This window comes from Camellia sinensis, chromosome 12 (genome assembly GCF_055761805.1).
Source record: "Camellia sinensis isolate YWXY chromosome 12, ASM5576180v1, whole genome shotgun sequence".
In the NCBI taxonomy this organism is placed as follows: Eukaryota; Viridiplantae; Streptophyta; class Magnoliopsida; order Ericales; family Theaceae; genus Camellia; species Camellia sinensis.
The window spans coordinates 77,672,441-77,744,529 of NC_138972.1; the positions used below are offsets into that span (position 1 = coordinate 77,672,441).

At 31.9% G+C, this 72,089-nt stretch overlaps 3 protein-coding genes and 1 long non-coding RNA gene across 6 annotated transcripts in view; 2 read left to right on the top strand and 2 right to left on the bottom strand.

Annotated features, from left to right (window-relative positions):
* Positions 1–22,499: 22,499 nt before the first annotated feature.
* Positions 22,500–26,201, bottom strand: LOC145804190 (uncharacterized). The gene is made up of 3 exons (XR_014345812.1): positions 24,477–26,201; positions 24,246–24,343; positions 22,500–22,785 (listed from the first exon to the last, which is right to left on the bottom strand). It is a non-coding gene; the product is annotated as an uncharacterized LOC145804190 (long non-coding RNA).
* A 442-nt stretch (positions 26,202–26,643) lies between these two features.
* Positions 26,644–30,318, bottom strand: LOC145804191 (chaperone protein dnaJ 8, chloroplastic-like). 2 transcript variants are annotated; one of them, XM_082897931.1, is made up of 6 exons: positions 30,016–30,318; positions 29,503–29,571; positions 27,780–27,906; positions 27,580–27,677; positions 27,108–27,142; positions 26,644–26,729 (listed from the first exon to the last, which is right to left on the bottom strand). In XM_082897931.1, exons 1-3 carry the CDS (start codon positions 30,241–30,243, stop codon positions 27,877–27,879), a joined length of 327 nt encoding a protein of 108 aa, XP_082754057.1. In that variant the 5' UTR covers positions 30,244–30,318; the 3' UTR covers positions 26,644–26,729; positions 27,108–27,142; positions 27,580–27,677; positions 27,780–27,876. The 2 variants fall into 2 exon arrangements, with proteins under 2 accessions (XP_082754057.1, XP_082754058.1); XM_082897932.1 differs by lacking the exons at positions 26,644–26,729; positions 27,108–27,142; positions 27,580–27,677 and having other exon boundaries at positions 27,845–27,906; positions 29,503–29,551.
* A 30,657-nt stretch (positions 30,319–60,975) lies between these two features.
* Positions 60,976–61,939, top strand: LOC145803679 (uncharacterized). Its single transcript, XM_082896994.1, has 3 exons — positions 60,976–61,063; positions 61,347–61,562; positions 61,659–61,939. The coding sequence occupies exons 1-3, from the start codon at positions 60,976–60,978 to the stop codon at positions 61,937–61,939; spliced, it is 585 nt and encodes a 194-aa protein (XP_082753120.1).
* Positions 61,940–71,822: 9,883 nt separating this feature from the next.
* Positions 71,823–72,089, top strand: part of LOC114302309 (uncharacterized) — a 5,077-nt gene continuing 4,810 nt past the window's right edge. Inside the window, exon 1 of one of the 2 annotated variants that reach the window (XM_028247311.2) lies at positions 71,823–72,088. The gene's annotated coding sequence lies outside the window, so the exon portion shown is untranslated. The remainder of the gene's footprint in view (position 72,089) is intronic. The other variant, XM_028247312.2, reaches the window with a different exon arrangement.

Here is a 72,089-nt window from a genome sequence, read left to right on the forward strand (position 1 = left end):
CCCACTGCTGGGATTGATTTATCAGACTCTGGAAGCACGTGATTTATCCACGAGGTTCTATCATCGAAAGGTATGATATGATTATTTTATCCGCTGCATAATTGTTTGTTTTTATTTACATAAAGCATTGTTTTTCTTCTTTTTTTTTTTTCATTTTTCCAAATCTAAACTTCACTTTAACACCTCTATTTTGTTTTGTATATGACTACACTTAATTTCTTTTCACTTTCACTTGATCCTTTTTTTTTTTTTTTTTTTTGTTAGCACTAAAAATATAGCTTTACTATGCCCTCGTTTGGGAAGTGGCTATTTTAGAGACTTTTTGACTTTTTTAGTAGGCTATTTTAGTTTTTGTATTTGGGAAGATGAGATGAATTTTTAGTTGAGTTGTTGTATTGAAAAGTGTGTTGAAATGATATTTGAATTTAAAATGACAAATTTGTCCCTAAATTATAATTTTTTAAATTGATGTAAAAGAGTAAAATGGTAATTTAGCCGTTGATGATGACTTTTGAGGCTGTGACAATGTAGGCACAGCCTACACTGTCCAGCGCTGAGCCTGTTTTTTTTTATGAAAAACTTTGAACAGTTTTGCTTTTTAGCTTATTTCTCATTTTAGGCTATAATAGCCTCAACCCACCATTCCCAAACAGCGCCTATGTATTGGTCATTTAAATTTACTTACTAAGTTGATACTTCATTACTTTGTCTAAGTAATGAATTTTGATGATGCGGTCCGTCCCAGGTGGATGGATCGGGCTGGTCCCAGCTCTTCAAGTTCCGGTTCAGGGTGATGATTCCGCCAAGTGACCTGCAAGCAAGTCCAAAGGGGAACGGGGCAGTCCCCCAGTGAACCCTCCGGCGAGATAATCAGTAGTCGAAGAAAATAATGTAGAGAGAGAGAGAGAGATAAAAGCCTAACCTTCCTCTTGTCCTGTATTCTTGCTTATATCCTTTGGCAATCATTTCACTGCCCCTTGTGACGTGCTCCCTTCCGCCGAAAGCCTGTGCCGTAACTTACCTTGTTCAGGGTGAGGGGGCTCTGTTCCGACGGGGAGGTGTTGTCGTAATAAATGGTGTGACAGGCTGCATTAATGGTGATGTGTTGTGGTAATAACTCTGCAGATCTTTGTCTGCTGATGTGGCCTGTGTTCTACCTGCCATGTGCCCGAATGCCATTGGCCCTCCATGTCTAGATAGCCTTCAGCTGTCCTGGACTTTGTCAACCGGGTTATGCTATTGGTCCCAAGCGATGGGTTTGGGGTGGTTTGTTGTGGGCCGTATGCCTTGTGGGCCCATCCATGTCAAATTTCACTTTCATAATAATTCAAAGAAAACAAAAAAACAAAAAACACATTAGTTGTGCTAAGTTTTGTCTAGGTTGATTATTTTAATTAATATAAGGATGTGATCAATTTATTGTAGTGAAGTTGTGTTCATGTTATTTATTTTAGTAAAATTTATGCTTTTTAGTTTGGTGTATATGACTCAAATAGCTTATAAATGGGATTTTGATACCCATTATTGGTCTGCCATTGTTGAAAACATGTGTGTTTAGTTTAATACATGATAAGCTTTTGATACCATTTGGCTGTCCGCTAATGTATACCAAGTTAAATTTGATCACAACTAGAACTTGAATTGTCACACTTAGATCCCATGCTTTATCATTTCTAATGAAAATGGGCCATCACTATATACAAAACGTCGGTGAGTTATAAAATATTAGTTATTCAAATGATCAAGAACGAAAACAAATCGGTGTGCTTTTTCTAAATTTTTTCCCCTTGTTTATGCCTTTTCTTGTTTTGCTGTTGTGTTTTTGTTCCCTTTTTCTGTCTTAATGGATGGCCAACAAGAAGAAAAGTTCAATACGACGTGCTTTCTTTTATTTCTAAATATATTCAATGGAATTTAATATGTTCTTTTTTTCTTTCTTTTTTTTAAATCATGCCGCCCAATCTGCAGAATCTTTTTTTAATAAACAATTTTATTAACGTATTGATCTTTTAAATAAATAAATCTGATACTAACAATGTTATTAATGTATTTGATATCATAATCGAGGAAAAATCTTTAATTAAATCCCAATTAATTTTAATATTCAAAACCATGCTATAAAAGAAAAGGATTAGCTAATTGGTCCATTGACCAAGACTGATACCTCTTGTTTTTTAGTCTTTGTTGAATTTGTCTAGCTGGCCAGTTTGAAACTGATGTTAGATTCATGATATTTGTAAATTGTAATTTATTTATCATCGATTGACAAAAAAAAAAAAAAAAATCATTTGGTTCGATAAAATTTACAATTTGTTATTTTTTGTTCACATAAAATATTAAAATGTTTATGCATATTTTTTTATTAAAATAGAAAACAAAAAATATGTTTAGTATAGTATTTTAAAAAGAAGTAAGAAAAGGTAGCTAAAGGTAATTAATGGCGACAGATGGTAGCTAGAAATAATTATCGATGAGATCACCATTGATGGTCGCTTAAGTTAGTTGCCAACCGCCGAAAGTGACGGCCAAAACTAATTTTTAGCGAGAGGTGATTGTTAGTGGATTACTAGCTATGGGTGTTGGCCAAAAGGTATAGTAGAACGATGATGGAATAAAAATAAGTGACTATTTTTTCTCTAGTCTCAAATCGGACTTGAGAGGTGTTATTTGATTTATTGAGCTAATTTTTCGGTTCTAAATTGTTTATATTTTAGTATTCGTTGAGTATATCACCCTTATAAAAATTCAAATTGATTGGATAAAAACCACATGTTCGAATCAGTTTGTATGAAAAAAAATAGACAATGAGAAAATAAATGGTTCATATAAAATTAATTCGAACATATGGTTTTCGTTATCCAATCAATTTGATTTTTTGCAGCGATGAAACAACAAATTCTAAAATGTAAAAAGTTCGAATAATCGAAACGAGACTCAAAAGTAAGCTTAATGAGCCAAATTGGAATGTCCAGTCCGATTTGGGACCGGAGATAGACCAGATCCTAAAAACAAATATTATGAAAAACTAAACTAACTTTTTTAGAAAAATTACAACAAAAAAAAAAAATCACAATTTGACCATTATAACGAAATAAATCTTGATTTTTTAATTTTATCAATTTAAATCATAATAATTTGATTTGTTTTTAATCTAATGCCGTTATCTTATTTCCGTTAAGTAAAACTGATAGGTATTTTAGTCATTAAACTCAACGAAAAATGATAGTTTAAATATTTTATGTACACCACCCTTCCTATTGAGTTTAATGATTAAAATTTTTGGCCAATTTTATTTAACAAAAATAGAAAAATGGTTTAGATTATAAACAAATCAAAAATTTAGGATTCAAATTGACAAAATTTAAATTTTATTTTGGAGGAATTACACATCACTGGGGAGCACAAAAAATATTTACAAAAAACTGACATGTAGTTAAAAAAAAAAAAAAAAACACTTAAGTTGAACACAAATTCACAAACTCACGCAAATTTGCATTTAATTTATCCATTTTTGTATAATCACTTATATAAATTTGTAAAAACTTATATAATTTTGTAATAAAATTATATATAATGTGCATTGCACGCCGCAATATTTTTCAAAATTTAAACTAAGAAGTAGACACTGTAGAAACAAAAACATGCAACAAGTGTGTTTTGTTTTGTATATTATATTTTTCAAAATTTTAAAAAACAAGATTAAAAACACAGGAAACAAATCTCGAACTTGCCATAAGTCAACCACTGGGTGTAGAGGTGTAATTTTGGCCCGTGACCAGCCCGAAGCCCCCCGCAGTCAGAGGTGGGCTCGGCCCGTTAAGGCCCAAGCCCAAGCCCAACCTGAGGTCTTGAGCCAGGGCTTGGGCCATCGTTTTGAAGCCTGGCCCGGCCCATGAGGCCATCCTGCTTGGCCCGACCCATAGGCCCGCTCAACGCCCACCCAAAAGCCCGACTCGAGGCCCGGTTTGCTCGGCCTACCCGAGGTCCAGTGTTATTTTTAATGAAAAATAATAAAATTTTAGTGAAAATTTTAAAAAATTGTTTAGGCCCGTGCAAGCCCGAGCCTAAGCCCAAGCCCACTAGCTCGGCCCGAGGCCCGGCCCACTAGTCCGCCCAAAGCACGAATACTCTTGGGTCTGGGCCTAATTTTTTAACTTGTGACTCAGCCCGGCCCGGCCCATTTTTTGACGAAAGCCTGCAAAACCTGACATGGACCGGGCCGGGCCCGTCCGAGCCACAATTACACTCCTAACTAGGTGTTGGGATAGCAGGCCTAACTGTCATCAATTGTAAGTCCACTGTCTATTTTTATGATTTGCATTATTTTTTTTTTATAAATTAACTGAATAGATATACAAAAAATTAAATTGATTAAATATCAAAATCAAATCATCAAATAATCAAATCATATTTATATTATAAAAATATATGTCTAATCTAATTTTAACAATAAATTATTTATATTTTAAAAATAAATATAATCGGATCATGTAATGACTAATACATAATTAATCTAATTTTTCACATTCATGAATTAATCGACAACTTTTATAAAATGAATTATTAGCATCACAAAAATAGACATCTTGTTGGCCAAATGACACAACAATAGTACCCCATTCCCAGCTAAATGTTTCCTGAATTCATTGAGAGTAACACTATCCCAAAAATAATTCCTTTATGAGAAAAAGATAATTTAAAAAAACCCACTTCCCATATTATATTTTATTAAATAGACATGGAGTTATTAAGGTACACACTCCTAAGAAAAAGGGTGTATACTCTATGGATCCTATTACAACGTACATAATAATTTAACTATAATATATTATAATTTTTTTCACTACAACGTTCACAATTATAATGGTTCATAATTTTTACTTCAAGTGTGTACTATACATTCGCTCATTCATAATCTTTATTATAAAGCGATGAAATGAACAAAATGTATATCATAGACTCACTTATTGCTGACTTTTACCATTAACAAAAAGGTCATGCTCCGGAGCTCTAATTAGAGCTGCAAAAGGACAGCTCTAATGAGTTGTCAACCAATAAAAATAAAAATAAAAAAAAAACAGTGAAGTGAAAGACAAAAAAGAGGGAAGAAAAAGACAAATTAGTGCTCTATTAGAGCTCTTCTTTTAGAGGTCTAAATCATTTTTGTTAACAAAATTAACACTATAAAGTAATGTAATATTTCCTTTTAAAACTGTGTATTATATATTTTTATAAGAAAAATGTTAAAATCAGTCTTAAAAATTGTTATTAGCCTTGATATATGTATATAAAGTGTATAGACATATGTAAAAAATATAATGAAATTTATGAAAATAATTGAGAATATGTAAAATGTTTGTTGAAATTGTAACTATTTTAAATTTATGGGTAAATTAAACTGACATTCTCTGAGATTTATGTTAATTATAGTTCTTCCCTCACCTTTTGAAAATTATATCCCCCTCCTTGAAATTTAAAGTTTTATTACGGATTGCTCCCTCAGTTAGTTAACTGTTAAGTCAACTAACAGATTTTGCTGATATCAGCAATTTAATTTTTTAAATACCAATTTTGCCTTTACTAGTAAATTTCATTGACACCCCTCATATTTTAGAAATTATAATCCCCTCCCCAATGTTTAAAGTAGCATTACCAATTGCCCCCTCGGTTAGTATTAGTTGAAAAAAAATTAATTGAAAAAAAAATATTTGAAAAAAAATAATTGAAAACAAATTATTTGACAAAAAAATAATTGGAAAAAAAATTTTGATGGTCAAATTTTTTAATTTCTGTTTAAAAACCAACATAAACTCGTTTTTTGAATTTACATTTTTACCTCAAATTTACAAACTGAGACAACTATTTATAAACTAAAAAAATTATCAAACAAGTTTTTATGACAATTTTTTAAATTTTTATAAATATAAGCTGAAAAATGAAAATGAAATGGTTATCAAACACCCCCAGATAGTAAAAATGTCATAAAATTAATAAATAATTAAATAAGTTATCAACGTAAAAAATGACTTATCAAAATATTCTTAGGTTATGTATAGTTTGATTTTTAGAAATTTTTTTAAAAAATTAAAAATTAATTTGGTTAAGAAATAAAAAAATAAAAAATAATTATCATTTTTATATAATTTTTATCTTTCGAGTGGTTGGAAATAATTATTTACAAATTAAATATATTTGTTCATATTTATTTTTATTAAATTAAATTTTTTTTTAAATGTCAGGGGGATCCATATTAAATTGAAATCTCAGGGGATGTCAACGTAATTTACCTTTTAAAGTATATGTAAATCTCAGGGGATGTCAATGTAATTTGGTTAAGAAATAAAAAAATAAAAAATAATTATCATTTTTATATAATTTTTATCTTTCGAGTGGTTAGAAATAATTTTTTACAAATTAAATATATTTGTTCATATTTATTTTTATTAAATTAAATTATTATTTTTTCAATGTCAGGGAGATCTGTATTAAGTTGAAATCTCAGGGGATTTCAATGTAATTTACCCTTTAAAGTATATGCAAAGGTTAAGGATAAATATGTCATTTTAACTTAAAATTTAACACCGTCAAATAATTACATTGATAAGGGGGGTCCGTGTAATTTTCCAAATATAAAGAGAAATTATAATAAATATAAACATCAGGAGTGTCAATGTAATTTATCCTAAATTTATTTACTTATTAATGACAGTCCTTAACGTTAACCTTTATTTATTTATTTATTTATTTTCTTATAATAGGTCCGTAGTTGACTTTAGGGATGGCAATTTGAAACCGGCCCGACGGGGATCCCCGATCCCGACCCCGATTTAAGCGGTTTTTTCCCGAAAAATACCCCCGACGGGGAGGGGACGGTATTTGAAAATTAATCCCCGATCTGTTTCGGGCCGGGGACGGTGATCAGTGTTCAAGCCCCGGCCCGGCCCCGTCCCCGTCCCCGAATTATCCCCGAAATGAAAATACTCTTTTACCCCTCCTATATATATATAAACCAAACCTATTTTCCATTCCCATTTCACTTCCTCCGCGTGTCTCTCTCTCTCACCGTGGCCCTCATCTCTCTCTCCCTCACTCAATGTCCCAAATCTCAGTTTCATCTCTCTCATTCCATTTCCTCTCCTTTTCCCTCTCCTCATGATGATATAGATCAGATCGAAACAGATCTGAACAGATCCGCCGCCGATCCTCCACCACCACCGCCTCCGTCGCCATGGCTTCTTCTTCGCAACACCGCCTCTTCGCTTCCTCTTCGCAACACCGCCGATCCTCCGCTGCAGCTTGACGAACAGATCTGCAGATTTTTTTTTATTTTTTTATGTGAATGATGATAGATGATGATGGATTTTTGTTTAAGTGGATGATGATAGATGATGATGATAGATCCTCCACCACCACCGCCTCCGTCGCCATTTCAGATTTTGTTTTAATTTTTTTACAGTTGCTGTTGATGATGATGATAGATTCATATATATATAAAGATTCATATATATATATGTATATATATATATACAATACAACAGATTCATATATAAAGATTCATATATATATATATATGAATCTATTCAATACAACATATTTTTTAATTTTTGAGTATATATATTCATATACAACAGATTTAAGAATATATATATATATAGATATGTTTAAGAATATATATATAGATATATAGATTTAAGAATATATATTCATGTACAACAGTTTTTTTAGTATATATATTCATATTTATATATATATATATATAGATTTTTGAGTATATATATGTTTATGTATACAACAGATTCATTGAATATTTTTTGAACAGGTCGGGGATTTTCGGGGTCGGGGAAACCCGAACCCCGATCGGGGGCGGGGGTGGGGGGGCCGATAGGGTCCCCGTCGGGGATCGGGGCCGGGGCCGGGGAATTTCTCACTATCGGGGATCGGGGACGGGGAGGGTGGTCCCCGGCCCCGCCCCGCCCCGCCCCGTTGCCATTCCTAGTTGACTTCTCGTGATAATGATTTTTTAATGTAATTTATCCTAAATTTATTTACTTATTAATGACAGTCCTTAACGTTAACCTTTATATATTTATTTTTTTTTTTTTATAATAGGTCCGTAGTTGACTTCTTGTGATAATAATTTTTTTAATATAAATTTTATAATAAATAAATGTTCTACTCCATATTCTATAAATTTTGAATAAATTTTTTAATAGCTCAATTTAATTTTTTACAGATATATTTTACTCGATATTTTCTAAACAATAAACGGTTCGGATTATCCAAACATAACTCAAAATGAGCCATACAAGGTGCACAACAGTCACTGTTGAAAAATTTTAAAATCCCAAGATATTTATTTGTGATTATATATTAATTTTAACCAGTAAATAACAATCACAGTCAAACAATCAAAGACGCATCGGCACAATGATTTAACGTGGAAAAATCACAATTGGAACACCTCCAATTGTGATAAAAAAAATCATGGGCCAAACCATAAAACAATCCACTAAGAAGATAAAAAAGAATTACACAAGTGTACTATCAATTACCTAGTGAATCCACGCCCAAATTGAACCGACCCCAATGTGCGTCTTCCACCACCATCTTCATCTTGGAATTGTCTTATCCAACATTAAATACATAATGTCGATGTCGAATCCATAATGTCTCATCCAACATTACTCCTGGGCCTGGGCCTAATTTTTTAGCTTGTGACCCGGCCCGATTTTTGACGAAAGCCCGCAAAACTCGACATGGATCAGACCGGGCCGGGCCCGTCCGAGCCACAATTACACCCCTAACTAGGTGTTGGGATAGCAGTCCTAACTGTCATCAATGGTAAGTCCACTGTCAATTTTTATGATTTGCATTATTTTTTTTTTATAAATTAATTGAATAGATATACAAAAAATTAAATTGATTAAATATCAAAATCAAATAATCAAATAATCAAATAATCAAATCATATTTATATTATAAAAATATATGTCTAATCTAATTTTAACAATAAATTATTTGTATTTTAAAAATAAATATAATCGGATCATGTAATGACTAATACATAATTAATCTAATTTTTCACATTCATGAATTAATCGATAACTTTTATAAAATGAATTATTAGCATCACAAAAATAGACTTCTTGTTGGCCAAATGACACAACAATAGTGACCCCATTCCCAGCTAAATGTTTCCTGAATTCATTGAGAGTAACACTATCCCAAAAATAATTCCTTTATGAGAAAAAGATAATTTAAAAAAAACTCACCTCCCATATTATATTTTATTAAATAGACATGGAGTTATTAAGGTACACACCCCTAAGAAAAAGGGTATATACTCTATGGATCCTATTACGACGTACATAATAATTTAACTATAGTATATTATAATTTTTTTCACTACAACGTTCACAATTATAATGGTTCATAATTTTTACTTTTAAGTGTGTACTACTCATTCATAATCTTTATTATAAAGTGATGAAATGAACAAAATGTATATCATAGATTCACTTATGGCTAACTTTTACCATTAACAAAATTAACACTATAAAGTAATGTAATATTTCCTTTTAAAACTGTGTATTATATATTTTTATAAGAAAAATGTTAAAATCAGTCTTAAAAATTGTCATTGGCCTTGATATATGTATATAAGGTGTATAGACATATGTAAAAAATATAATAAAATTTATGAAAATAATTGAGAATATGTGAAATGTTTGTTGAAATTGTAACTATTTTAAATTTATGGGTAAATTACACTGACACTCTCTGAGATTTATGTTTATTATAGTTCTTCCCTCACCTTTTGAAAATTACATCCTCCTCCCTGAGATTTAAAGTTTCATTACGGATTGCTCCCTCAGTTAGTTGACTTAACAGTCAACTAGCAGATTTTGCTGATGTCAGTAATTTAATTTTTTAAATACCAATTTTGCCTTCACTGGATAAATTACATTGACACCCCTCATATTTTAAAAATTACAATCACCTCCCTAATGTTTAAAGTAGCATTACCAATTGCCCCCTCGGTTAGTATTAGTTGAAAAAAAAAATTCATTGAAAAAAAAATTAATTGGAAAAAAAATATATGAAAAAAAATTAATTGAAAACAAATTATTTGAAAAAAAAATTAATTGAAAAAAAAATTTTGTTAGTCAAATTTTTAATTTCTATTTAAAAACCAACATAAACTCATTTTTTGAATTTACATTTTTTCTTCAAATTTACAAACTGAGACAACCATTTATAAACTAAAAAAATTATCAAACAAGTTTTATGACAGTTTTTAAAATTTTTATAAATATAAACTGAAAATGAAATGGTTATCAAACACGCCTCAGATAGTAAAAATGTCGTAAAATTAAAAAATAATTAAATAAGTTATCAACGTAAGAAATGGCTTATCAAAATATTCTTAGGTTATGTATAGTTTGATTTTTAGAAATTTTTTTTTAAATTAAAAATTAATTTGGTTAAAAAATAAAAAAAAAATTATCATTTTTATATAATTTTTATCTTTTGAATGGTTAGAAATAATTTTTTACAAATTAAATATATTTGTTCATATTTATTTTTATTAAATTAAATTTTTTTTTTTAAATGTCAGGGGATCCGTATTAAATTGAAATATTAGGGGATGTCAATGTAATTTACCCTTTAAAGTATATGTAAAGGTTAAGGGTAAATATGTCATTTTAACTTAAAAGTTAATATCATCAAATAATTACACTGACAAGGGGAGTCCATGTAATTTTCCAAATATAAAGAGAAATTATAATAAACATAAACATCAGAAGGTGCCAATGTAATTTATTCTAAATTTATTTACTTATTAATGACAGCCCTTAACGTTAACCTTTTTTAATTTATTTTTTATTTTTTTATAATAGGTCCGTAGTTGACTTCTGGTGATAAATAATTTTTTTAATATAAATTTTATAATAAATAAATGTTCTACTCGATATTCTATAAATTTTGAATAAATTTTTTAATAGCTCAATTTAATTTTTTACAGGTATGTTTTACTCGATATTTTCTAAACAATAAACGGTTCGGATTATTAAAACATAACTCAAAATGAGCCATACAAGGTGCACAACAGTCACTGTTGAAAAATTTAAAAATCCCGAAATATTTATTTGTGATTATGTATCAATTTTGACCAGTAAATAACAATCACAGTCAAACAATCAAAGACGCATCGGCACAATGATTTAACGTGAAAAAACTACAATTGGAGCACCTCCAATTGTGATAAAAAAAAATCATGGGCCAAAGTCATAAAACAATCCACTAAGAAGATAAAAAAAATTGCACAAGTATACTATCAATTACCTAGTGAATCCACGCCCAAATTGAACTGACCCCATTGTGCGTCTTCCATCACCATCTTCACCTTGGAATTGTCTTATCTAACATTAAATCCATAATGTCGATGTCGAATCCATGATGACAAGCCACTCTAGAATCCATCAAAGTTTCAAACCCAAATTCCACAAAATCCACTGAAGAACAACTCTATCTTTTTTTAATAAAACAAAATAAACAAACCGTTTGATATAATCCACTAAATTCATGATATAAACTCTCACAGATATCAAAGGAAACAAGTAAAGAAATTTCAGATGAAAACACTAATTCCCAAGAAGAAAATCTGAAAGCTATACCTTAGAAACTGAATTAATTCCAGATTTATAGAAAACAAAATCGCAATCTCCACCCGAGCATAAGAATGGACGCTCGAGCAGTCTGACTAAAACGCGTGTTTCAGAACAAGGATCTACGCTCAAGCGCAGGAAAGGCAGCTCGAGCGTAAAAATACAACTCCCAATACTTTTGCAAGCGAGTGAAACTTCTGAAAAGATTGAATCTTCGCTTGAACGCACAATCGACCATTCAAGCTGTCAAACAATTTCGATTGCAATTTTGCTTTAGCTAGATCCCCGACATAATCAGCAAAGTGGCAAACATGATAGGATTAACTCTTCTGTATAGGCACAATTTGAGTTGGATTCGCTTCTAAATACTCATAACCTCACTTAAATAAAAGATCGAATAAAATTACAACTGAAAATAGTTTTGTCAAACGAAATTACCAATTACAAAAACTTAATAACTGATGTGCCACTACACAGCAATGACTTCATATCCACATTATTATCTAACTACAACCCCGTACTAACCGATATCTTATACAAAAAAAATAAATAAATAAAAGGATCAATTGCAGAAAAATAATAGAAACTCAAAATAATTGTAAAGGGGGTGAAAGTACAAGACTTAATTGTACAATCTAATACATGAATTACTAGCGGTAACCCGTGCAATGCACGGAAAAATAGACTATATATATTTTGTGTGATAAATAAATCATCTTAATAGCGACAAGCCATAATACTAAGCCATCTAGGTAGATGTTAACAATAATTAACCCACAAAATTTTACAATAAAATTTGATATGCATAAAAAATTATTAATTATAAAAATTGTTGAGAATAATAGTATCACAATCACTTGATAACATAAATAACTTGTATCAAATTAAACTAAACAAAACATTAAAAGAGAGAAATTCTATAAGCTCAGAAAAATTATCATAAATTTACTTGGACTTTTAAATCAGTGGTGTATATTATTATTGTGGGATCAAATTATGAATAATTATCAACTTTTAATTATAATTTATAAGTAGTTTTTAAAAAAATTTAATCTAAGTTTGTTGCTTTGCTTATAAAAAGAACTTCTCAAACAAATTATTAATTAATTATATTAGCAACTCTCTACCTTTGATTTCATATATCAATGACACACTCATATCATATCAAAGTATAAATCATTCTCCATAATTTGAATAATACTTGCATAGTTCCTACGTCATTTTAAAAAAATTAATCAAGATAAGAATGTCATAGTATTATAAAAATTATATAAGAGAATAGTTTTATCCATTTTATTTATAAAAAATGACAAAAAATTATTTGAATTGAACTTGAAAAAATATAACAAATGATAGCTTTAATCATTGTATGCTAAAAAAAAAAAATTATATCGGTTACTCAACGAAAAAATGGTCGAATACAAATAGAGTCATGAATATTGAATTAAATCATATGGCCTCTAAATTGATAGTATAATCTAGCAAAGCAACTAATAATAGCATAGAGATATTGACAAATATGTAGTACTTCCCTATCATCTTTGTATTATATTCATTAATTTCATATATTAGATGAAGGTTTTATTCGTCTCGATCCTTCAGTAAAATAAGGATCAAGAAAACAAATTTGATAAGAAATTGATTCTAAACTTAATTATTGAAAAAACAAAATTTTCAAAGAGAGAATTTAGAGATGGGATTGAAGAAATACTATAACGAATGACAGTCTCATAAAAAAATTAAAAAAAAAACATAACAATGATCTAATGCAAATTATTTTTAATAACTAATAGAAAAAATCTCAAATTATTACGTTTTATAAATATAGTGAAGAAAATTAATTTTGTGAGATTTTTGTGCTACCTTCTCCCATGTAGCCTTTATTATTTCATTATTAATACTATTCTCATTCAGAGCTTATTATTTTTTTTTTAAATTATAATCTTTATCATTTGGTAGATAATAACGAATAATAAAAATTATCAAGAGAATGTTAAGAATTTAATAGGAGATAAGAAGTTACAGATAAGGGCATTTCATAAGATAAAAAATTTAAAATAAAAAAAATAATATGTGATAGGAGAAAAAAAAAAGAGTAAATCAAAATAAATATTTAGATATATATGATTTTGATAGATATATAGATTAACAAATCATATTTTTAATTTTTAATTTTTGACAGATATATATGTTTTTAATTTTTTGAAAATCAATTATTTAATCTTTATCTTTATCTATAGGCCACGAAATTAATCTTTATAAATTATTTATCAGTTTTTATATGTTTATTTATCTATAAGTCATGAAATTATTTTTTTTAAATAATTTTTAAAATTTTTATCTTTATCTATAAGTCATGAAATAAATTTTCATAAATTATTTATGAATTTTTATATGTTTATCTATAATGAAATTAATTAAAGTTCGAAATGAAGGGGGAACAAAAGAGAGACTAATTTTTTTTTTTTAAAAAAAGAAATCAATTATTTAATCTTTATCTTTATTTGTAGGCCATGAAATTAATTTTTATAAGTTATTTATCAACTTTTAGTTGTTTATTTATGGGAAGAAATTTTAAATTATCTATAAGTTATGAAAATAATTTTTTTAAAATTAATTGTTTATTTTTTATCTTTATCTGTAGATTATAAAATTAATTTTTAGTTTTTATATGTTTATCTATATGGAGGAATTTTGAATTTCAAATCTTTATCCATAAGTAATGAAATTAATTTTAATTTTAATTAATCAAACAAATAAAAAATGAAGAAAAATAGAAAACATGAAAGGCAATCCAAGAAGGTTGCCACGTAGGAAAGAGAGTGTTTTAAAATTATGAGAATTTAAGAATAAATATTTGGAGATTTTTGACAAAACAACTACATTTGGTTATATATATAGTATAGATTTGTACTTTTTTGACATTACAATTGTTTTGTATGGACACTATTTCTCTACAATTTTTCCAAAATAAAATTAAAAAATAAATAAATAAAAGTCCTCTTTGACAGCTATTTGTGCCTTCCATGCCAATCTATCTATTTTATTATTATCTTCTTTTTTTCAGTAGATAAGAGTGGCTTATCTGTCTCTGAATTTTTTTCAACATTTGACGTTTTTCTTTTCTCTTTTTTTTTTTTTTTTTGGGCCGACAAAGAGATAAAATTGAAAATGATAACATACACTCAACTTCATTCATACTTCTTTTTCTTTCTTTTTTTTTTTTTAAATAAAAATTTATTAGCAAAAGAAGATTATATTGATGAAAAGGCTTGGAGTACAATAAAAGCATCAATACAATAAAATTATATCTGTTTGGGTGGACATGAGTTTGGGATTAGATTAATTGTCTAATAAAATTATTAATTTTATATTTGGTTAAACAATTAAAGTATGAACTAACAATTCATCCGGATTCAATCTCATAAAAGGGGATGAGATATAAATTAGAAGACTAAACCAAAGTCTGAACTATTATTTTTTTTTCTAATCCTAACTCAATCTAAACATAGGATAGTACACACAATTCAAAGAGATTCGTAATCCTAAGACTATTAGTTATGAAAATATTAATCTAACCTAATTCAGTCTGCCTAAACAAACATGGCCTAAGAATAATCTAACCTAATTCAGTCTGCCTACACAAACATAGCCTAAAAGTAATGAAAGAGCAGCCAAGGTAGATTGCATCATTGCTTGAATGACACATCCCAGATATGTTGCTACTTACCCACAAGTCAATCATAGCGGAAGAGGTTCCATATTAATTTGGCGGAAGTGCTTAAATTCCACCCGTAAAATTAAGAGGGTGGACAGTACAATTTGAACAGTTTGAGAATAAAGTTATAATTAACAGATTGGTAGATCGACAAATTATGATTTAAGTGATTTTGAACAAATTAACAGATTAAAAAATATTTTAATCAATAATCAAATCCTTATATAATGTATAGTATTAATTTATATAATATTTTTGACAATAGGTCTGGGGTTGATTTCGGTGCAACCCATTTCAAACCCCACCATTTAATACATTGGGACCAAACCCTCCAAGGGCGATGGCATTGAACGAACAAATGGTTGGCTGATTCAGATTCTGATTCACAGAACGCGCAATGAGATGGCCCGGGGATAATGGGCGTGTTTGTTTCAGTTTTTTAGAGTCAATTTATGATTTTAGCTTTGAAAAAGTTATTTTGGGCTGTTTAGTTAAACTTATTTCAAACAGCTTCTCATTCTAACAGTTTATTTTAACTCAAAAAAGCTGATTCTAAGAAGTTGCTCACCCCTTGATTCTGATTATCAGCTTCTGAATATGTTAATTTATGGTTATACTCTTAAACTTTTTTATTTTTTATTTTTTTAAAAATAGAAAAAGACTCAAATGAACTATAGATTATTATTATTATTTTTTATGAGAAATATAGACAAACAAAAAATAAAAATTAATTGAAAAAACTATTTTACAGTTTATTTAACAAACACTACTCAACAACTTAAATTTATAATCCAACAGCTACACCAAACAGATTAACAATTTCTGATTAAAGTCATAATCTATAATCTGTTAAGTTATAATCTATAAACTGTTTTAACAGTTACGCCAAACGGGCCCAATATTTTGATGGGTAAGCAGGTCCTAGTGGCTATTGATGGAGCAACACAATACCAGAGTTTCATAATTGGGTAGGCTTGGAGATCAGGGGAAGCTTCAAAATAAGAGTGACCGAACCGAGGAATATGATGTGCGAATTTTCTTTAGGGGGGAGAATTGTTTGGGGGTGTTATTTTGTTTTTTTAAACTAAAAAGTTGAGGAAAAAAATATGAATGTTTGGGTTAATTTTTTATTTTTTTTAAAAAATATATATATATTAAAAAATTGTATAAATTAATGTGTAAGGAAAAATTAAAATTAGGAGTTGTGCAGTCATAATTTTTAATTTTTAATGAATAATAATAATTTTTTAACTTTTTAAATAATTTTTTAACTTTTTATTTTTTTTTTCGCTTCCCAAACTTGGCACTTACATGGGGAGAATTTCACTGACATGAAAAAAATAAAAAATATTATAAACATCAATGATTTCAATGATAAAAAATTTCACTTTTTTTAAATAATTTTTTTTTTTTGTTGTTCCACTTATATGTTATTGCCTTTTTCTTAATTTTATTATATATTATTACTATGATACTTTTACGTGTGGGTCCGGTTGAAAAATTGGAGAATTTTTATTGTAACGGGGGAGAGGTTTTTGTTGTAACTTTCCTATCTAATAGTTTTTAGGGAGAATTTTTATTGTCATTGGGGGAGAGGTTTTTGTTATAACTTTTCTATGTGATAGTTTTTGTCATACGATAGGACATTAGTAGATTAATAAATTAAATTATAATAAAAATATCACAATCACTCTATTAATTCGAATTTTGAATATTTGACTTTATCACTATATATACCAGAGGATAGTTATATAGATCTGAGCCAACTACCTTGTTTATACAATTTTATTTATTCTAACATTGCAGTTACAAGTGAATCTATGCATACTATTATACGAGCAAAATGGTTAAATTTTACAATACTCAAGATACATATGTCATTTTGTGAATAGTCCAAAATATAATTTATACATAATAAATTCATTTTCTCTCTCTAAAAAACTTTAGCTGCTCTCTCTTTCTTTGCTCTTTAAAGGAGAGAGAGTTGTGTTTTTAACCTTCCTCTCCCTTCCGTTTCTTCTCCTATGGTGTCTGTCATGATGATAGCCACTACCACTCCTCTTGTCTCTATCATCGATTTGCTATCAAGGAAGCTTTCATATCTAAGCTCAGATCTGATTTATGATCGAGATCTAGTATTGTTAAATGAGTTGTTATACACTATACGATCACCTCAAATCCAGAATGTTTTATTTTGTAATGTAGAAGCAAGGACTAAGGTACCAAAACTACCGATTGCAACAATTTATGGATCGTGAAGGTAATTGGTATTGTTTGTTTGGTGGTGATCATTTTGTTTTGTTTTGTTTTGTTTTGTTTTGTTTTTTTTTTTTTTTTGTTTTTTTTTTGGCAATAATCTCTCTATGTAGAGGTTTCCTTCTTTTATGGAGGTTTTCTCCTCCTTGCGTAGAGAATTTTCTTTTTTTCCTCCCTATATGTCTCCCTGCATAGAAGTTCTCTTTATCCATTTTGGAATCTATGTTGTACTCTGATGTATTTTATTGGACAACTTATTATTAAATGTGCAATATATTAAGTCTTGTGCTTTTTTATCAACAAAAGAAGTTCATTTTTAAATTCTCAAGATTATCCACAAATATTATTGGTATTGTTTCTTAAATCATGCTATCATAAGGATTTTTCCTTAATATTGTGTATGGATCATGTATTTGGGTACAGATTTTAAAATAAAAAGGAAATAGGAAGGTAAAATATAAATGAAATATAATTACATTTCACTCACATTTTTCATTTCTCTTTCTAAATTTCTTCCCAAATTCTTGATCTAAAACATAACTTAAAAAATTAAGAAAATTATAGTATTATTTTAAAGAGAACACATTTTATATGAGCTCATTACTTTAAAAAGATCCTTTCATTGTGAACCTTCAATTGAATTTGAAATTTATGATCAAATTTTTAAGAGTATAATTCAAATTGTAAATTTCTTTTTAAAATAATTGAATTTTATTTTTTATTTTTTTTATTTTTTAATGATTGGGTATTCGAGTCAACTTATATGTACCACAACTAATCCCGAAACCTATGCAAAGGGTCCCCCACGTGGATCGAATAAATCTTGGGCAGAGCTCGCAAGCATAGTCCCAAAAAATTGATAACACCTAATGAGAGTTGAATCTGATACCTAGAGAGAGCACACCTTCAAATCCTAACATGCATCCACTAGGTCAATCCTTGAGGTTGTAATAATTGAAAGTCTAGCATAGGGATAAGCTCTCCTCTATACTATCATCTCTCCATACTCATCTACACTTTTCTTGTGGGTTTAAATTCAGATTCACATCACTGATTTGAGCCATCTACTTTGTAGGTTGTATAATAAAGGTCATCCATGTAAAAAATCAATTTTATCGGACATTTATAAATATAAGAACAAATAAAATGGATAACAAATGGAATTGTAAACTTAAATTATTCATTTTATAAAATAAAACGTGATTCATTTCTGTATTTGTAGTCGTTCAATAAATTTAATTTTTTTGTATGAATAACTTTTACTATAAAATTTATAAAACTGATGATTTAAATTATCAAAATAAGTTTGAATTGACAACCACGAGAAGAATATAAATGGATATAGAAAGATGAAATATGGAAGGAACTTATCCCTATAGCGTATGTTATTGTATTGCCTTTTCATGATAACAAAATCTCATTGAAGAGGTGAGATATCATTGTCTACGTATTGCCTTTTCATGATAACAAGATCTTATTGAATAGGTGAGATATCATTGTCTACGAAAGATTTCTATATATGGTTTAGGATTTAGTATTTAAATATTTTATTTTTTGTATATCTATTCTAGACACAAACAAAAGGAATATTTTTTTATAAACCTCTTTTCATCTACTTATATTTCATTTAGTTCACATTATTTTTTTGTATTCTAATAAGTCTTATAAGTGACATAGTTACCAAAATACTCTTAATAATATTCACATTTACAATATGAATGCTTCGTGGTGTGAATATTCACATTGTAAAATATAAATATTTACATAACTAAATTGCTAACCGTTCAAAAAATATTTGTAAGGATAAAATATCTATAAAATACTTTAAATATGAGAATTAGGATTTAATAAATTAAATGTTCAAATAATAGGACTTATTAGAATACAAAAAAATCTTATGGACTAATTAGGATACAAATACTTAAAAAAAGATTTTCTAATAAATCTGCGTAAACAAAATGTTTTTTATAATTGGATTAATTTTTTACAATAATGTTTCCTCCCTCTAATTTTTCTATCCACATTCCACCCAATGATGTGGCAAACAAAACCAAGCAATCAATACTTTTCAAACGCTTTTATCTTCTTTCAAAAATTTTTGTCGCATGATTGGAGGAATTTAGAGAAGAAAATTAAGGAAATATAAAGTTGTTCAACTTTTTAATAGATAACTTACTTTTATTGGAGTTTTCAAACATATCTCATCTATTCAATAGGATTTTGTTCGAAATTGTCTTTCATTAAAAATATTTTTATATATGTTTTATTTTTTTAGGATTTAAAAATTGATATCAATATTTTGCATGACCCTAAAAAATCATTATTTAAGCGTTTAATGCACGGGTTAGTTGCAATCAAACCAAGAAAAAAATTTATAAACATTTTATTATTTAAACGATTATAAATTGTATAATGTTAGAAAGTCTCTAACGTTAAAGTTTACAACCCAATTTTATCAAATTTTATTTTTTTAATAACTATTAATAAATTTACTGTCATTAGTGTACCCTTAACGTGAGACCTTTAAACATTAGAAAATCTAACATGGTTGACTCTTTGGTTTTCAAGCTAAGAATTGCAAAAATGAAAGGCTTCTTAACAAATTATACCATAATGAAATTCGACCCGTAAAAATAGTTTTACTAAAATTTTCTTTATGTTTTCAATTTTGTCGGATTGTGTTGTTGTTGAATCATATATTGCATTGAATTTTATTTTTCAAAATTTTAACACTACATATTTTTTTAACTATTATAAAGTATGTATCTATCTATATAATAAAATAAAATAAAATTTCAAAAATGTCTTAGAGATACAATTGGTTAGAATGGCTAGTATCTTCCTCCCATTATTCACTCCACATATCACTTCTTCTCAAAGCATGGCTTATTGAGCTCATTCCGAGGCCCATTTTAATGATCTAAAACATTCATTTTTTTAGCATATATCGAATAAAATATACTTGGCAAAAATTAAATTGATCAGATATTAGTAACTCTTTCATCAAAACACATTTATATTTAGTTTTATATTTCAAATTACATTTATCATTCACTTTTTTAGATACAAATATCATTTGATGAGAGGACTACCGATATTCGATTAACTTATTTTTTGCAATTGTGATCTACTTAATACATTCTAAAAAATTCACGGTTTGAATTATTAAAATGAGCCTAGAATGTGCCCAATAAACCGTGCAATAATAGTTGTTGCACACTACATGCAGTAGGAATCCAAGTCCATCTTTCTTTTATTTTGTATTTATTGGATTCATTAATTATTTTTCATAACAAGATGAAATATATTAATTTATTGGATTAATTAATTATTGAATTGTTGAACTTGATTTATAAATAAATATCTCTTGATTTATGTTTATTTTCTTAAATTTCTTGAATGTTAAAATTATTCTTTTGATACTTTAGTGTTGGTCTATTTTAATATCTTTTATTTATTTATTGATATATCTTGTTCATGAATGGAGTTTCATTATTTTGGTAACCTCTTATCTTGTTCATGAATGGAGTTTCATTATTTTAGTAACCTCTTATCTTGTTCATGAATGAAGTTTCATTACTTTGGTAACCTTTCATCTTGTTCATGAATGGAGAGTAATGAGAATTCATGAACTTGGTGGCGAGTTAGTTTTTGGAGTTACTCAATTTTCTCTAGTTTAATGATCATCTTTATTTTTGGTGTAGCTTGTAAGGTCTTAGTGGCCTATAAATAGTCCATCTCGTCTACTTTTTTCTACACCAACACACACCAACTATTTTCTATACAAGAAAGATTACTAGCAAAGAAGAATATTTTTCTTGGTGGAGCTTTAGGTTCACCATCTTGTGCAGAGTTGGCATGAACTATATGACAAGTGGTCGGGTTGTTGTATCTTGGAAGGGACAAGTCATAGTTTTGTGACTGCTGCATCGGCATTTGAGTTCTTCCTACCGCAGTGGGCTTGATCTCCTTAAAAAAAACGAGATATCCGTGTCTCAGCCCGATCTATTTTAATCTCATTTTCTTTGTATTATTTATCAATAAAATATAATTTTTTCTGATATTTTCACCAATAAATTGCTAACCAAGTGTGTAAGAGACATTTTAAAAAATTATTGTGTTTTATTATATAGATTAGAATAGTTTGAGTCATGTTACTTCGTAAGCATGTCAATGTGTGCCTATGAACATAGTGGGCTTGGATGTACTACAAACGATAAAAGTATGAGATAAGTTTACAGCTTTTATACTTGAAGCTTCCTTAAGTATGAGATAAGTTTACAGCTTTTATACTTGAAGCTTCCTTAGCACTACTACAAAAATAGATAAAGATCACACTTTTTTTTGTGTGATGTATGTTATTTAATCACACCTTTTAAGTTTTATTAAAGTGTGATCTTTGGGAGTGTGATTAAAAGGGGTCATTTTTAATCACACTTTTTAAGTGTGCTTAATAACATCTAGATCACACCTTTTAAGTGTGATTAAAAATATTTAGATCACATCTTTTAAGTGTGATTAAAAATATTTAGATCACACCTTTTAAGTGTGATTAAAAATATTTTGATCACACCTTTTAAGTGTGATCTTTGGAAGTGTGATTAAAAAAAGTCATTTTTAATCACACTTTTTAAGTGTGATTAAAAATATTTAGATCACACCTTTTAAGTGTGATCTTTGGAAGTGTGATTAAAAAATGTCATTTTTAATCACACTTAAAAAGTGTGATTAATAACATTTAGATCACACCTTTTAAGTGTGATTAAAAATATTTACATCACATCTTTTAAGTGTGATTAATAACATTTAGATCACATCTTTTAAGTGTGATTAATAACTAATAAAATCTGTGATAAAAAAAAGATTCGACATATTTGAAAAATAATCAATATTATTTTTGTATGCACATTTGAAGAACGTAATACACACTATATACTATATTTTGAATCATAACCACGTATTGAATAGAATAACATCATATATTTCATAAATGGAAATTAAATATTCAAAAGTATATACAAAAGAATTAAATAAAAAAAAAAATTAACTGTGCTTACATATATTAAAAAATGAAAAAACTTAAAAAAACTAAGTTCTTTAATTCTTGGACCATATTTTGCATCTCTCCAAACAATTTCTGACCTGAAAAAAGAAAACACAAATTAATCCAGAAACCACTGATGCATATGAATAGACTAAAAAGTTAATTCAGCAAACCAAAATAGGAACATTAATCATTTCTGGTTGATCTTAATCTTTTTGGAAGTAACTATGACATTTAGCGACGTTTTAAAAACGCCGTCATAGACATTTATACATTTTCAAATCTAGCCATTGGGTAGGGATATAGTGACATTTAAAAAACGCCGCCATAACCTTTTTCAACAGAGTACCCATCTAGCACAGTTCACCTTTCATTGACAAAAAGTTTTACCACACATCTCTGCATCTCATAGAACATTAGAGAAAATTGGCTTCCTAGTTTCCAAACTGATTTTTCTGCATATACCACGCTAATATTTAACTGGCACTAGAATTTCTATAAAGTGTCCTAACATGGACATGAAAGAGTTGAAATTTAGCATGCATCCTCAAATCTTAATTGCTTTTCAATCAGCAAGAAATCACTCTAAAAGTAAAATGATTTCTAAAAGCAATTGTAAGTAAATATATCCTTGCAGCATAGTTGATACAGTACTTTAATGAATGTAAAAATGACAATCATTTCAGATTCTTCTGAGACACTTATTAATATCAATAAGATGTGATACAGGTACAATTACAGAATATATCTAGACACAATATATTGGAAATCAGTGAGGATTTATTTACAAAGTCAGCAGGCTTGAAAACTCATGCAGAAAGAAAGCAGAGAAGACATCCATATTCCTAATGACACAATACCGATAGTAGTTTATAAACAAAAAAAAAAAATTTGACGAGGCAAACTTTGCCAATCTGTCTTGCAAAAAGTCACAGCCAGAACCAAATTAGAAAGGTTAATATCAATACAATAGATTAACACATTAGATTAGAATGGAAAACATTAGATTAAATTAACTTAATGCATACAAGTGCATTCCCCTAATCAGCAATGACGATGCTGACATTATCTTGTGAACTTCGGTCCTGTAATATACACAAATCACAATTTAACTTTAAGTTACTAATTCTCCGTCCAGTTAATTATTATTTCTACTATCAAACAAAGTTCTTATTTTGCTATTTTATAATTTAATATCATATAGAATTGACAGCTTATCCCACTTTTACATTAGGCCAAGGGTATTATATCTCATGATGATGAGTCTTTGATCTAATTTGGATTTTGATGAGTCTTCAATCCATCTTATCAGTCTGATTGGTCACTGCCTTGATGATGATGATAAAAGACCCATTGCAGATTTATCACATTTTCACCTTACTTTTGCTAAAAAAATAATGAGCATCACGCCCCTCATTGATGAATTTAAACATTAAATTCAATATACTTAAAGGTGATACCAAAAAGCTTCAATGTGCAAACAAAAGAAAACATAACATCATAAAAAAAATTCCCTCCATAGAACCCAACTGAACTTTTTAAATAACAGAAAACATACCAACTGATCCTCTTCCTGGAGTTCGTGCTGCTATATATGCAAACGCCCACATCTGGAAACAAGCCAATCCCATTTTCTGGCATAGCAAGCACAGACCTCTGAAAGAAACCCAAACAAGTAAAAATTAATAACTTAAATAGTGTTTTTATCTAAAAATATATATATATATATATATATATATATATATATATATATATATATATATATATGTGCTAGAAAAGGCAACCAGACCTCAGTGATAAGCTGGTAGCAACCACGACCAGATAGGCCAATTCCAAATCCCATTGTTATGCTGTCCATGAAGCTTATATATGGCTTTTGTACTCAGAAATTTTACATATTAAAGAATATTCTGTAGTAAATACGTGCAAAAGGTTAGCATGATCAGCATAATCTCAATTATTTTTTAGCTGTTTTCGAAAGTTATAAGTTGAAACACTACAAATCATAGACGAAAATAACTAACCAGTATCAACTAGAGAAATGCCTACCATCATTTGGAAGGCAGCCATCACCCCATTTCCATCCTGAGAGCAAGGGCTTTATAGCAAGGCAATAGTGCTTGGATTAAAAATTACAACAGCTTAAGTATGGTGCATTCACAACATAAACACCCAATATTTAATGGTGCATTCACAGCTTAATTGGCACAAATTATGGTGCATAATATGATTACCCCCAGAAAATTTGATTACCCCCAGTATTTTGTCTCAAAAATGCATACCAACCCCCTCAACTTTAAAACACTACAAACCCCCCTACTCTAGACTAAAGTGAATGTTAGTTTCTCCATCCAATTGCTGGAATTACTTTTATACCCTTAAAAGTGATTGAAATATATTTGATGGTGCTCTGCAAATTTGCAAGACTGTTATTACTCTACCTAAATTCAATAAAAACCATGATTTGTTTGAGAAGGTAATGCTTGAACTCGCTCTCGACGAGGATAATCACAAGGGAAGGATGTCAACGCCACAGCCGAGTTCACTGTCTCAGGTTAACCCCTACCACACCTTACCGGTCCCACTCCGCAGCCCCTCTGCTATCTGAAGAACACAGCTCTTGAGGATTTTGCACTTCAACATCAAAGTCATACCAGCATAATTGCTGAGTAAATATGTCCCTCTAAAATTCTTAATTTACCACAAAAATGAGCATGGGGAACTACTTATATAGACGTTATCCATGAACTACTCATCAGATTCAAGAGGCCTCATTGAATCAGGTGAAAGGCACACCACAAATGAAAAATTTAGAACCATTACTGCTAGATCAAATCCCAATCAGGTGAAGTTAATGAAGATAATCCAACTTGATCACTTACATATGGAATCAAAAGATATTCGCTAGAGAACCCTTCAACATTATATGAAACCACATCACATGTAAAATTTGATTCATCTCCTATTTTCAAGCAAACTGGTTTTTACACTTCAATCATCAGTTCTGTTGCATACGGATACATTACCAATTTCTAAGTCTAAGAAGAGGGGTTATTATCCATTAAATTGACTCAAGTCTCCTTCCTATTAAACTCAATCTTCCTATGGTTTACCCTCCTATAAATTGGACATCAACGGTAGAGAACCCTTCAACATTAGATGATATTTGAGGGGGTTACGTAAGTTCCCACTCGGGAGAAATCTATAATAGGTTTCGTCTATTAACTTCTCGTGACTTTAGTAATTTCTATATCCCTGATGATTACCCACGTTAGAAACAGAATTTCTAATATCATCATCAAGATAATTTCCATAAAAAAAAAGTGAAACATGTTGCCAAGATAATTTCCATAAGCACATAGTACATTATTAGAGAAACAATTAACATTAACAATCTCAAATGCAACATTTAAATCGATCCTTAATAAATTATTAGGTACCAACAGTAGCACCATGAATATATTATTTATTGTAATACAACAATGCATATTTGGAAATTCTAAAGATTAAGGGCAGCAACTTGAAATCATCGAAATATGAAATAGAGTAGATAATCTTCAATTCATACCTGGATCAAGAGGTGATATTTTTTTTTTTTTTTTTTTTAAAGTTTCAAAAAATAATTTTTTAAATTCAAACTAAACAAAACCTTTATCTTTCTAAAAACACTAACAAAGATTGACCTTTTTTTGGCAATAAAAGACAAGGCTTTATAATACTAAAAGATTTTTGGGTGAATATAATACTGATAGATGATAAATAATAATATTGATTATTTTAATAAACTTCCTAAGTTAAGCATGCCATTTGCACTTAAATTTTTTAGTATTATTTGTGTTGAATATATATAATTAAACGTTAGCAACTAAAATGAATATATATATATATAAATAAATAAATAAAAAATCAATACCAAAACGAAAAACGAAACAAAAAATTTAAAAACATCAAGGGGCATACCTTGTATTTTTCTGCCAGATAGAACTGCAAGTGCTACATATATATTTTCAGGATCTTGAGGTTGAAAATAAAAAACAAAGGCCTAGAAAAGAAAGAAATGTGATGAGAGAATTATGTTAGAATAAATAAATGCGTGTTCAAATTGGCCTATTGGATAGTAAGACTCTGTTTGGATAGAGGGAAAGCAAAATGGGAAGGAACTCAAATCCCAAAATCCAATAAAAATTATGAAATTCCCACGAGAATATGAATCAATCAAACCCTCCATCAGATGATTAGATGAGAAAACCTCAAAGCCCATTAATATATAGTTGTGAATATGTCTGCACTGTATATTGCATTGAAATCATAAAGAATAGAGAAGAGAATGAATCAGAGAGACTAGAAATCATCCAGCACATTCAATGTTTTCCACACAATGAATAAGGAAACAACTTGGAATTGCAACCCAAATAAGTACCTCATTACTAAAACCAGTTAAAGTACCACATCGATCTGCAAAAGAAGAAAGAAAAAAAAAAACAGTTTACACTAATGAATATCCAAGAAGAAAAGAGAAAACCAGAGTGAGAGAAAAATAATAGCATAAAACAACTATCACAAAAATAATAATAATAAATAAATAAATAGTAGAAGAAGAAGAGGAAGTGGTGCTTGAGTGGATTTGACTCTTTTTGGAAGAACAGATCAGGTCTGGAGGGACCAATCTCATTGCAAATAAATAAAAAATAAAAATAAAAAAATCTGGAAAGTCCCTGCTACAATAGCAAATCAAAAAAATATTGAGAAGCAATAATTCCAGCTAGAAGAAGAACTATCAGAAAAATTTGGTCGATTATATCAAATCAAATATGCAAACTATGAGAGAGTGAGAGAGAGAGATAGAGACCTCTCATTCTCGAACCATCAGAACACAGGTTTCGAGATCAAACCTGTTAGTTCTAAGAGGCCTCTTCTTCTTCAACCATGGGAACACCGAGATCGATTCAACGCAAATAGAGCACGAAATACAAGTTTTGAGATCAGATCCCTGTATTTCTAAGAGAAATTAGCGAAAACCCTAACAAGCTTTGAGTTCTCGAGATCAGGTTTCTAATCATATAAACCCCAAGAAAGAACAAGAAATTGATACCAGAAATTGATATCAGGTTTCTCGAGATCAGGTTTCTTGACTTTTTGCTACTAATGAATATCCAATGGACGATCTGATCTCCCATTCGTCTCTACCATCACCCTCGACATTTGGGATCACTAAGTACCTGTAAGAAGAAGAAATATATGTTCATATCATAATCAATCATACCAGGGGCAGGGACTAAACAAAGTTCTGTTCGATGAAATTATATGACAGAAAAGAGCCTCTAAAAATGGTAAGTAGTAACTAGATTTGCCATAAGTTGTGTTATTACATAGTACATCGTGAAACATATATCCCATACAAAAATTGTCAGCAAGCAAAATTGAAAATAAACTATTGGAGTAATAATAGTTCCAACATGCCAGTCATCAACGGAGGGAAACTGCCCGGTATAATACATCAGGACTAAAACAAATCCAACTAGACTTTTTACAAGGAAAAACTGCATGATTATATGATCTTAAAACATTAAGTCCAAGTGCATTCGCTACTATCCAGGGTCTGGGGGGGAATCACTAATGTACTTTCAACGTAAGTTAAGTTTGGCCATCAAGCAGGGGAACCAGAGTCTTTTTTTTCTTTCAAAATTCAACTTTCCATTTCAAGATACGCAAAACAGTCTTAACCCTCTGTTTGGACAAATAGAAGTTGGCTGGCATAATCAGAGGGCAGAAGACAAAAAATGGAAATGATCATTGACCTTATATCATAACTTATAGCTAAAAAATAGATCTCCATATATAAAATAATATCATTATGCACTCTACGGAGTAGCATAAAGTTAATAGCCCCATAAGCTTCAAAATTTGCTTGATGCAAGATCTTTTAAAATTCTAGACCACCACAATTGGTGGAAGAGGATCTGGGGAATAGGATTAAGAGAATTTAAATATGTTTTGGTTCAAAACAGTAGAATACTATTTAACAGAAGAAAAATATGAAGAAGACAAATACAATGATAACAAAGTGTAAGACGGACACCAAGTATAAGAAAGAACATAGGCAGTCATCTACAATTCGTAAGCAATCACACTTGAGAAGCAATCTTGGAGCAAAAACTGCAAGCTGCAAAGTAGTGTATGAAGATCCATTAAGTTCAGAAAAATGTTAACAACCAATCTAGAGAGATATAAATCCTACGACAGTTAATCATTGATTTAAATTGAGGCTGGGAAAAAAAAAATCTAAAAGGCATATTAGGGAATGAGAAGCAGAATGGGAAAAATATACATATAAAAGAAAGGATAAGTCAATGCACAATGATGCAATATCTTTTACCTTCTCAGTAGATTTGGTTTCCTCTTGGTCAAACTTGTTTGAAGGTCCTAGTGTTCCTTGTGAACTATCCTCTGACTAGAGGCAATCAGCCCATATAAAAGGTTTCGCTTAGAAACCCAGAAGTAAAAAAGCACAACTATAAAAGACCAATAGACAAAACTTCAAATGTTGCACCTGGTTGTTTAGTGTTGTGTTCATCTCCACAAATGCTAATGTTACTGAAGCAAGACTGGCAACTTTTAAATAAAGCAACACCCATGTAAGTTGCAACCACTCCAAATAAAGGTTTTCATACTATTCTTGACAACTAAAGGCAAAATCTTACAAGATAAACTCTTAAATTATTAATAAAATACTTGAATGAACCATGAGAATTCTCTATCATAATTAAAAATAAATAAAATAAAAGGCCCATAGACAAAAAGAGTAGGGAACTTACATCATAAGCTTCATTAATGTGGTGAAACTGAACCCCACAATTGTTTCCTCTGCAAACATCCGGATGATACTGAAAATTCGATCATATTACAAACATAATTATTAATTAATAAAATGGGTTCCACATTAATAATTAATCAAAAAAAATTAAATCAAATCAAATAAATGAAAAATAACATTAAATGAAACATGCATCAAATGCAATTGCAATTAATTTTTTATTTATTTTTTATCCGATATTTTTTCAAACCACTCATTCTAAGCATAATCAAAAATGTTTGAGAATCTAATTTTTTTTTGCAATAAGTGTCAACTTTACTACCTTGTCATATTAGGTGAATTTAAGATCTAAATCCTGAGTTTCTAACATTTTTCAAATGAATTTAAAAATAAAAAATAAAAAATTAATAGGAAAGGAGACCAATCAGAACCAGATTTTATAGAAGAAGATATTAATCAAAAAAGGAAAATATAAAAAACAACATTTTGAAAAGAAAATGGAAAGATAAATTACATCGAGAGCAAGTTGTCTGAAAGCTTTCTTGACCTCAGATTCAGAAGCACCTGGTTGAATCCTCAATGTCCTGTAGGGATCGGTGACAGCAGAAGAAGCAGGATACGAAGCAGTACAAACCCTAACCCTGTCATTTTTCCTCATCGCTTTCTTCTTCTTCGAATTCTTCAATTGGATCCACGAAGAAGATCCACAACCTCGGCCAATCATCCCAGCAACACTGGCCATTCTCAACGATCTTGATTCGCGATTCTCTCACAACAAATCACAAAAGGGGGGAAACAAAAGGGGGGAAAGAAAGGGGGGAATTAGAAACGGTGGGAAAACGAAAAAGAAAAAGAAGAGGGGGATTTGGGTAGACGCCGTTGTCGCCCACAGTCGCGAGAGAGAGAGAGAGAGAGATATTTGGTAGAAATTAGGGATTTTGGTTATAAGAGAGTGGGGATTTTGGAGGGCCTGGGAATTGGAAAAAAAAGAGGAGAAACCGAGCGAGCCGGATTGAGAAAAAAAAAATAATAATAATAATTTTTATCATAAATGAATATTTAAAAATAAATAAATAAATAATAATTTTTTTTTTCTTTTTGTTATTAAGGTTGATAATTTATTTGTTTCATTTTTATTTTAATGAATAAAAAATTATTATTATTATTTTTTATTTGGTAGAAGTAAGGATAATATTTTAATAAAAATTATTTTCTATTAAGAGTGATGACTGAGAGAGAGAGACAGAGAGAGACGGAGAGAGAGACAGGCAAACAAAGAGAGAGAGAGAGAGAGAGAGAGAGAGAGAGACAAGAGATCATGAGCGATACAAAAAGAGAGAGAAAGAGATCGAAAAGAGATGAACGAGAGAGAATAGAAAAATAGAGAGATAGAGAGAAGATAGATGAATGAGAGAGACAGAGAGAGAGAGAAAAAAAGAGATGAGCGAGAGAAACAGAGAGAGAAAAGAGGTGAGAAAGATAGAGAGAAGAGAGATGAGCGAGAGAGACAGGGATAGAAGACAAATAAGAGAGATAGAGGGAAGAAAGATGAACGACAGACAGACAGACAAACAGACAGATAGACAAACAGATAGAGAAAGAAGAGTGATGAGTGAAAGAGAGAAAGAGAAGAGTGGTGGTAGTTGAATGGCATTTGCAGTAGTGGTAAATGTGGTAGAGAAGATAGGTGGTGAGAGGGAGAGATGAGTGAGAGACGAATAGAGAAAAGAGATAGAGAGATAGAGAAAGAGACAGAGGGAGAGACAGATAAACAGAAAAAAGAGTGATAAGTGAGAGAGAGAAAGAGAAGAGAGAGAGGAAGATGAAAAAATAGGTGAAAAGATATAGACAAAGAGAGAAAGAGAGAAAAAAAGAACGAAAAGAGATAAACGAGAGAGAGACAGAGAGAGATGAGTAAGAGATATAGAGAAGAGAGACAGAGAAAGAAGAGAGATGGGAGAGATAGACAGAAGAGAGATGGACGAGAGACAGAGAGAAAGAGAGACAGACAGACAGACAGAGAAGAGTGACGAGTGAGAGAGAGAAAAATAAGAGAGACAGACACAGAGAGAAAGAGAGAGACAGACAGACAGAGAAAAGTGATGAGTGAGAGAGAGAAAAGTAAGAGAGACAGAGACACAGAGAGAAAGAGAGAGACAGACAGACAGAGAAGAGTGATGAGTGAGAGAGAGAGAAGAGAGACGGAGACAGAGAAATAGGAAGATGAAAAAATGGGTGAAAATGTTTCGTGTCTAAAGCCTCCTTTTCTAGTAGTGAGTCGTCTCTATTATTCACGGGTAGAATAGAGGCGTGGATTTGGGAATTGTATATTTTATATAAAAATCAAATTGAAATATTTTATACAATCACACCTATTTAGGGCTGGTCGGGTGGTGGTGGTGGGTGGCTGGTGGTGGCGGGTGGTGGATGGTGGTGGTAGATGGGTACTGAGTGATGGTAACCGGTAGATGCCGGACAGTAGATGGTTGTGGCGGGTGGCGGGTAGATGGTAGGTGGGTGGTGGTGGCGAGTGGGTGGCAGGTGGGTGGTGGTGGCTGGCAGGTGGGTGTTGGTGGCGAGTGGTGGTGGCAGGTGGTAGGGGGATGGGTGGTGGTGGCGGAAGAAGGTGGTGGAAAATGGTGGCGGGTGGTGGCTAGTGTTGGGTGGTAAAAAAAAAAAAAAAACTCAAAACTCAAAACGAAAACACAGTTTTTGAGTTTACATTTTTTGGCCAAATTTATAAACTGAGACCACTGATTTATAAATCAAAAATTTACCAAACAAGTTTTTATTTGAGTTTTTAAAATTTTTGTAAATATAAACAGAAAACTGAAAACGTAAGTGTTACCAAATGACACCTTAGCAAACAGGCTTTAGATGGTAAAAATGTTGTAAAAATTAACAAATAATTAAATAAGTTACCAACGTAAGAATTGACTTATCAAAAGATTCTTAGGCCATATATGGTTTGATTTTTAGAAAAAAAATTTAAAAATTAAAAATTAATTTGGCTAAGAAATAAAAACTAAAAAATAATTATCATTTAAGGGTAAAAAATAATTATCATTTTAACTTTTGGGCAGGTTATATACATATGTATAGCTGTTTCAATTTAATTTGTAAAAAATTATTTCTAACCACTCGAAAGATAAAAATTATTTAAAAATGATAATTATTTTTTATTTTTTATTTCTTAACCAAATTAATTTTTAATTTTTAATTTTTTTTTCCAAAATTCAAACCATACATAGCCTAAGAATCTTTTGATAAGTCGTTTCTTATGTTGGTAACTTATTTAATTATTTGTTCATTTTACGACATTTTTACCATCTGAAGCCTGTTTGGTAACCATTTCGTTTTCAGTTTTCAATTATATTTACAAAAATTTTAAAAATTGTCATAAAAACTTATTTGATAATTTTTTTGATTTATAAATAGTTGTCTCAGATTGTAAATTTCAGGAAAAAACGTAAATTCAAAAAATAAGTTTATGTTGGTTTTTAAACGGAAATTTAAAAATTTTACTAACAATTTTTTTTTCAATTAATTTTTTTTCAAATAATTTTTTTTCCAATTAATTTTTTTTCAATGAATTTTTTTTCCAACTAATACTAACCGACGGGGCAATTGGTAATGCTACTTTAAACCTTAGGGAGGGGATTGTAATTTCTAAAATGTAAGGGGTGTCAATGTAATTTACCCAGTAAGGAAAAAATTAGTATTTAAAAAAATTAAATTGCTAAGGGGGAATCTGTAATGAAACTTTAAACCTCAGGGAGGGAGATGTAATTTCCAAAACGTGAAGGGAGAACTGTAATAAACATAAACCTTAGGGGGTGTCAGTGTAATTTACCATATATATATATATATATATATATATATAATCACACTTAATTAGAAAGTGACATAAAAAATAAATATTATCCCACTCAATCATATTAAGGGTGATTAAAAATTTGAGAATTGTATATTTTATGTAAAAATCAATTTGAAATATTTTATACAACCACACCTATTTAGGAAGTGTAATTAAATATATATATATATATATATATAATCACACTTATTTAAAAAGTGAGATTAAAAAGTAATAATTTATATATAATCACATTTTAATTACATTGTGTGATTAAAAAATATATAAATAATCACGCTTTAATTAGAATGTGTGATTAAAAAATATATAAATAATCACATTTATTTAAAAGTGTGATTAAAAAGTAATAATGTATATATAATCACACTTTAATTAGAATGTGTGATTAAAAATATATATATAAATAATCATACTTTAATTAGAATGTGTGATTAAAATATATATATATATATATATATATATATAATCACACTTATTTAAAAAGTGTGATTAAAAAGTAGTAGTGTATATATAATCACACTTTAATTAGAAAGTGTGATTAAAAAGTATATAAATAATCACACTTTAATTAGAATGTGTGATTAAAAAATATATATATAATCACACTTATTTAAAAAGTGTGATTAAAAAGTAGTAGTGTATATATAATCACACTTTAATTAGAAAGTGTGATTAAAAAGTATATAAATAATCACACTTTAATTAGAATGTGTGATTAAAAAATATATATATAATCACACTTATTTAAAAAGTGTGATTAAAAAGTAGTAGTGTATATATAATCACACTTTAATTAGAAAGTGTGATTAAAAAATATATAAATAATCACACTTTAATTAGAATGTGTGATTAAAAAATATATATATAATCACACTTATTTAAAAAGTGTGATTAAAAAGTAGTAGTGTATATATAATCACACTTTAATTAGAAGGTGTGATTAAAAAATATATAAATAATCACACTTTAATTAGAATGTGTGATTAAAAATATATATATATATATATATATATATATATATATATATATATATAATCACACTTGTTTAAAAAGTGTGATTAAAAAGTAGAAGTGTATATATAATCACACTTTAATTAGAAGGTGTGATTAAAAATATATATAAATAATCACACTTTAATTAGAATGTGTGATTAAAAAATATAAATATAATCACACTTGTTTAAAAAGTGTGATTAAAAAGTAGAAGTGTATATATAATCACACTTTAATTAGAAAGTGTGATTAAAAAAATATATATATAATCACACTTAATTGAAAAGTGACATAAAAAATAAATATTATCACACTCAATTAAATTAAGTGTGATTAAAATATCAATCTAATGTTTTTTATCACACTTCCAATAAAAGTGAGATCTTTTTTTTTGTCAAAGTGTGATCTTTAACCATTTTTGTAGTAGTCTTTATTATGTTCTCAACTTTATTCTCATAACTTCATTGGAGAGGTTGAATGTGGCACAAGTTATCGCTAATTAAGGTGGCATAGCAATATTTAATTTAGAAGTGTCATTTTCTGTTTCATTACTATTGTATAATATCTTAAATTTAATACTATAATTTTACCATTTTTAATTTTCAAATTGTTAAAAAGTTAAAAAGAGTTGTATTTTTTTACATTTCACTATTGTTAAAAGGTTAATATTGTTAATTTGTATAAATTGCAACTATTAATCATATGGTTTAATTTTGATGATATCTAAATATTATGGAATAAATTGTGATTTTTTAATATACATATTTTACATTCTTCGACACGAAATATTATCTATTAAAATATATGTTTTCGTATGTTGTATTTATTATAAATATTATTTAAATAGATGTTACTTTACATCATATATTTTTTAATAGAAAAATTACTATTCAAGTTACTGGGTACCTTTGAAATTTGTAAGTAGTATTGTAAGAAAAATCGAAAAAACCAATTGAACTGGATCGAACCGGTCATATTTGGTCGGATACGAATCGGTCTGTTCAGTTTTGGAAATTAATGTTTTTCGATTTTCAGTTCGATACCGGTTTTGATATACTATACACCGATTTGTACCAAAATGGACCGAATATATTTACATATAATATATATTAAATATATAATTAAAAACACTGCCAATTTGATTCTTAGATTATATTTTGTTTCTAATTAATTCAGTAAAAGTTTCAAGCCTTGGTATTTATTAATTTTTTTTGTTTGTATTTTTGTGAATGGTTGGATTAGATATGGTTAAAATTGCGCACAAATTACTAATTTAATATTTTATATAAATTATTTAATATACTAATGACTCAATTTTGAAAGTACTTAAACCGATTAAACCGCATTGAGCTGAATCGTTTGAATTGGTGTGGTTTTGTGCGGTTTGATAAAAAATTTAGTCTGTATTGGTTTTCAATATAATAAAACCGACATCATTCGTTCGGTACAAAATTTCACCTAAACACTGATCGTCTCGCACCGATTACATCCCTATTTGTAAGGTTTGGAAGAAAATTAGTAAAGTACCGTGCATTTCACTATTCATCGAAAGCGACGTGGCTATATTTTCAACTCCTCCTCTTGCTAAATTTGAAAATGAGAAATTGGTGCCCGTGCTCCGTATTTCTCCGCATGTGTCTCCTCCAACGGACATGAGTGTCTCTTCTCTCCACCCAACTAATATAATTTTATGATATATAAAGAGTATTTTGGTGTGAGAAAAATAAGAAGTGAAGAAGAGAAAATTTTGTGATATTAAAATATTCTCAAATATTGTATTGTGTTTTATTGTATTATATTTTCTATGAGAAAATTTATTAAGAGCTTGAGCAAAATTGTAAAAGGGTCTTTTATCCCTTATTTATATTATTCTTGTAAAAAGAGAGGTTTTAAGAGTGATTTTTTTGGGATAAAATGACTTGGGTTAGGTGTGATTAGGCACCGGATTCAAAACTAGTGAAGATATTTTTGTGAGTGATTTTTGAGATAAAATTACTTGGTTAGATGTGACTAGACACCGGATTTTAAACTAGTCGGAGTGATCGGGATTGGTCACTTGTTATAAAGGTTCACAAGCACTAGTAAAACTAGTGATGTAATTACTATTTGAAAAATAGTGGAGAAATTCCCAAGAATGATACTTGAGGAGTGGACGTAAGCCCGGCGTGCCGAACCACTATAAATTGACGTGTTTGATTTCTCTTCCCTTTGCTCATTTTATTTCATTACTTTATTTTATATTGTTGTTCATATTTATTTATTTATTATTTGGGTTAATTTTTAATTTGGTAATTTATTTAGAAACCTAATCCACCTCCTCTTAGGTTGCCTACCTGAGATAACAATTGGTATTAGAGCAAGTGCTCTTATTTTTTTTTGACTTAACCATCTAAGAGTAGATCATGGCAACCAATTTTGATGTTTATTTTGCTAAAGGCCAATTGCTCTCTAGACCACCATTGTTTGATGGCTCAAATTATACTTCTTGGAAAGCAAGAATGAAAATTTTTATTCAAACTTTAAACTATGAGCTATGGAGAATTATAGTCAATGGTCACAAGATACTCTCCAAGATCATCCAAGGGCGAATCTTGCCCAAGAAAAAACATGAATGGGTCAATAATGATTTGAGAAGCATTCAAATGAATGCCAAGGCCATGAATTTTTTACTTTGCGCTTTAGATTCTAATGAGTATAATAAAATTTGTACAGGTGAATCGGCCAAGAAAATTTGGGATAAATTAGAGATTATACATGAATGGACCAATCATGTTAAAGAATCTAAAATTAGTATGTTGATTCATGATTATGAGGTTTTTAAGATAGAATCCCATGAATCTATTTCTGAAATGTTTTCTAGATTTACTAACATTATTAATGTCCTAAAATCTCTTGGTAAATCTTATACTAATGTTGAGTTGATGAGAAAACTTCTCGAATCTTTGCCAAAAAATTGCGAGTCAAAAGTGATTGCTATTCAAGAAGCAAAGGATTTGACAAGATTGAGCATGGAAGAGCTTTTGGGGTCTCTCATGACCCATGAACTTATAACGATGAATGTAAGTAAGTAAAAAGAAAATTAAAGCCGCATGGGGAGATAGTAATAAAAGTCACTCATGAAATGATGACAACAACAATGAAGTTGCTAATGAATACCTAATGGCATTTGGAGATGATGATGAGGTATGTGATTCTAACAATGAATCTTATTCTTTTGATAAATTACAATCCGCATTTGAAGAATTGCATGATAAGTTTTGAAAACTTGGCATTAAAAATATTACACTTAAAAAATTGTTTTAAATTCAACAAAAGAAAATAAATCTTTATCTAATAAAATTGAAGAGTTACAAAAAGTTTTTTTAAAGATAAAAGAAGAAAATAATATTTTGAAATCAAAAGAATCTCCTATGACATCTTGTTCTAGGTGACCACTCGAACGAAGGAAGTGCCGCTGGAGCGAAGAATTACTGCTCCCAGTATCTCGCAGGTTTACAGGTAGGGACGCCCAAGCGAAGGAATCATCGCTCGAGCGTAGAATGTGAGCTCCCAGTAGTTTCACTATAGCTCTGTAAAATTTTTGGGACTTTTCATTTTTCGCTCGAGCGGTGGAGTTGTCGCTCGAGCGATCCTTTTGTAATTATGTTGTTCGCTCGAGCGGACTGCACGAATTTAGTAGTTTAAAAAGTATATTTCTAGATCATTCTTTTCACTTTTCCTTTCTCTCTTCCTCCCTCTTACCCTAAGTCCGAAAACCCTAGGTTTCTCACTCTAAAATACATCTCATTCCTCCAAGATCTAGCTTAAATCACTTGCAAGGGGTGAAGTACATGTGAAAAGCATCATTTCTACCGATTAGATTTTTGTTTGGTGGAGAGCTCATCAAAAAGCTTGGTTCTTGTGCTCATAGCTTGAGGTAGGGTTACTTTTAACCTTGTATTTCTTTGTTTGAAGAAGTTGATATGGTATCATGTGACTCCAAGGTTTGATTAAATGATTGAGATAGATTAAACTTTGTATTTAACAAAAAGGGACATTTTACTCGAGTTTCATTACAATTTCGTCTAATTTTACATAAATAAGGAACATTGATGTTGAGAATTCCTATTTATATAAAGAAAGTGCAAAGCCCAAATTTGACCAAAACCCTAATTTATAATTGAGTAAAAAATAGTATTTACATTGGAATTTTCTTAAAGTCTTGGAAGATTGTGAACAAGAGAAGGTGAAAGATGTGGATATTGTTGTGATAACTAAATTGTGGCTTAGGGATTTATTTATCTTGAATGTTGTGGTTTTATTTCCTTTCGTACAGTGTTGAATACTTGTGATTGAATGAAAGTTTGGTAAATTGTGCTTAAGTCCGGATAAGAGTCGGTCTTGATATTGTTGTATTGTGTTGGTACCCATGCGGGGAGTCAAGGTACCCAATTGCCCTGTCTTAAGTTTATCGCCGGACGAATGTGAGAAAATGTTTTTTGGGTGTTCACTGGTCTTGCCGTATTGTAGTCGACAAAAGTGGAAAAACGGATGATTTTGGGTGCCCACGTCCTGCCGTATAAGAGTCGGTAAATGTGGGGATGGTTTTGAATAAAAATGAGTTGTGTATGTCATTTTGGACTCTTACAAGGGACTTATGGTCTGTGTTTCTTTCTAATATGAATAGTGGTTTGGTGTGAGATAGAAATGTGACTTCCGAATTATTTTGAATTTACTCACCTAATTAGCTTTGTTTTCCTATTAACTACTAGTTTAGTTTTGGTTATGATGGTGCCATGGACTCATTCAAATGATTAGATACTTGGTTAAATGTATTCCTATTGGGCATATAACTCAACCATATTTAAATTTTCAGAACATGAGGATGTACCACCACTATGATGACTCGAAGTGAGCGGTTACTCAGCTGGGATTGATAACTTGAAGACACTTTACTATCTAGTCTTTTAAATTTATTTTGTTGTTGTCTTGTATGGCCTTAAGCCTTTTCCCTTTTGTAATGTTTCATTGAACTTGGAGATGAGCTCAAGTACCTGGGAACTGTAAACTTGAAACTGTAATTTCTTAAATCTTAGTTCAATGAGAAGATGTTTTTGGTATTTTTCTATGTTTTGTCGTGGGTTGTTTGTGTATGTCATGGCAGGACATTACATCTCCTATCTTAAAAAAGGAATTAAATGATTTGAAACTTGAAAATGATATTTTTAAAAATGAAAATGAAATATTAAAAAATAAAAATGACGTCTTTAAAAAAAAAATGAAACTTTAAAAAAAAAAAAAGTTTAAAAAAAGAAAATGATTCTCTCAAGAATTCTTCAAGTGATTTGAAAATTGAAAATGATTCTTTAAAAGAAAAAATTGAAGATTTAAATAAAATAATTTTTAAGTTTACCCAAAAAAAAAAAGAAATTTAAATAAATTACTTGGAAATCAAATATGTATTTTTGACAAAGCTGATATTGGGTACAAACCCCACAAGAAACAGATGTTTTATAAAAATTTCTTTGTTAAAGAATCATCATTTAGTAATCCTAATATTGTATGTCCTTATTGTAATAGAAATGGTCACTCAATTTTATCATGTCAATTTAAAAAGGGATTAAATAGAACAAAAATGATATGAGTTCCAAAATCAAGTAATTCTGAAACTAACATTCATGGACCAAAAAAAATTTGGCTACCAAAATCGAAAACTTGATTTTTTATTTTTTTATTTTGTTTCAGGAATGCTTCTAGGTGAAATTCGGTAGAAGAAAATGGTGTTTGGACAGTGGATGTTCAAATTATATGACCAGAGACAATATTCATCACATCTTCTCGGATGAACAGTAATCACGCAATATTCAGCAACAACAATAAATAATTGGTATAGTTAGTTTCGGTAAAAGTTGATTTTCAAATCTCAAAATATTTCATATTAATGATAAAATTTTTACTCTCTTGCATACTTGCTATACCATGCCATTAAATCATAGATGAGTCATGTGAAGGTAGATGAAAAAGAGAAGAAAATAAAATTATTACTATTTTAATATTCTAACTAAAAAGATTTTTTTAAAAGAGAGATTTTTTTTTTATGCACGGAAATGTTTAAAAAAATTGTGATTTAATTTCAACTTTAATTATTTTGATTAAGCTACATTATGATTAAGATGATTTTGATGATGCAATATATTGATATTTTTCATGTGAGCTAATATTTGTTTTATGTGTTACATTTTGAAAAATTCAAAAATGGCATTCTAAACTATTAATTGATTATGGCACCTATTGAAATCTTCTTATATTTTGAGTTTATCTATTTTTATTAAAGATAAAAGAGGAGAGTGATTTAATGTGCTTACTTAACTTGATATGATTACATTTTATACACTATATGTTTCATGTGATTATTTTATGATTGCTATATCTGCACAAAATCACCATAGAAAAAGGAAGTGCCAGCTTGGGAGAAGAAATAATTTTGTTAATATAGCGATCCCGGTTGCCCCTTTACCGTTCTGTTGTATTCCGGACTCAGTTCCGTGGAGTTGGTAGTTGTATCTATCTTGTTGTCATCCTTTAATTCCATTTGTTTGGGTTTTAGGATGTATTGGGCAGAGTTGTTACAGGTTGGTTAGGCTTTGGTTTCAATTCTTTGCTGCCCAGTTTTTAGGAGGTCCGCTCGAGCGGGTCTTCTTGCGCTCGAGCGGATATTGCACGCTCCCAGTATTTTGGTGCTCTGCAGAACCTCTGCAAGCATGTTTTTCACGCTTGAGCGGGTTTCTTTGCGCTCGAGCGGTGGCGCTCGAGTGGGTATTCTGGCACTCGAGCGGATAGTACTTTTTGGTGTAAGTTCTGGGAGGGGGAAATCCACGCTCGAGCGGACTGGTTTTCGCGCTCGAGCGGATGTACTTTATTCTTGTGTCTTGGACCTCGAGCGTACCCAGTTTTTGTTCTTGACGCTCGAGCGTTGTGTTCTCCGCTCTAGCGGGAATGTCGTATATTAGTTGGCAGCTGGGCATTTTCAAATCACTTTTTACATTCTCTCTCTCTCTCTCTTACTTTCTAAAAAGCCATTTTGAGAGTTCCTCTCTCTAGAAACTCCCTTCTCTCTAGGGTTTGATCTAGTTAGAGTGTTTTCTTTTCCTTCGGCCTTTGTAAAAGTTGGGTTGATCGTCGAGGGCTATACATTGATCCGAGAATATTGAGTTTTGGAGCACGTTGAGTTTCTTCACCTTCTTTCCTTGAGCTCCGAATTTGAGGTAAGGATTCCTACTCACTCTTATGGTCTTTGACATAGATTTTTGGTTGTTTTGATAAAGTATTGAAGTTGGGTAATTTTGGGACTTAGGGTTTCAAAATGCTGAAAGAGGGTTTTGTTATTTTGACTTCAAGAATGTGTATTTTGAGTTTCAAAATAATGATATTGTTGTTGGTTGTTGAAATATAGACCATTGGGTCAATATTGGGAAATGGGATAGAAAACCCTAATTGGTTGTATAAATTAATTGGTATGATTAATTTGAGAAAATGGTGGTTATATGGAATTGAGTTGGAAATAATGAAATTGACTCATTATATGGTTGAATAGTGGAGTTAGATTTATTAATCGCTCACTTTTGAAAACATTGATATTTTATCTGTTGGAGCTTTTATTATCTGTTTAGAAATAATTGCTTGGGCTACCGGTGGATGGTAGTTTTGATTGTTGTAGACAATGCATGATGATTAGGCAAACTAAAACTAATCAATTGGATATGTCATAGAGTATGACGGTTGATAGAATACATTAACGTTATGTATTGATTGATTGTGTATATGACCTTTGTGTATATACGTTGTGTGTGTGGGAGGAGATAGGGGATGTACTCCACGGTTTATGGGAAGATAGGGGATGGACCTCTAAACCGGATGTTGTTTGGGAGGAGATAGGGGATGGACTCCACTGATACAGCTCATATGCTTGTCAGATAATGTGTTGATATAGCTCATATGCTTATCTTTGGAAGTGTTGATACAGCTCATATGCTTATCTTTGGAAGTGTTGATATAGCTAATATGCATATCTGTTGAAATATGGATACAGCTTGTAGGCTTATCTGTTGAAATGTTGATACAACTAGTATGTTTATCTATTGTAAAAATGGGAAATGTTTAATATGAGTCACTGTCTCATATAAGGGGTTGGCCAGGTTTTGAGCCGTTGATGTAAATTGTGAAATTGATAAGAAATGGAAGTTGAAATGAAACATGAACATAGTGGTCATGAAATGGAAATGGGTTATGAATTGGTTTATGGAAATTGAACATTTATCAATTGCTAATGTCTTAGTCGTTGCTCATACTGTGTTTAGCATATCTCTATTGGGCGTTGGCTCACCCTTTATGGGACATTATTTTCAAGTACAGGTAGTATGCCACCTCCAAGGACATAGCTTGGATGATGATGAGAGTTGAAGACTCTTGATTTTGTTTGTATTACATGTATATCAAGCCAAGGGCTTATTTTGTATAGAGTTAGTACTCTTCTTTTGTGTAACCAGGTGTTGACTTAGAAAGCTGTAAACCCATAGGGCATTTGCTTTTGTTGTTAACATGTAATACAGTTGTAAGAATTACTCTGATGAATGGAAATGGTTGGTTTCTTTTATATCAATGCATGTTTAACGTAATGGGTTTTATGTATTATTTTGAGGGCGTTACAGTTAAACACACCGGTTAAATTCCTTTGAGATGATTTATTTATGATAGGAAATAGAAGACTAAATAGTTTCCAACTCATGAATTAAAGGTATGTTTCCTAATACATTCTTGAGCTCTTGTGATAAATTACATATGTTCTCTCATATCCTTTGAACTAACATTTTCATTACCAAGATATGGAAGGGATTGATTATTCATGAATTTAATTATGCATCATATGGTTTGTAATGTATATTCTTTGACGATAAATGAAGAGAATATACCCTTGCCAAAATGGGAAAAACAAAATCATGTTTATGCTTAAATTTGCACCAAATATATTGATTTTATGATATGAATTGTTATATGTTGGACATGCCTTAGTTATGGAATTACCTTCGTTCCATGAGATTACAATGAGTTTAAATTATTGTGAGCAATAATAGGTATTCTAAGTAATGTTTGTGCTATAAATCTCTTAGATTGCATATTGGTATTAGTAACATCAGTAACATTTGGTATCAAACATATGAGCTTGCTCTTTCACTGCTACATAATACTGTTATTATCTATTTTTCCCATTATTAACATGAGCTTGAACTGTATTTATCCATCTACCCATTAGTAGAATTGAAATGGATGATTATGTGGGATATCATGAGAATTGACATCTTTAAACATCATCATTTGTTAGTATCATCACTCTTTGTTTTTCTCTATTACACAGATTTGTAATTGCTTATTGTTTTCTTACTTGGTAGTCTAAATACTTCAATATAATGTTTATACATTTTTTTTAATTTGCTTTATTATTAAAAAAAAAATTATGTGATTTTTTTTATTATAAATTCTCTCTCTCTCTCTCTCTGTCTTTCTCTCTCTCTCGCCCGCTCTCGCTCCCTATCATCCTCTAACACTAACTCCTTCACCACTATCATCCATCTAAATCTATCTCTAATATACACAAACCCATCTTCGATCTACATACGTCCTTCTCTGATCTACACAAAATCGTCTCCAATTCATTATCGATCTTCTCCATCATATGTGATCATCCCCATCATCGCCGATCTACATCATCAACACCGCTAATCTACACCATCACCATCGATCTTCTCCATCATCATAGTTCATCACCAGCATCATCCACTCAAATCCCTCATTGATCTACCAAAATCCATCACAAATCTATATAAATCCAGCACCGATCTACCAAGATCTATCTCTGATCTACATCATATCCATTACCAATCTTCAGAGTCCTTTTCAATCCTCTCCATCATCGCAGATCTACATCATCATCACTAATCTTCACCATTGTCACCGATCTTCATCGTTGTCAATGATTTTTACATCCACCAACGTCTTTTCCCTTATCAAAATGCTAAAATTATTTTTGTAATTTGTAGTACTTCTTTTGTGATTGCATGTGCTACAAACTCTTTGTTATTGTATTACTATTGCTTCTACCTGGTATGAAGCATTTGGTTTCATGTGTCATTTCTCTTTTTTTTCTTAAAATTATTTTTGATCATATGCATAATCTCTGGGGTTTTTTTTTTGTTTCTAAAGATATATTCTAAAATTACTCTATATTTTATCTTACTCCTTATTAGCACCAAAATTTATTTTTATAACAAAGAAGGAAAAGTTTTGACAAAGAGAAATGCTTGCAATTTTATTTTAGAATGAGAAAACATTTGGAGATTACATATTAGTTCTGAGTAGGCTTCACACATATTTTGTGCTTAACTTCTCTCAATAGCTTGTCATGAGCCTTTCGAACTTGAACCTCTCTATGTTCAACCTCTGTAAGTCTTGGCATTATAACAATTGCATTACATTGCACCACGTTCATCAATTGTGAATTTTTACTCTCAATAATTCTCTTCACCTGATGAGTTTTAACAAGTTATTGTTTTAAATAGATCACCTCTTCTTTTAATCGCTGATTCTCTTGACTTCTTGCTTGTAGTTGTTGAGCCATATTGGAAACTGCAGTCATTGTCTGTGTACTAAGAGCCATAGTGTTATTGATAGCCTCTGTATCACTACGATTACTAAATACACTAGAACTCCTAGTTACTAGAATAATGTGCGAATGCACTATGGGTAACCTTTCATTTTCCTGAATCTCAAGCACTTCATTCATGCTAGAACCATTGATGGCTAAGGTAAGGAATGACATGATTACACAGATAGTGAACAAATTTTTTCTCTAAGAACACTTGAAGGTTTCGTAACTCTACACATTATCTATGTCACTTTTTGTACACACCACAACTACAATCATCGATGCATATCTGCTCAAATCTCTTATTTGTCAACATTATAGGCGTCACTGCATGATTTGTTTTAGCAAATTTCAATAACGATCACGCAAGAGAAATTAAAAAAAAAAAAAAAACTTTTCAGATTATTTGCTATATCTTTGAATCATTGATCAATTGTATTTACATAATTTTCGTTTTGGGCATCAAAAATTTTCATTCTCTATAAATAATTTGTCTATTAACCTTTTCTTTTGATGATGTCAACAAGGGAGAAGAAATATAATATGATTTTTATATAATTTTTTTGACAAAAAAATTGTTAATAAATGGGAGAAAATATAATGCAAATAAATGCCTATATTATGGTTGTTGAAAATATTTATGTTGCATTTATTCTATGAAATTTTGTGTCAAATTTATGTATAGATTGCTATTATCAAAAATGGGGAGATTGTTATGTTGGAAAATGGCTTTGGAAGCTTTTAAAAAAAAAAAATTTTTTGCTAACTTTAAGCATTAATTAAGGTCGGGCCTAAGCGTTATTTTTAACATTTTTCATTGGGTTCATGTTTAATGCCACGTAGTACATAAAACTGTGTATTTGGTTGCTCAAAACCATTTCCGGATTAATGAGAATTCAACGCGCGTTTTTGGATTCGTGAAAATGGCTTTAGGTGAGTTTCTTACACATTTGTGAAATGTTCTTGTCCCGCATTAGAAAGGCTTATGGATTTGTGTGGATTTATATTCCTTAGCCTGGGATACTTGGAATGGTCCTCAAGGGGTACCCAAATTTGTGGAAGGGTGAGGTTATGAGGAAAGTAGGCTAGACCCATTGGACCCAAAAGAAAAAAAAAAACACATACACGCGCCGCTGCCACCACCATTCGTCTAATCGGGTAGACTGGGCTGGGCTTAGGCGTGGGTGAGTGGTGTGAGGTTGATCTGTTCAGACCTACCCAAACAGGTTCATACGTTGAATTTAAATCTTTACCTGTTCAATCTGTCCAAACAGGTTTTTATTTGTTTAGAAAAGCTACCATTTCTCTTTTAAAAGGTCAGTAATTCAGAAGATTGAAATTTCCCTCAGATTTTCGTCTCTCTTCTTCCTTTTTCATTTTCCTATTTTCTGCATTTAATTTTAGAAAAAAGAAAGATAAAGTTTCGGTAAAGTTTTGGTTCGCCAGACTTGATTTTATAGTGCTAGAAATTCAATGGTTAGTTGTTGTATCCTAAGAGTAGACTGTCACGACCCAAACCCGGCCCTATGGGTTTAGCACCGTAACCGGCCAGTAATCCGAGATTACCGAAGGCCTGCTTAACAGTAATACAGTAAAACAGAGTACAGGGCCTGGCGGAAGCCAATACAGTAATTAAACAATGTCCAATGAGCTGTGACAGTCTGTATGCCAAAAAGATTTTTCATGCATTCATACATACACAAACAGTACAGTCTATACAAAATTTACAGTCACACAGTACAGGGACCTAATCCCTTGATAACAGTACAGTTAGTAATTGACAGTCTATACAGTAATCCAAACAGTATGGAGACAGACGGGGGAAAACAAACAAAACACCCCAAAGCCATAGCATGGCAACTCGGAACCTCGCAGTGAGGCACAAAGGCTGGCTTGACAAAACTGGAGTCTAACCCACGCTCCTAGCTCCGATCTGGTGGCTGAGCACCTACATATATGTATAAACAGTGAGCTAAAGCCCAGTGAATAACATAATGCGTAAAGAGGTTTAGAATGAATGTCCTTACGGTAATGAAAATAGTTCAATTCAATCAGTATTTCAGTTGTTCAATACAGTAAACAGTCATATGTGGTACATCCATTAGCATAATAGTAACAGTAGGTCTTAAAAGACCGAACAGTAATGATGGCCATCAGTCAGTAAACAGTAGTGGCTCCACGAGGGAACCGACAGAGAATTCTGTCGCAGTAACAGTAACAGTAAACAGTAGGTACTAAGGATGCCACAGTACAGTTCAGAAATAAAGGACATACATTCATTCAGTAATACCAGTTCAGTAAACAGTTCAGTTCAGTATTCAAAAGATATCAGTTGAACATATCTTTACACAATTGTTACTCACAGAGTTTGGGCTACGGTATGCTAGAGCGTGTCTCCCCAGTCGCCAACCCTACACAGTTCACAGGTTGAACACACTAAGCTACACAGTTGGGAAATATCATAACTTAATCCCTAATTTGCCTTGGTGTGTTCTACTACGATATCCTCATCAAGATGTCTTAAACTAGGCCTAAAAATGCCTAGGATGGGATGATGATGCAGAAATACACTTAGAAAACATTTTGCAAACTTTGCTGAAAATAGGAGCCTCGCTCGAGCGAGACTTTATTCGCTCGAGCGAAAGTCCAAAATCAAAGGCTTCGCTCGAGCGAGGAATCCTTCGCTCGAGCGGTCTGTCGAAACAGTAAAAATACTGGATGCTGTGATTTTGCGCGCGATGGTCGCTCGATGGTCGCTCGAGCGGAGCCCTGGACAAAGGTGCTCGCTCGAGCGGGGAATCCTTCGCTCGAGCGAGGAAGCCAAATCTGGAATTTCCAGATTTGCCTCCCAAGCTCAAACCAAGCATTCTACCACTCCAAACTCGACCTCTTGGGCCCAAATTCTGGAAAACATAACTAAATTCAATGTATAACAAGTTTCAAAGCTCAATTTATGAATTCAAGCCCCAAAGGTGAGTCAATTAAAACCATATTCAAACCCATTTTCAAACCATTTTTCAAGAACAATCCTCAAACATGGCATGCATGATCTTAAATCATTTTCAAAGCTTTAATGCTGTTTCAAAAGAGCTTAAACCTTCAAAAACAAGATGAACTCATGGGGTACCACAAAATTATGAACATGCATGCACCATTATACCATGAATTCAACTCAAAACTCATTAATTCAAACATGCATGCATGAAATGAGCTTCAATTCACCATTAATGACCCAAATCATGACTTAGCTCTACAATCTAACATGGACCATGCCACAATCAACTCAAAACATGAACAAGAAGACAATGGAGCTACCTTTAGTCTTGTAGTTCAAGAAGGGAGCTCAAATATGCAATCTCCTTAACAATTTCTTCAATTTCCAAACAATTCTACAAATGAACTCAAGACTCTCACTTCCTCTCTCTCTAAATTCGGCTAGAACAAGAAGAAATGGCTGATGAAATGTTTTGATAAAGCATACACAAGGCTTCAAATATGAGTAAACAAAGGCCCCACTAGATGGCAAAAGTGTAATTACGTCAAACTCTTTAATTAGCTTATTTTGATCTAATTTAATCATACCTAATCAGTTTTCAGGTAAATACACCATAAAATCACATTAATTACGAGGGTCATGGAACATCAATCGGTTTCTAATTCGGCCGCCGATAAGGCCTTCAATTAGCAGTTTAAACATATAAGCATGAACAGATAATCATACAGTCAAACAGATAGAATGCAATTTAACTAACATATACTCAATCAATTCGGTTTCCAATTTCAGTCAGTCAGTTCAGTACTTTAATCAGTTCAATTATCAGTCATAATCAATTCAGTTTAATGGTAATCGATGATTATCGGTAATCAATCAGTCATAAGTCGGTAAACAGTATGAGGGTTGTTACATAGACGCCGATAAATCTCGAAGCACCAGAGCGAGGGCAAAATCTACTTTAAGGAGATTGTGTCCAACACAAGCCTCGACTTTAATTTCTGTAAGCGTTTAATTCAAAATTTAATGTATATAATTATTTTCTGAATTATTTTATTTTGGTGTTTATTTTATTTATACATTTAATTTACACATACACACACACACAACACTGGATGTAACAATCTTAAAGTAGATATCCGATTTTTATTTATTTCTGTGGTAGACAGATGAATATTTTGTTTCGGGAAATTAAATAGTCGTCATGTACTGTTTAATTTCTTAAATAATAGTAATATACTGTTTAATGATTTCTTTGATAACATAGTAGTAATTTACTATTTATCATTGGAATTTTGTTACAAAATATTATTCTGTTTATTTAGTGTGTAAATTCTTTTTTGCATAATTTTGTGATTGGTATATTATTATTTCTTCAGAATTATAACAACTGAAATAAACAATACTAAGACTGTTATTACTCAAACCCCCACACCTGCTATGCCAGTGATGACTCTGGCAATATCGGTAAATCATGAGAAAAAGCTAGAAAAATTCAATGGAAATGATTTTAAAAGATAGTAACAAAAAATGATGTTTTATCTTACCACATTGATTTTGGCTCGCTTCACCCATGAAAAAGTTCCGGCACTAAACAAGGGAGAAACTGATCGGCAAGTGGTTGCTGCAGTCGATCCATGGAAACATGGTGATTTTCTATGTCAAAATTATATCCTCAATGGCTTGGACAATACATTGTATAATGTGTGTAGTGTTAAAAGCACCGCTAAAGAACTGTGGGAATCTCTAGATCATAAGTATAAAACAAAGGATATCGGTACAAAGAAATTTGTTGTCGGTCGTTTTCTAGATTTTAAAATGATGGATTCCAAAACGGTTATTAACTAGGTTCAAGATCTCCAATTAATTCTCCATGACATACATGCGGAAGGGATAGTTCTCACTGAATCTTTCTAAGTAGCGACAATCATTGAAAATTGCCACAATCTTGGAAAGAATTCAAGAATTATCTGAAGCATAAGTGCAAGGAAATGAAATTGGAGGAACTAATAGTACGGATCAGAATTGAGGAGGACAATCGTGGTTCCAACAAGAAGTCAGGAAACCATGTCATGCAGGCTAAAGCAAATGTTGTGGAACATGAACATAGGTCAAAGTTCAACAACAAGAAGCTGAAGCATGATGGCAATGGTCCCAAACAAGGATCCACAAGTAAGATCAATAAAGGGATCAACAACGGGTTCAATAAGAGGTTCAAAAGCAAGTGTTTTGTATGCGGCAAAGATGGACATCGAACTAAGGATTGTTACGTTTGCAAGGACGGAAGGAGTTCAAGCAAAAAGCCAGCACAAGCCAACATAGCTAAGGATTTTTATCTTTTCGATGGAGTGGCAGACATCAATCTTGCTGCAGTAGTCTCTTAAGCAAATTTGGTGGGCAATCCCAAGGAGTGATGGGTGGATACTAGAGCAACCCACCATATCTGTGCAGATAAGAAGATATTCACAACCTATAAAGTGGTGGAAAGTGAGGAACAACTTTTTATGAAAAACTCCTCCACTACAACTATGGAAGGATAAGGAAAGATTATGCTGAAAATGACCTCGGAGAAAGAACTCACGCTTAACAATGTACTCCATATGCCAGAAATTCGCAAAAATTTGATTTCTGGGTCATTGTTGATCAAGAATGGGTTTAAATTAGTCTTTGAATCTAACAAGGTTATACTCTCCAAGAGTGGCATGTGTATGGGGCGAGGTTATATGAGTGATGGGCTTTTTCAACTCAATGTAAATACTGTTGTACCTAATTTGGCTATTAATAATAAGAACACATCTTTTGTTTATATTGTTGAGTCTTTTTTTTATGGCGTGGTAGATTGGGACATGTTAATTTTAATTCTTTACGTATACTTGTTTCTTAGAATGTTTACCAAACTTAGAGTTTGATTCTAATCATAAATGTAAGATTTGTGTTAAGGCAAAACTCACTAAGGCATCATTTAATAAAGTAGAAAGAAGTATTGAACCTCTAAGTTTAAATCACACAGATATCTGTGATTTAAAATTTATTCAAACTAGAGGAGGTAAGAAGAACTTTATTACTTTTATTGATGATTGCACTCGATATTGCTATGTTTACTTATTGAGAAGTAAATATGAAGCCTTAGAAGCTTTTAAGCAATATAAACTTTAGGTTGAAAATCAACTTGGCAAAACTATTAAGATAGTGAGAAGTGACAAAAGTGGTGAGTATGATGCACCATTTAAGAAATTTTGTTATGAACATGGTATTATTCACCAAACCAATGCACCCTATTCTGCTCAGTCAAATGGAGTTGCTAAGAGAAAGAATCGAACTCTAAAAGAGATGATAAATGCCATGTTGATTAGTTCAGGGTTACCTCAAAACTTGTGAGGGGAGGCGATTTTTTCTGCTAATTTTATCCTTAACAGGTACCCCACAAGAAACTTAATTAAACGCCTTATGAATTATGGAAAGGTCGACGATCTACCTACAATTACCTCAAAGTGTGGGGGTGTTTGGCCAAGGTGGTGGTTCCTAGTCCCAAAATGACTAAGATAAGACCAAAAGCCGTTGATTGTGTGTTCATTGGTTATACACATAATAGTAGTGCATATAGATTTTTAGTTCATGGATCTGAAAATCCTGATATGCATGTAAACACTATTATTGAGTCAAGGAATGCGTCATTTTTTGAACACATTTTTCCATGTAAGGAAACTGAAGAGAAAAATTCAAATAAAATAACTTTTGATACTGCTATGGGTAGTAGTGAAAACCATAATTATAATAAAGCAGATGAACCTAGACGTAGCAAGAGAGCTAGAATCTCTAAATGATTTGGTTTAGATTTTTTGACATACCTGTTAGAAAATGAGCTTCAAAATTTCAAGGAAGCAATGTCAAATTCTGAAGCTTCGTTGTAGAGAGAGGCTGTGAATAGTAAAATTGAATCAATACTGCAAAATCATACTTCGGAACTGGTGGATCTTCCACCAGGGTGTAAACCTCTTGGATATAAGTGGATATTTAAGAGAAAAATGAAAGTAGATGGTTCAATAGATAAATACAAGGCTAGGCTTGTTGTTAAGTGATACAGGCAAAAGGAAGGCCTTGATTAATTTGACACCTATTCACCAGTGACAAGAATAACATCTATTTGCGTGTTAATTGCGATTGCAGCTTTGTATAATCTGGAGATACATCAAATGAATGTTAAAACAGCTTTTTTGAATGGCGAGTTAGATGAGGAAATCTATATAGAACAACCGGAAGGGTTTCAAGTTCTCGACCAAGAGAAAAAGGTTTGTAAACTTGTCAAATCCTTTTATGGATTAAAACAAGCTCCGAAACAATGGCATGAAAAATTTGATCACGTTATACTTTCGAATAGTTTTAAGATAAACGAATGTGACAAATGCGTCTATGTTAAAAGCACAGACAAAAGCTATGTCATAGTTTGTCTTTTTGTGGATGACATGCTCATTATTGGAAGTAATAATGACATGATTAAATCCACAAAGAAAATGTTGAAAAAAAAGTTTGACATGAAAGATTTGGGAGTAGCAGATATAATTCTAGAAATAAAAATTACTAGAACATTTGAAGGATATGCTTTATCTCAGTCTCACTATGTTGAGAAGATTCTAGAGAAATTTGGAAAGCACGACGACCGTCCTGTTAAAACACCTGTTAACATTAGTCTTCATTTGTCAAAAAATACAGGTGCAAACATATCACAATTAGAGTACTCTTGGATAATCGGAACCTTGATGTACTTAATGAATTGCACTAGGCTAAATATAGCCTATGTTGTAAGCAAATTGAGTAGGTACACAAATAATCTAGGGTCCGATCATTGGAAAGCAATAATTAGGGTACTTAGGTATCTAAGACATATCCGAAATTATGGCTTACATAATACCAAATATCCAGTAGTACTCAAGGGATATAGCGCAATGCAAATTGGATATCAGATACTAAAGACTCAAAATCTACTAGTGGATATGTCTTTACCTTGAAAGGTGCTGCAGTCACTTGGAAATCCTCCAAGCAGACATGCATATCAAGGTCGATAATGGAATCTGAGTTTATCGCATTAGATAAAACAGGAGAAGAAGAAGAGTGGCTTCGTAATTTCTTAGAAGACATTCCAATGTGGCCTAAACCTGTGCTAGCTATATGCATACATAGTGATAGTGAAGCAACAATAGGACGGGCACAAAATCATATGTATAACGGTAAGTCTCGACAAATTCGTCGAAGACATAATACCGTTACGCATTTGCTCTCACATGGAACAATTTCTATAGAATATGTAAAGTCAAAGTAGAATATTGCTGATCCATTGACTAAAGGGCTAGTCAGAGAGCAAGTGTACCATTTATCGAAGGGAATGAGATTAAAGCCTATTACTTAAAAGTCGCCATAATGACAACCCAACCTAGTTGACTGGAGATTCCAAGAGCTAGGTTCAAAGGGACAACCGAATTATAGATGACTTCACGTTCACTAAGGAGGATTACTCCTACTCATTTCTATGATAAGAAAAGTGATACCTACAGCGTTAGTAGGATAAGATTTGCTTTTAATGATTCTTATAGCTTAGACATCCAAGTGGGGTACAACAAGATACTCTCAATAAGAAGTCACCTATATGAGTGTGAATTAGGCTGGTTCTGTGAGAATTGAGAAGGCTAAATTCTCTAGAGCACTCATGAATTACCAGGTATTGTTCAGGGCCAAAATGAACACAACCGTAAGAACCAAACTGTGTCTCAAGATACACTATGGTTAGCCAGTAAGTCCGATAAGTTTTCACTAAAGAAGGTTCAAAGCCAAAAGCTGCCTATCTCGATGTCGTGTATTTGCTTAATGTACTCTTTCTTTGTCTGCATCTTGTTGCATGTTTGTTATCATGAATTCCATTCATATGGGAGATTGTTGGGAAATGGCTTTGGAAGCTTTTGAAAAATCTTATTTTTTACTAACTTTGAGCATTAATTATGGTGGGACCCAAGAGTTATTTTTAACGTTTTTCATTAGGTTATGTTTAATGCCGCGTAGTGAATAAAACTGTGTATTTGGTTGCTCAAAACCATTTTCGGATGAATGAGAATTCAATGCACGTTTTTGGGTTCACAAAAATGGCTTTAAGTGGGTTTCTTCCACATTTGTGAAATGTGCTTGTCCTACATTGGAAAGACTTATGGATTTGTGTGGGTTTATATACTTTGGCTTGGGATACTTGGGATGGGCCCCAAGGGGTACCTAAGTTTGTGGAAGGGTGAGGTTATGGGTAAAATGAGCTAGACCCATTAGACCCAAAACAAAAACCACGCGCACGCCGTCTATCCGTCTGGTCGAGTGGGCTAGGTCTGGGCTTGAGCGCGGGTGCATGGTGTGAGGTTGGATTAGGCTTGTCCGACCCAATACTTATCTTTTTGGGCCAAAAATTTTTGTAATTTATTTATTTATTTTTAATTTTGGTTTTAAAATTCAAAATAAATTGGTCCAGTATTTTTCCTTCACTTAAACAGATCCCTAACGGGTTCAAACCCACCTGAACAAGTTCAAAGGGTTCAAAATAGGTTCATACCTGTTGAATTTAAATCTGTGTCTGTTCAAACATATTTGTACCTGTTCAATCTGTCCGAACAGGTTTTTATCTATACGGAAAAGCTACGATTTCTCCTATAAAAGGCCAACCTTCCAGCAATTCAGAAGATTAAAATTTCCCCCAGATTTTTGTCTCCCTTCTTCTCTTTCCGTCTTCCTATTTTCTACATTTATTCTACATTTAATTTTAGGAAAAAGAAAGAGAAAGTTTCAGCAAATTTTTGGTTTGCCAGATTTGATTTTGTAGTGCTGTAAATTCAAGTGTTAGTCATTGCATCCTGAGAGTAGACACCGGTAAATCTCAAAGCATCGGAGCGAGGAGGAAATCTACTTTAAGGAGATTATGTCCAACATAAGCCTCGACTTTAATTTCTATAAGCATTTAATTTGGAATTTAATTTATATAATTATTTTCTGAATTATTTTATTTTGCTGTTTATTTTATTTATACATTTTAATTTACGCACACACACGCCACTGGGGGTAACATGTTAATCATGTGGTTTAATTTTGATGATATCTAAAATATTATGGGATAAATTGTGATTTTTTAATATACATATTTTACATTCTTTGACACAAAATATTATCTGTTAAAATATATGTTGTATGTTGTGTTTGTTATAAATATTATTTAAATAGATTTTACTATGCATCATATATTTTTTAATAGAAAAATTACTATTCAAGCTACTGTGTACCTTTGAAATTCGTAAGGTTTGAAAGAAAATTAGTAAATTATTGTGCGTTTCACTATTCATCAAAAGCGACGTGACTATATTTTCAACTCCTTCGCCTGCTAAATTTGAAAATGAGAAATTGATGCCCATACTCCACCTTTCTTTGCATGCGTCTCCTCCAACGAATATGAGCGTCTCTTCTCTCTCTCTCTCTCTCTCTCCCCCCCAACGGATATGATTTTATGATATATAAAGAGTATTTTGGTGTGAGAAAAATAAGAAGTGAAGAAGAGAAAAATATATGATATTAAAATATTCTCAAATATTGTTTTATGTTTCATTGAGTTATATTTTTTGTGAGAAAATTTATTGAGAGCTTGAGAAAAATTGTAAAAGGATTTTCTATCCCTTATTCTTATTATACTTGTAAAAATAGAGAGTTTTTATGAGTGATTTTTTAGGATAAAATCACTTGGGTTAGGTGTGACTAGGCACCAAATTCAAAACTAGTTGAGATATTTTTGTGAGTGATGTTTAAGATAAAATTACTCGGTAAGTTGTGACTAGACACCAAATTCTAAACTAGTCAGAGTGATCGGAATTGAGCATATTTATTTATTTATTATTTGGGTTCGTTTTTAATTGGCAATTTATTTAGAAACTCGATTCACACCCTATTGGGTTGCTTACCTGGATAACAATAACTTTTATGGTTATAAATATTAGAGAGCTATTATATATCACGAAAACATTATACTGAAATTATAAACTTCCTACGTGATTTTCTATTTATCCTAGTTAGTTCCATTATTTATTAAATAATATGGATCTTACACATACGCATGACTTTAATTGTATCAATATATTTAATAAGTGAAAAAAAGTAGTGAAAAAAAAATAGTGATCAATAGCATTTCTCTAAATTTTATATTTAAATATTGTCCTTAAATTAAATTATTTAATTTGCATTAGTTTGGATTGAGAGCGCCTTTAGACATGGTCATTCCCTAGTATTATTATATAACTAAGGTCCTTAATGAGATGTATCTAAAATGCAAGTCGCTAAAGGAGAGATACAAATATAATTTTTGAATTTGAAAATCTCAATATATTTTTCTCATATTTTTAAAGTTTTACAACCCTCAAAAATACATATGGTGTTATGTGATTAGTTTAATATCAAATTTTTATAAATTAAGCTGATTTTTAGTGATGGCATGTATCATTGTTGTATTTTTTGTATTGGCTGGATCTCCCTCCAGTCTAAGATCTGGATTGGAAGTGTTATTTGGGCTTGTAGAGTCTATAAACATTTTGTCATAAAATGTTTTAGTCACGAAAAAACATGACATTCTTTGGCAACTAAAATACTTTGTCGTAAAACGCAATAGGATGAAAATATATATATTTTTTTGGCGACTAAAATGTTTAGTTGTGATCAATAGCATTGACTAAAAATTTGGTGGCTAAATGTGACATAAAACAACAACTAAAACATTTAGTCATCATGTGTAGCAGTATTTGCTACAAAAACTTGTTAGTGACTAAATATTTTAGTCGCTGAAAGAGAATTTTATTCTTGTTTTAGAACTTTCGGTGACTACACCTTTCGTCGCCAAAAGGTTTGAATTAGGGACTAAGGTAGTTTTAGTCGCCAAAGAGAAGACAATTAGCGACCAACATAAATTTAGTCGCCAATACTATAGCCAACAAGCCTTCTGCGGCTAAACGAGGCGACTAAAAAATTTAGTTGCCATTGAGTACCGATGACTAAAACAGAAGCTTTGGCAACTAATTTTTTAGTAGCTAAAGGTGTATTTACCTATAGTGATAGGTCTTTTTGATAATTCAAACGGTTTATTTTGTAAGGTCATTCACGTATTTCATCCACACACAAAAATTAGATTGATTTGATGATCGTAATATGTTAATTTATCACATTTATCTCTAAAAAGAAATATATGGAAAGCGCGTTTTTAAAAATAAAATATCTTTTTTTTTTGTTGTGACAAGTGCAATTAATTAAACAAGTTACGATTATCGGATCGACTTGATTTTTTTTATTATAAATAATATACACAAAAATAAACAAGTTAAATTATCAAAATAAGACCTGTAATGGTCCCATGAGCCCAAATAGAAAGCCAGACCTCTCTTTTCTTTTCCCAACTATTTAATTACAACAATAGGGAAAGTAGTGCTTGGGATGTGAGGTTTATGTTCTATTTGAGAAAAAATTTACATTTGCATAGTAACAGAAAAATTTCTATTACACTTTTAACACATCCAATATGTGATGACCGGGTGTATTATTCACTCCGTTCTCCTTTGTTTAACTTTGGGTTTGTGGTATTCAGAAGTTGTTCCTCAAATAAATTCTTATTCTTGTTTGTTCGATGTTGATTTTCACTTGTTCCGGAGAGTGTGAGGCCAGGTCTGAAGTGCCTAGAATTGAGCTGAGAAAATTCTAGGCTGGAGAACCAGGGCCGCACGTGCGGGGCCATACGTGCGGGAGGTGAGGCCGCATGTTCGGAATTTAGAGGAAGTTTGGGGCAGCACAGTGTAATATATGCAGGTGCTGGAGGAGATGCGGCATGGGAAGGCCGCACGTGTGGGGTTGAGGGCCGCACGTGTGGGAGATGGGCTCCGCACGTGCAAGGCGCTGGGTAGTCTGAATCTCAGTTTTTTTTTTCTCTTTAGGGCTATGTATGTATCACTTTTGGCTCATCTTTCTCTCTCTAAAAATCATTTCCTCTTCTTTCTCTCTACATCTCCTACACCAAATCTCATAGAACCTTTGATTTCTAATAATCTATTGAGTTTTGATCCATTATTCTTTACAAATCTCGAAGAGCAAAGCAAGAACTCCACCTTGTACGGTAGAGATCAAGTTTCTTCAACCTTCGATCCTAGGGTTTCATCAAATTCCCTCCAAAACTTGAGGTAGGGACTTCCTTGAGTTATATATACATGTTTTTCAATATTGATGTTGATTTAAAGATTTTCTTGAAGTTATTATGTTGGTTTGATTTTGTGACCTAAAATGTAGAGATTCTCAAAAGCGGGCTTAAAAAAAAATAAAAATAAAATAAAAAATCTCAAATCCTTCTAAGATAACATCTTGAGAGTTGAAATTATTTTAGGCAAAGAAAATGGTGTGATTTTGAGGGTCCTTTTCAAGTGCTTAGTGTGTATGTGTGGGTGTTGTTTGTAAAAAGAAAACTAGAAATTAGGGTTTTTTTTTTTAAAATAAATGATCACATGAAGTTTTATTATTAATCATTATTGTGTATATCAAAAGAGTTAAAGAAAGGACAGATTTTTAATTATAGTTACAAATGTTGAATCTCACGAAATAGAGAAAAAAAATGTTGGTTACCACATGTTTGATTTGAAATTGATTACCTTGCATTGATAAGAGAATTGTTGAGAAAAGAGGACTAATGAAATGTTTTAGGGGTAAATACATTGGTAAGTCCAGATAGGAGGTGTAGATGAAATTGATAAGTTGGCCTGAGTATCCGGGGTGAAAGACCGAAAACATGCGCGGAGGAAGTACCACTTCTCTTCCGGTTAGCAACCGGTAAAGTGGGGTTTTGGCAGTGCTAGTTGAGCCTACTTTCAAACACCAACCTAGGGATTACCTGAGTCATATTTACCGCCCCTATTGCATAAATTGGAAGTTTCGAAATTTTTGAGATTTCAAACTGCTGTTAAAACATGGTGATTTTCAAAAAAAAAAAAATGTAAATGAAATTCTCTTTAAAATGGCATTGCATGGCATATGCATTTTATATTGAAAATTTGCATAACTATATATACTTTGTAAGGATTCTCTACTGGGCTTTATACTCACCCCTATGGGATTTTGATGCAGGAAAAGATGTAGTAATCCCGCCAAGTTGAGAGCGTGGACATATTTTGTGAAGAGTAAATAACTCTGTTTTGTTGTGATTTATTTTGCTAGCCAAGGGCTATTCATGTATGGGTCCGAGAGGCTATTTTTGTGTAATCGGGCTTAAGTCTTGGAAATTGTAAGCCCATGTGGGCATTTTATTATTTTTGGATATGATGCTCTACATCTATAGATTCATGTAACTCTATATCATTGAATGTATAATTTGCATGTGGAACTTTTGTATAAACCTTGTTGATTAATGGTGTAAATGTTAGAGTATCGTTATTATTATTTAGTGGATGTGGGTTAAAGTATTTAATTTATATCGAATTATTTTAGGGCATTACAACTTGGTATCAGAGCTCCCGGGTTTGAATGGTTAGAGCTCGCGGGAAGTGGTTGTTTTGGCACAGTGGGTTCATTTCGCATGATTAGGAAATGTTTTGTTTTTCGTGATTATGTGATAACATGCTTATATAACTACATGGGTATGAGATTGGACTTTTGGGATGTTATTTGCGCCTATTAAATTCCTTGAGGTCTTATTAAAAGGGTACCTGATCAATACTCGTTCTATTAAGGATTCTTGGTTTTTTGTGGGACGAATCTCATCACAAAAGAATAATCCGTATGTGATTATGTGACTAAGTGTTTATGTGGAGTGAATTGAATTGTTTGAATGGTAGAAATTGTATAGGATTGTTGTATTCAAACGAGTGAGAGAATTTGCAAGCACATTCAGAATTATATGCTAAATCGTTTATCTTGTTTCACAATTAAGATGTCAGGAAGGGGTCAAACTCATGGTGGTAGAGGTAGAAGGCGTGGTAGGGGTTACCGGGATATGCATGAAGTACCAGTCCAAGAGGTCCCGGTGCAAGAGGAGGAGTTGGGCCAAGCTAATATGGCTGAGCAAGTGGGGCAAGCTGGCCAAGCCGCAATGGGGGCCCTAGCCTGAGAAATGGCGGGGGCCTTGAGGGAATCGATGAATATACTAAGGGTGGAAAACCAAGCTAGGGAGAACGCCGTAGAGACGAGGGTTGCTTCTTCACGAAAGAGTTTTTATGGGCTAAGCCGAATAAGTTGCATGGTGGCCTTGAGCCTAAGAAAGCGGATTAATGGCTCGAACAAACCGTGAAGACTTTTGAGATGCTTCACATCAAAGAAAGTGAGCTTAGAGTGACTCTTGCGAGTTACTACCTCAAGGGGGACGCGGGCTAATAGTGGTAATATGCCAAGGGCAGAATAGAACTGACATGGGAAACATTTGTAGTGGCTTTCCAAGACAAGTACCTACCTCTCACTGCTAGGAAGAGGTTGAGGTAGGAATTCTAAGACCTTAAGCAACTCAATATGTTCGTGGCCGAGTTCGAAGCGGCTTTCTCTAGTTTGTCCCAGTTTGCACCGGAGTTGGTAGCGATGGAAGATCTTATTCAAGGTTGCCAAGAACATGATCCGGAACTATGACCGCCTTGTAGAGGCGGCCGCGCATGTGGAGATTACTGTAGAGGCTGAGGAGGAGAGACTTCGGAGTTCGAGGTCTAGGGGCCAAGGATCACAAGGGGATTATAAGCCCAACAAGAAGAGTAAAAACATCTTTTCATCGCAGTCTCAACTGCAACAGTCTAGATCTACCTTTCCCTTGCCTAGTGTGGGCCCGGGGAAGAGTGCACCGAGTGGGTTTTCTTGTTTCAAGTGTGGCCAACCGAGTCACAAGGCCTTTGCATGTCCACAGAAGGGAGAAGGACAGTAGATGTTTCCACAACCACCACCACCACCACCTAACCGATCTCAGAGTCAGTCTCAGAGTAGGGGACAAGGACCTACTTGCTATCAGTGCGGTCAGTCAGGGCACATAAAAAGAGCTCGCCGCAGTTAGGAGGCGCATCAGAGTCGAGGCAGACTTAAAGCCACCAGCAAGCTCACTCAATACAAACTTTGCGAGCTAATTAGGGAGCCGCTTTAGCTCAGTCAGTGCAGCATGTCTATGCTCCGAGGGATGAGCAAGTTGATCAGAAGCCACAGGGGCGCGTGTATGCTGTTACCGCGCCAGAGCAGTTACCGGGATCCTCAATTGTGAGAGGTATTTCGTTGTGTGTAATTCTTTGGCTAATGTGTTGACAGACACGGGTGCGTCTCATTCATTCCTATCTGCTGCATTCACATCTGCATTGGGGTTAGAGGTGGCACAGTTAACATCTCCACTTAGAGTTGAGGCACCGGTTGGAAGTACAGTTAACTTAGATCGGGGTTGTCGTGGTTATGAGATAGAGGTTACCGGGCGTCGACTCCCGTTTGCTTTTATGTTGTTTGAAATGTCGAATTTTGATGTTATTCTAGGCATGGATTGGTTGTCTTCGTATCGAGCAGTGATTTATTGTTTTTGTTAGAGGGTCACAGTGTGAACCTCAGGTGGTGATTGTTTTTATTTTTTAGGGGACAGGGTTGATCAGTTCTTATCGCCAGTAATTGACCCTCGCAGTAAAAACGAGCTTAGCGGTCTTCTTGCTACTATCTTGAATAGTGAGAGTGACGAGACTTGTGTTGAGTTGCCAAGGATAGTTTGCAAATACTCAGACGTATTTCCCGAGGATCTTACCAGTTTGCCACTCGATTCGGAGATCAAGTTCACCATTGACTTAGTGCTTGGAATGGCACCAATTTCTATGGCGCCATATAAATTTGCACCCGCGGAGTTGCATGAGTTGAAGATTTAACTCTAGGAGCTTTTAGACAATGGTTTCATTCGCCTTAGTACATCGCCTTGAGGAGCGCCAGCTCTCTTTGCGAAGAAGAAAGATGGGTCGTTGCGGTTGTGTATCGATTACCGCAAGTTGAATCGGGTTACCGTCAAGAACAAGTACCCCTTACCTCTAATAGATGACTTGTTTGGCCAACTTAGGGGGTCTTGTTGTTTTTCGAAGATAGATTTGAGGTCAGGGTACCATCAGTTGAGATTCCGGGAGGAGGACATCCAAAAAATGACCTTTCGTTCACGTTATGGCCACAATGAGTTCCTTGTAATGCCATTTGGGTTGACTAATGCACCGGCTTCCTTTATGGACTTGATGAACCAAATTTTTAGGGAATACTTGGATCATTTTGTGGTCATCTTCATGGACGACATCCTAATTTATTCGACTTCCAAGAAAGAACACGAGGCTCACTTAAGGGTAATGCTTGATTTGCTTATGAAACATCAATTGTATGCCAAATTTGAGAAATACAAGTTTTGGCTCACCGAGGTGAATTTTTTGGGCCATGTAGTGTCAAGAGAGGGAGTAACTGTAGACTCTTCAAAGATAGACTCTGTACAAGATTGGGAGCAACCTAAAAATATTTTTGAGATTCGAAGTTTCTTAGGATTGGCGGGGTACTATCGGCGTTTTGTAAGGGACTTTTCTAGACTAGCCAAGCCTTTGACTAGATTGACTAGAAAGGGGGTTAAGTTTATGTGGAGTGAGACTTGTGAAAAGTCATTCCAAGAGCTTAAAACTAGACTGACTACCACACCGGTGTTGATAATTCCAGAAAGAGGTTTGGGCTATACCGTCTATTATGACGCATCTCGGGATGGGCTTGGTTGTGTTTTGATGCAAGGGGTAAAGGTTGTAACCTACGGTTCATGGCAAGTGAAAACTCATGAGAAGAATTACCCTACCCACGACCTAGAATTAGTAGCAGTAGTGTTTGCTTTGAAAATTTGGAGGCATTATTTGTATGACGAGAAGTTTGAGGTTTTCTACTATCATAACAGCCTAAAGTATTTGTTTTCCCCAAAAGACTTGAATTTATGCCAACAGAGGTGGATGGAATTTTTGGAGGCTTATGACTTTGAGTTACACTATCATCCGAGGAAGGCCAATGTAGTGGGCAACGCCTTAAGTCAGAAATCCATGAGCAGTTTGGCGAGTGTGGCTATTCGGGAATGGGTTATGTTGGGTGACATCGGCAAGTTTGAATTGCACTTGGGTGAGTCCAAAGAGGGTGCAATATTGTTTATTTCGAGTGGTCAACCTATCTTAATTAGTAAAGTTGTAGAGGCACAACAAGGAGATTGTGAAGTAAAGTTGATTCGTGATGGAATTTCCAACGGGAAGGAGGAGAAGGGCTTGAACATTCACTCGGATCAGAATGTATGTTACCTAGACCGTTTGTTTGTACCTAAATCTTGTAGAGAGGAAGTGCTTCGAGAATTCCATCATTCAAGCCTTGCGGTACATCCGAGAGGCACCAAAATGTATCATGATCTTAGCTGTCAATTTTGGTGGAGGGGTATGAAATGGGATGTCGCCTCCTTTATGTCGAGGTGCCTTACTTGTCAACAAGTGAAAGCCAAACACCAAAGACCAGCGAGTTTGTTACAACCCTTACCAATAGCCGAGTGGAAAAGAGAGCATGTTACCATGGATTTCGTAGTTGGGCTTCCTAGAACACAGCGGGGCAATGATGCCATTTGGGTGATTGTTGATAGGTTGACTAAGTCTATGCATTTCATTCTGATGCGTACCGGTGACTCGGTTGAGCACTTGGTAGAGTTGTACATTAGAGAGATAGTTCGACTTCATGAGGTTCTAGTAACCATTTTGTTGGATAGGGATCCTCGTTTTACCACCCGATTGTAGCAAAGCCTTTAAGAGGCATTGGGGACTAAGTTGACCTTTAGTACCCCTTATCACCCTCAAACCGATGGGCAATCGGAGCGTACTATTCAAATTTTGGAGGACATGCTTAGAGCTTGTGTCCTGGATTTCAACGGGTCATGGGAGAGGCACTTACTGTTGATTGAGTTTGCCTATAACAATATTTACCAAGCTAGCATTGAGATGGCACCGTTTGAGGCCTTGTATGGCCGACCTTGTAGATCACTAGTTTGTTGGGCCGAGGTGGGGGTGCACCGTTGTTGGGTTCGGAAACCATTAAAGAAATGACCGAGAAAGTTGCTCTTATTCGGAAAAGGTTAGCTACATCCCAAAGCCAGCAGAAAAGTTATGCCGATAAGAGGAGACGACCTTTATCTTTTGAAGTTGGTGACCATGTTTTCCTTAAGATCACACCTAGGTGGGGTTTGATGAGGTTCAGTAAGAGTGAAAAGTTGTCTCCAAAGTTTATTGGGCCTTTCGAGATATTGGAGAGAATCGGGGAAGTGACATACCAGTTAGCCTTACCGCTACAACTTTCAGGGGTTCACAATGTGTTTCATATGTCAATGCTTAGGAAGTACGAACCCGACCCTTCTCATGTGCTAGATTGGGTTGATTTGGAGGTGGATGAAGATGCCTCTTACGAAGAGCGATTGGTTCAAATACTAGATACCCGAGAGCAAGTGTTATGGGGTAAAACTATACCATTAGTGAAGGTGTTGTGGAGACACCACGGGGTTGAAGAAGCAACGTGGGAAAGGGAGGGGGAAGTCCGCTCCAAGTATCCAAGTTTATTTGAAAATGTTTAGTTATTTTGATTTGTAGTGTTCCCTAGTGTTGAAGGGGGAAAGTGTCAAAATTGTTTATCATGTGTTGTTGTATGCATTGTTAATCTAAGTATGAGATTGTGTGGGAAGGAACTTTTGTTAAAGCATTTCGAATGCCTAGTAAGAGCAATTGCTGTTTTGATGAAAATATGATAATGAGAGTGGTAAATGTGAGTTGAATATTGATGTTGCGACTTCAAAATGTTGTTAGTGTGGCCATAATTGCTAGGACCCTCTTTAGTTTGGTTGGTTTGTTTAAATTCCGGGGACAAAATTTCCTATGGTGGGGAGGTTTTGATGACCGGGTGTATTATTCGCTTCGTTCTCCTTTGTTTAACTTTAGGTTTGTGGTGTCTGGAAGTTGTTCCTCAAATAAATTCTTGTTCTTGTTTGTTGAGTGTTGATTTTCACATGTTCCGGAGAGTTCGAGGTCAAGTCCGAAGTGCCTAGAATTGAACTGAGAAAATTCTGGGCTGGGGAACCAGGGCCGCACGTGCTGGAGGTGAGGCCGCACGTACGGAATTTAGAGGATGTTTGGGGCAGCACACTGCAATATATGCAGGTGCTAGAGGAGGTGCGGCATGGGAAGGCCGCACGTACGGGATTGAGGGCTGTATGTGTGGAAGGTGGGCTCCGCACGTGTGGGGCACGTGCCGCACGTGCGAGGCGCTGGGCAGAACAAGAACTCCACCATCCTATACCAAATCTCCCTTCTCTCTACATCTCCTATACCAAATCTCCTAGAACCTTTGATTTCTAACAATCTATTGAGTTTTGATCCATCATCCTTTACAAATCTCGGAGCGCAAAACAAGTATTCCACCTTATACGATAGAGATCAAGTTTCTTCAATCTTGGATCCTAGGGTTTCATCAAATCCCCTCCAAAACTTGAGGTAGGGACTTCCTAGAGTTATATATACATGTTTTGCAATATTGATGTTGGTTTAAAGGTTTTCTTGAAGTTATTATGTTGGTTTGATTTTGTGACCTAAAATGTAGAGATTCTCAAAAGTGGATTTAAAAAAATAAATAAAAAAAAATCTCAAATCCTTTTAAGATAACATCTTGAGAGTTGAAATTATTTTAGGCAAGGAAAATGGTGTGATTTTGAGGGTCCCTTTCAAGTGCTTAGTGTGTGTGGGGGGTGCTGTTCGTAAAAAGAAAACTAGAAATTAGGGGTTTTTAAAAAAAAAAATAAATGATGAGAACACATAAAGTTTTATTATTAATGCATTATTGTGTATATCAAAAGAGTTAAAGAAAGGAAAGATTTTTACTTATAGTTACAAATGTTGAATCTCACGAAATAGAGAAAAAAATGTTGGTGTTGGAAGGAAATTATTGATTAATTGTTGCTATAGTCTTGAAATGATTATATTGTTGGAATTGCTTAAGAGGTGGAAATGTAGTTATTTGTCGATGAAAATAAATGGAAACATGGTCCCATTGTGAGATAATACGGAACGGGAGGAATAAAAGCTCGTTTATTTGAGATTATTGTTGAAATATACAAGAATGAAAAGAAAATGATTATTGTAGCATTACCAATTATTATTTTGCATACATTCTTTTTTGGTTACCACATGTTTGATTTGAAATTGATTACCTTGAATTGATAATAGAATTGTTGAGAAAAAAGGACTAAGGAAATGTTTTTGGGGTAAATACGTTGGTAAGTTCGGATAGGAGGTGTAGATGGAATTGATAAGTTGGCCTGAGTGTCCGGGGTGAAAGACCGAAAACACGCGCGGAGGAGGTACCACTTCCCTTCCGGTTAGCAACCAGTAAAGTGGGGTTTTGGTAGTGCTAGTTGAGCCTACTTTCAGACACCAACCTAGGGATTACCTGAGTCGTATTTACCACCCCTATTGAATAAAATTGGAAGTTTCGGAATTGTTGAGATTTCAAACTGTTGTTGAAACATGGTGATTTAAAAAAAAAAAAAAAAAGCATGTAAATGAAATTCTCTTTAAAATGGCATTGCATGGCATTTGCATTTTACATTGGAAATTTGCATAACTGTATATACTTTGTAAGGATTCTCTACTGGGCATTATGCTCACCTCTATGGAATTTTGATGCAAGAAAGGATGTGGTGATCCTGCCGAGTTAAGAGCGTGGACATATTTTGTGAAGAGTAAATAACTCTGTTTTGTTGTGATTTATTTTGCTAGCCAAGGGCAATTCATGTATGGGTCCGAGAGGCCATTTTTGTGTAACCGGGCTTAAGCCTTGGAAATTGTAAGCCCAAGTGGGCATTTTATTATTTTTGGATATGATGCTCTACATGCTATAGATTCATGTAATTCTATATCATTGAATGTATAATTCGCATATGGAGCTTTTGTATAAATCTTGTTGATTAATGATGTAGACGTGGGTTAAAGTATTTAATTTATGTCGGATTATTTCGGTGCGTTACATAATAATTAATTTTTTGACAAATTTTATGCTAAATTTATTTTTAATTATAAATTTTACGTGATGAATAAGGTGATTTCACCATAGTCATTATCAATAATGCTAAGTATCATAAAAGAAAGATCATGAAAAGTTTTCATAAAGATTCTCTACCCATAGATTAGTTTGTAGTATTTTATTATATGTTATGTAATTACCCTTGGATTAATTTTATGAAACTTTCATAATATTTATTTCATGATTCATACCATTACTCAATCATTATATACCTACTCATATTGAGTTTCAAAGCCTGTTTCTTCTCTTATAACCATACAAAACTTAAGGGATTATTTAAGATGATCTAAATAAGTATATTTTTTATTTTTTACGAAAAGATGTGTTAAAAAGTAGATATATGATCTGACCCAAATAAGTTTTATCTCAAATAGTGACTTATATAGAATCTATATTAGTTGCTCAATCAAAGGCTTCAATTTTTAAATATTAGAGAAATTCTATTTATACACTACAAATCTTCTCAGTACACATCATTACTTAATACACACACATAATAATTTTTAGAATTTGTAAATATCTTAGTTCACTTCTTAACTTTCCATTCCTAACCCTAAGGCAATACACCACCTGTTTGTTTGAGTGCACACTACCTACATCTTAAGATCTTCATTTTTAGAACACCAAAGATCTCTTTTCTAGGTGTTGAAAATCTCCATCACCGATAGAAGGTTCATTAATGATTTTGGTTTAGACTCGACCGATTAGATGTTTTGGATCCGAGTTTCATTGTCTTATATAGTTGTTCAATGTTGTTTCCCCTTATTTCTCTTTGAGTTTGGCTATTGGGATGTGTTGGTTGCTTTTGGAACAGGTTGCTAGCTTGTCTTTCAAACTATTGTTGCCCAGAATTTTGCCCCTTCACTCGAGCAACACTTCTTGCGCTCGAGCGGTCTTTGTAAACTCTCAATACTCTTACAAGTCTGCAAAACTACAAGGAGGTGGTATTCTTCGCTCGAGTGAAACTTCTTGCGCGCGAGCGGTGTTGGCTTGAGCGGCCCTTCTTGAGCTCGAGCAGTAGTCTTCTGTCTGTAAAACTTCGGAGAGTTGATATTCTTCGCTCGAACGAAACTTCTTGCACTCAAGCGGTGCAACTTATTGTGTCTGGTCACTCGAGCGACACTTCTTGCACTTGAGTGATCTATATTGGATTTAAATCCATTTTATTGTAACCAAGCACTGTCTTGGAAAAACTGTAAGCCCATAGGGCATTCCTTATTTGCTTGATGTTCAATCTATTACGTAACATATGCTATGGATTCAGGGTTAGACTTGTGAATGTATACCTGCATATGTTCTTCTTTTGCAAAACTTGATTGGAAACTAATAGAAGATAATTACTTTATTATTGTTGTTACTTATTGATGTTGTAGATGGGTTATTGTATTTATTCGGAGCGTTACATTCGTCGTCGTCGTCTTGCTGATGCATTGTTGTCGTTTCAGATCTCCATTGTTGCCGTCGTCTCGCTATTGTTTCGTCAGTGTATTGTCAGCGTTGAAGATCTCCAAAGATTTACAATTCACACATTTGATTCTCACTTTGATATGTTTTTCTTCTTTGCTTTTGATTTGGTTATCGATTTAACTTCTATAGCAATTTCTATTTCAAGTTTGGCTAAACTCTAGTTGTCTGAATATAATAATATCGTACAAAAAAATAAAATTGAACAAATTTAATATGTTCAAAATATTTATATTGAACAAAATTATTAAGCTATTTTATATGCTGAACAATTTCAACTCGTTCAAACTTAAATTTTATGTGTTATTTCTTTTTTGTAAAATGTTGAATACATTACTCTTTGTAAAATGGAAAAGAAAATATACCAAAAATAAATTAAATTATTGAATTGAATTAAATTTGAGAAATAAAATTATTAAGGAATTAAATTAAAAATAGAAATAATTTGAATTCCAAATTAAAAAAAGAAATGATAAAAAGGAAAAAAATACATAATTGAATAAAATTATTTTCCTTTTTTTTCTTTATAGATTTAGAATTCAAACATTACATAAAATGTGAGTTTTTTAAAAAAATTAAATGAATAGCTGCTTTATTTGTTTGGAAATAATAAATTGAACATTAAATATTTGTTCAATTTTTTACATATGAACATTTAGTATTTGGTCAACCTTAATCATTTGAACAAAATAATTTTATTTGAATATAAATAATCAAAATTTGTGTAAAAGTTCAACTCTGGTTATATGAACATATGACGAATAAAGTTATCTTCTCAATGACTATACAAGTGAGATAAAATATATATATATATATATATATATATATATATATATATATAAGATAAATAGTAAATTGACATTTTCATTGTTGTATTATTCGAAACTAACAATTTAAGTGTTATCTATGGTGCGCAAATTTTCAAAATTAATTAATTTTAATGTTCTTAAATCCTAAATTTTAAAGGCAACAATGTTTTAAGTTTGGAAAATAACTATAATAGGAAAGAGAATGAAGTCGATTAATTGATAATAAATTACAGAATAAAGATTGGGACCCCTTTTCTCCTACTCCCTTTTGAAAAGTAAATAATTTTGATAATAAATTATAGTCAAAAATTAAAATAATATACTAAGGCCTCGTTTGGGAACAGGTTAATTTAGTAACTTTTTGGCTATTTGACTAAAATATGAGCTAAAAAAATTAGTATGTTTGAGATAATTTTTTGACTTTTTACGAAAAGATGTGCAAAAGTTAGAGAGAAAAGAGAATCTTTAACTTTTTGGTATGGATTGTTGACTTTTTGACTAAAAAGAAGGGTTCCCAAAGCCCTAGTTTGACTATTATTTTAGGGCTAAAAAAGCATAAAATGATAAAATAGACTAAATATGCTAATAACATAAAATATCACATCTAATTCATAATCATTATATTTTTTTCTCATAAAAGTTAAAAAACTAAAAAAAATTCAAACAAAATGAAGTTAAAAAAGTTCTGATACAAAAAAATTAACTAATTAACTAATACCAAACAAAACTTAAACTAATCAACTTTCCAAATGAGGCATAAGAGTTGACGTATGGTTGAGAGTTGAGTGGGGTTTGTGCCCAATTAGAACGAATATTTATTAGGATCGTGTTTAGATTTTATATTTATGACGAAATTTATAAAGTAAGAAATAAATAAAATAAAAATGAGATATTTGTATATAAGTCTTAATTTATAAATTTATACTTTATCGAAGCCTCATTTGACAAATAATTTTTTTAATAAAAAAGTTAAAAAATTATTAAAAAAATTAAAAAATCAACAACATATACCAAAAAGTCAAAGATTCCTTTTTCTCTTTACTTTTTGCACATCTTTTCATAAAAAATTAAAAAATTATCCTAAATATACTATTTTTTTTTACATCATAGTTTAGTGAAAAAGGCAAAAAGTTACTAAAAAAGTATGTTCCCAAATGAAGCCTAAGTTTTAATTAAGATTTTTTGGACTTTCAAGTCTCATTAAATTTTTAATAATCGGAATTGCTCTTCAAATAATAATTGTTCATCATTTATGATTATCTAAAAAGAACACAATGATTTGACATTTATTTTGATTTTCAAAACTTTAAAACATCAATTTCCAAATTGAAAAAATTAAAAAAAAAATTATGTGCAAAAAAAATTGGAAAAACAGATTTTTTTTTTTTTTTTTGTGCAAAACTGAAAAATTTGTGTCATGATTATAAAACATTGATGTGCAAAACTGAAAATAAAAAATAAAAAATAAAAAATTTAAAATTTAAAATTTAAAAATGAAAAATTTGATAATATTCTCAGTTTTAAAACTGAAAAAAAAAACTGATAATATTTTTGATTTTATTGGATGGTTGAATCAAACTAATAAGTAAAAGAGAAAAAAAACGTTTAATCTCATACTCTTGTTTTTTTCTCAATTAGTTAAACAATTATCTGGAATATTACTTTTTAAAATTGATAATGCTCTTAGTTTTAAAAATTAAGAAAAACTTATAATATTCTTAGTTTTATTAAATAGGATTTATTAGTTCAAAAAAATTTAGATAGAACCTGAGTTACCATAACATTTGTAAATAAGACTTTTAGGTGATTAACTCAATAAAAAAAAATAGTTTTTTTTATCCAAAGATAAAAATTTTCATAATTTTTTTTATAAATTTAAAATTCAAACACAATATAAAAAAAATAGAGTAATTATAAATACACACTTTAAGGTTTACTTAAAATATAATTATCTCTTATGGTTCTGAAAATTAAATCTCGCCCATTGAAATTTCTAATTTCATAACAAATAGACTTTTTATTAATAAATCACAAAATCAATTAATAATTTTTAATGATATCAGAAATTTATTTTAATTAATAAGTCAAGTAATTTTCTTATTATATAGAAAAGCAGTTAAAAATTTAATTTTTTTAATTAATTCTCTTAAAAAAAAATTTGACATGAAAATATTTATAATTTTTAAACAACAAGGAACAATCCATACTTGTAATTTATCCAAAAAAAAAATTAAATGTATAGGATTTGTGCAGTGGAATTTATCCATCCAGCAATATTATAAATCTAAAATCATCTACTCAAAATTTATTCAAAAGTAACCATCAATAATTTAAATGTATTTACCTTTATACTTTACCAATTTAATTTCTATCACATATGTCCATTTGGAGTAAATTTTGAAACCTTAGCTGTGAGATCCCAACTTTTCCTTTTCCATTATCCATTATCCATTATCCAGCACACTGTTTTTTTTTTTTTTTTTTTTCATTGAATTAAAATACCACCTACTACCTTCTATAAAATACAATGCTGTCCTAGCCTTCTCTTCCAAAAAAATCCCATCCCAGGAAGTACTGGGTCTCTCTCTCTCTCTTGTATATGTGTGTGTAGAACTACAGAGGCAACAAGCCTTCTCACTTCTGG

What these genes read in the sequence shown, in the direction of transcription:
- LOC145803679 (XM_082896994.1), top strand. Translation starts at nt 60,976, where the DNA reads ATGTTTCCACAACCACCACCACCACCACCTAACCGATCTCAGAGTCAG. An exon ending in ACCTACTTGCTATCAGTGCG is followed by an intron (nt 61,064 to 61,346) that starts GTCAGTCAGGGC and finishes ATGTGTTGACAG; the next exon opens with ACACGGGTGCGTCTCATTCA. An exon ending in GAATTTTGATGTTATTCTAG is followed by an intron (nt 61,563 to 61,658) that starts GCATGGATTGGT and finishes TTTATTTTTTAG; the next exon opens with GGGACAGGGTTGATCAGTTC.
- LOC145804191 (XM_082897931.1), bottom strand. Translation starts at nt 30,243, where the DNA reads ATGGCCAGTGTTGCTGGGATGATTGGCCGAGGTTGTGGATCTTCTTCG. An exon ending in TCAGACAACTTGCTCTCGAT is followed by an intron (nt 29,572 to 30,015) that starts GTAATTTATCTT and finishes TCGAATTTTCAG; the next exon opens with TATCATCCGGATGTTTGCAG. An exon ending in ACATTAATGAAGCTTATGAT is followed by an intron (nt 27,907 to 29,502) that starts GTAAGTTCCCTA and finishes TTCTTCTTACAG; the next exon opens with GTACTTAGTGATCCCAAATG.